The sequence below is a fragment of the Vidua chalybeata genome, chromosome 5, assembly GCF_026979565.1.
Source record: "Vidua chalybeata isolate OUT-0048 chromosome 5, bVidCha1 merged haplotype, whole genome shotgun sequence".
NCBI classification, from domain to species: Eukaryota; Metazoa; Chordata; class Aves; order Passeriformes; family Viduidae; genus Vidua; species Vidua chalybeata.
In genome coordinates, this window is record NC_071534.1 from 6,615,004 (window position 1) to 6,686,206 (window position 71,203).

Consider the following 71,203-nt stretch of genomic DNA (forward strand, 5'->3'; position numbering starts at 1 on the left):
AGCTGGTAGTCTGATTGCTTGTGAAATGCAGATTCTGATTTTGGGAAGACTTAATGCTGGCTGTGTGGTGATGGACCAAAAAAAAAAAAAAAAAAAGCTCACGTGTTTGGTATGTGGGAAAAGAGGCAAACTCCATCCACCCCAAATGAGGAGAGAAACTGCATTTACCTGTATCTTTCCCCGGTTCACCGTGACAGGTTGTCTCCATCTGTGGATGGTCCGATGCCACCGTCGTGCTTGCATCACGGCAATGACATTTATAAATGGAGGTCCGCGAGCCACAGGCATGGAGTGACTGGCTCAAGGTCAACTCCAGCCTGCGGCGGGGACGGGAACAACACCGAGGTCAGCCTGGTCCCACGGCTGGGCTCTGAGCCCTGCCCGGAGCCGGCGGTGTGGGACAGCCCACGGCAGGGGTTTGCCTGAGGGGACAAGGGCAGGACTCCAGCGGGGAGGGGTGGGCGAAAGAAGGGCGGCGGCGGTGCCGCCCTTTGGACCAGCCCTTGCGAAACTCCTGGCCGGAGAGCTGAACCCCCGGCGGCTCCCACTCGGGGGTCTCCCCCGAAAAGCCGACGCCCCTGGGCTGGGGCTGCGGCGTCCTCCGCGGCGGGGGGAGAGGTGGGGCGAGCATCCCCCGCCGGCGGGTGCGCGCATCCGTCTGTGGCTGAGCGTGTCGGCGCTGGCGCGGCGTGCGTGTCTGTGTCTCTCTGTCTCCGTGCGGGTGCCTGCGTGTGCGTGTGTCTGCGTGTGCCCCTCTCCCCGCGTGTGACACCGCGCGTGTGTGCTCGCACACCTCCCTCTCCCGCGTGTCTCTGTGTCTGTGTGTCCCTGCGTGTGCGCGGGGAGCGCAGCGCGGAGCCGGGCGCGGCAGCAGCGGCAGCAGCGGCGGCGGCGCGGTGCCCCGAGCCCCGCGGCCGGAGGAGGAGCCGCGCCGGGAGCCCCGCGGAGCCGCCGGGCGAGCGCGGCCGCACCGAGGCGCAACAGGCGGATGGCGGCGGGCGGCGGGCGCTGAAGGCGAGCGGGGCGAGGCGGAGGAGCAGGGAAGGGAAGGGCAGGCGAGGAAGGGCAGCGCCGGGCAGAGCGGGCGGGATGCGGGCGGAGGAGCCGCTGGCGCTGGCGGCCCCGCGGGCGGGCGGCGAGGCGGAGGCGGAGGCGCCGGGCGAGGAGCGGAGCGGCGGCAGCTGCTGCAGCAGCGAGCGCCTGGTGATCAACATCTCGGGGCTGCGCTTCGAGACGCAGCTGCGGACCCTCTCCATCTTCCCCGACACGCTGCTGGGGGACCCCAGCCGCCGGGTGCGCTACTTCGACCCGCTCCGCAACGAGTACTTCTTCGACCGCAACCGGCCCAGCTTCGACGCCATCCTCTACTATTACCAGTCCGGGGGCCGGCTCCGCCGGCCGGTCCATGTGCCCCTGGACATCTTCCTGGAGGAGATCCGCTTCTACCAGCTGGGCCAGGAGGCTATTGAGACATTCCGGGAGGACGAGGGATTCATCCCAGAGGAGGAGAAGCCCCTGCCCCAGCATCACTTCCAGCGCCAGGTCTGGCTGCTCTTTGAGTACCCCGAGAGCTCCGGGCCGGCCAGAGCCATCGCCATCGTCTCCGTGCTGGTCATCCTTATCTCCATCGTCATCTTCTGCCTGGAGACCCTGCCCGAGTTCCGCCAGGAGCCCAAGGGCCCCCAGCCTGGCTTCGGGGAGTCTGCGCCACTCGGGGACGAGGTGCTGCTGCTGCCGCCGCTGCCACCGCCGAGCGGGACCCCCCCGCCCCTGCGTCCCGCCGCCGGCTCCGGCCCGTTCTTCACAGACCCCTTCTTCCTCATCGAGACCCTGTGCATCATCTGGTTCTCCTTCGAGCTCCTCGTGCGCTTCTTTGCCTGCCCCAGCAAGCCCGAGTTCTCCCGCAACATCATGAACATCATTGACATCGTGGCCATCATCCCCTACTTCATCACCCTGGGCACCGAGCTGGCCCAGCAGCAGCAGCAGAAGCAGCAGCCCGGGAGCAGCAGCAACAACGGGGGCCAGCAGCAAGCCATGTCCCTGGCCATCCTCAGAGTCATCCGCCTGGTCAGAGTCTTCAGGATCTTCAAGCTCTCCAGGCACTCCAAGGGGCTGCAGATCTTAGGGAAGACTCTCCAGGCCAGTATGAGGGAGCTGGGCCTCCTCATCTTCTTCCTCTTCATCGGGGTGATCCTCTTCTCCAGTGCTGTCTACTTTGCAGAGACTGATGACCCTGACTCACTGTTCACCAGCATCCCTGATGCTTTCTGGTGGGCTGTGGTGTCCATGACCACTGTGGGCTATGGGGACATGTATCCCATGACCATTGGTGGCAAGATTGTGGGCTCCTTGTGTGCCATCGCGGGTGTGCTCACCATTGCCCTGCCTGTCCCTGTTATCGTGTCCAACTTCAACTACTTCTACCACCGAGAGACTGACCACGAAGAGCAGTGCCAGTACACCCACGTCACCTGTGGCCAGCAACAGTCACCCTTCTCTGAGCCCAAGAAGGGGGACAGTAATCAGTCCCTCAGCAAATCTGAATTCCTGGAAGCCGAAGACCTGGAGTCCATGAAATATTCCAACTTCATTCCTCCCAATAACCAGGGATATAAAGAGAAGAAAATGCTGACAGAGGTGTGATGAGTTTTGTTGTCCTGGGTCCAGACACGGAGCTGCAAGCTGCTGTTACAGTTGTCTTCCTACAAGCAGCTGGATCTATTCAGCATTTACATGCCAGACTGTGAATTGTGATACCGTAAACAGAATGATTGTGATAATGGGCTCTTCTGGCCTGATGTGCTGTTTCTCATTACTGTGTGCAGCCAGAAATGTTCTTGCTTTATTCCGTGGAGTGCTAGCTGTCATCCCCACTCCCTTGTGCATTTCTCTGCTTTTGATGACTGCTTTAATCCAACATTTGCTCCGAAACCAAGTCTTGTAACTCCACTAGCAGAGAAGCCCTTGCCACTTCTTCAGCAGAAGCATTCAGCAGACTGAACAGTTAAAGGGGCTACAAACATCTGGCTCAAGCCGTGCTCTCAGTCCCTGTGCCAGCGCGGTGCCCTTGGCTGTGGGATCAGTCACGCCTGCCATGCCATTGCCTTTGAATAATGGAAACGCTGCAGCCAGGATCACAGGGAGCTCTGCAGCTGTAGAGGAAAGCCAGCAAGCAGATGCCTTCTTTGCAACCCTTGGCATGCTAAAAGATCCTCCTGGTTTGTGTTTCAAAAAAAAAAAAAAAAAAAGGAAAAAAAGGTGCATAAATCTAAAAGCTCTTTGCTACTTGTGACCATACATCATGTATCAAAAACAGGCTTAAAGCAGTCAACAGGCTTGGTGAAGATTCTCTGTGTTTTGAGCTTATCTCAGCCTTATTTATGCCAGTGCCCTGATGTTAATTGGCTTTTATAGTACCAACTTAATCTTCATAGTGGTAAGTGCCTTCTGATGCAAGGCGTGTTGGAGTAAATTCATTTGTTATTTGCAGAGTTCATCTTCACACAATAACGTTTAATGAGATGTGCTTTGTGCTTCAGACACCCAGCTCTGTATTCAGGCATGTGAGAGCAGTTGACTCTGCTGCTTTTTTTAATTGAGCATTTGTGTAGCTGAGGGAAGTTTGCGTGTTGGCATTTTGTTGACATGGCAGAAAAATCCTGACCACAGAGAGCTCTGCACCTGTGCTGTGCGAGGATCGCGCTGGTTTGGCAAGTCACAGGCATAAAATGCCCCAGGGCGAGCGTGTCAACATTTGAAACTGAGACTGGCACGGATACAAACTTCCCTAAGCTGTCTGCACAAAGCCAGCAGCATCCTCCAGACCCTTTGAATGAGGGGAGAAACAGCGAGCCCTGAAGAGATGCTTTTGCTCTATTGCTGGCCTAGCCAGCTACTGGTATTTCATGGATAGGAGGGACAGCAGTGTTTTTGCACTTGGTTTTGTGAGAGCAGTTTGTGCCAGCCATGCAAAATATGCACAGCTTGGCCTGCAGTGCCGGGTTTGCCAAGGGACCAGAGATTTCTATCGTCAAATACATGTTTTGCTTCCCAGATCATTTCATTAGTTTCAGTCAGCTCTGCCTTACACCTAACTTGAAAAATGTTTCAAGCTCTGCCAGCAGGTGAGAAAGGGAAATGGATGCTTTCACATTCCACTGGCAGATTTTCCTGCAAGGAAAAGTCCTTCTTGTTTGAATTCTAAGTGTTTATTCTGCATTCACACGTCTGCATGTGTATGAAAGCAAAGGCAGCCATTAATGCCTTGCATCACACTGTATGAAATGCATATTGGAATGTGCTACATATTGCATGGGACATGTGTAATACATAAACCAGACATAATGCCAAGGTGCAAAAATACAGAGAATAGATTTTGTGTATATATTGTGCTTTTCAAGCCATAAGACTAAGAATGCTAAAGTCATATCATAGCATCATAGAATGACCTGGGTTGGAAGAGACCTTAAAAGTCATCTCTTTCCAAAGAGGGACACTTTCCACTAGACCAGGTTGCTCAGAGCCCTATCCTTTAATATAGTCAAAACTGGCTATGGAACTGGTTGTGAGAAGGGATCTGTTTGCATCTTCATTACTCTGCCTGTTTTCAGTTGTCTTGAGATATGGCTCCATGCCTAGAGTGCTTTTATTGTGGCATCTCTCCATCCTGGCCCTGCTCATATGGTAGAAGTTGTTTGTGCAAATCATAACTACTCCATTTCTCCTGAGTCCTGTTGCCTTCTGAAATGTTTTTGGTGTGCAGGGATCTCCCTTGGGGTCAGCACACAACCATTATATTAAAACCTCTGCTCTCCCTCTTGCTGAAATCAGTAGGAAGATGCCACTCGTCTCAGTCTGGGAGACATGAGTTTGATGTGGTGAGGGCTCATAGCTCAGAGGGGTTTGCCTGAATAAAGCCTAATTGCTCTGTTTTTCATGGCACTGAGGCAAATGTTTGTGAAGTTCTGAGCCTTGGGGACCATTCTGCATCTCTTGATGTGTGTAATCAGCTGGTGGGTAAATTGTCCTGGTGAATAAGTGGAACTGAGGGGCATGGTGGCATCTCTGTTGATTTTGTATAAAAGTTGTCCAGTTCTTAGCGTGTCTTAGTCTTGGTGGTGTTCTTAGTTGTGTTTCGGGGTCACCTTAATGAAATCTTTACTGTGAGGCCAAGAGAGGGACTGTTCTTCAAATTTTGTGTTGCTAGAAACTAGCAAAAGAAGCTGCTATTTAAGAGGGATGTTTCGAGGCTGCTGCCCTCTCCCAGCAGAATGCCCATGTTTGGGGATATTTTATGCCTGAGTCTATCAGCTGATAAAAGTTCCCCCAAAGTAAGATATAAAAAACTCAGGTTGAACACAAGTTCAGGAGGAGTCATGAGACATGCTGAGCCTACGTCAGAAAATTCCTGTGCTCGTTCTTCCCCCTGGGCCTGGCCCTGCTGGCCCTGCCAGGCAGGAGCCCTCCCTGCCCAGAACAGGTTGTTACGGCTGGGCATGGAGACTCCAGCAAGAGAAAAAGATCACTGGCAGCACAATCCCAGCGTGTCTTACAAGATCCTCTTGCAAAGAGCTGTCCTGCCTTTGGGTGGGATCCAGCAGTGAGTTTCCAGGTGGAATGCAGCAGTGAGTTTCTAGTGGGTATTGGAACCTCCCACCCTCAGATCGCACCCAAGCTGTGAAGGAATTTTGTGATGAGCAAGGCAGCTCTGTGCAGTTTTTGTGAGCCACGTTTGTCAGTTCTGAAAAGAAAAGTGCGCATGAAAATGTTTAAAGCAGGAGTGGTGTTTGCTCCCTGGGTTTTCTTGTTTGCTCTAAGAGATACAGAATGGCAAATACAGAACACCAACAGAAGCATGGAAACTGTAACCTTGGGACTCATTTGGGGCATGTAAATCCTTCTCTAAGCACTTCCTGAAAAGCAGTGAAGTCCCAGAGTCATCAGTAATGCTATATGTTACAGAACCTGTGGAATCTGACCTTTGTTAAGGCACCTTCAGATTTTTTTTCACATGACTGAAATGACACAGTGGCACCAGTGCCATTGACTTTACCAGAGGTCTCGTGCCACCGAACCACAGAGATGCTTTCAAAAGCCTTACCTCAAGTTCTCAGCCCTTAGCACTGCCCTCGGCTGCTCAAAATGCAAATCTGTTTCCTTCTGAAGGTAGAGCACATCCCTGTGAAGCCAAGTAGGCACCTCCAGGGACCTGTTTCCATAACAACCTCCCGGACTGTTTCTCTCCGTGCTGTGATTGTGGCTACAAGTGAAAGCACTCTTTGGATATTTTGTGCTCAGATTTCAGCACCTTATCTTTACAGATGTTTTCTTTGCCTACTAGAGCTGATCCCATCACCTTATATTGTGTACAGCTGCCCTGTCCAACTTCAGGTGGGCAATCTCCAGCCTTTGAAAGCAGGGAGTGCAAACCTGGAGAGGGGAAGAGATTCTATTTGTCCATTCTTGCACACAGAGAGCTGGAGAGTGTGTGAAGGACAATCTGAGCTGAGGGGCAACTGGCTTGTGAATGTACAGTCATCTGGGTGCCTGGTGACAAGGAATATAAGCTAAAGCATTGCATTAAAGACCCAGAAATTCCTCTTGCAGCAATCTCACTAGGAAATAGTTTTGCAGTGGAAGAAACTATTGCTCCTTCCAGATCCCCTGGCTGGTTTGTGACGGTTGGTTCCCCTGATAATTTTCCCACAGGATGTTTTGCACCAAAGCAGGCAGGGCAGAAATCATCTCCTTGGAGGTGGGGAAGAAAGGAAGGAAAGGAAGAATTTTACTGAGGATACCATTTTTTTTTGTCCACACAAAGGACTGGAAGCATGAAAGGCGTCAAGACCTGTTCTGTGGTGTTTTACTGTTGGACTCCTGCTCTCACCTCCAAGATTCCTGTTCTGCTCCTTCTTGGAAAATGTTAGAATTTGGGATTTTTGAGTAATTTCCTGTTTGGGCCTTTTGATCCAGCTTTCGTGGATAAAAATTCACTGCTACAGCAGCTGTGAGGGTGAAGGTGGACTTGATCTTCTCTCCTGGGTCCTCTCATTCGGAGGTCCCTATGGGATAAAGAAGAGTGAGTGTAAAGAAAATTCAGGGCAGCAAGAGACAGGGTAAGGACTGAAGTGTCTTCCACATGGTGATGGAAAGAACAGCATCAAGCCTAAAAGCAAAGGAACAAACAGCTCCAGCATCTGCTGCTATTGCAGAAATAGGTAAGGTTTCTTTCTGTTCTGGGAAATTAATGACCAAGAGTTTCTTGAAATTAATGAGGAAAGATTTTCTAATTAAGATTTGCAGCCTAAAGGGAGAATCTGGTTCTAGGTGAAGAAAGAAAGATAATTATAAACTACAGAAATGTAGTATGAGCCAGATCCTCACCATCTGCTGATTCAAGCTGGCAAAACTCCTTTTAGTACAACTACCTTGGATTATATTGGGTTCCAACTTCAATCTTCTGCATCAAATCCAAGCATGTGTACTGTTTGATAAACTGCTTATTTTTGTTTGTTCTTTTCTTGAGGTCCTGTTTACATCAGGGAAAGATCTGCAGATTACAGCAGGAGTCAATCACAGCTTTCCCAAAAGCTCTCACCTGACTCAAGTCCAAGTAAGTCCTACAAAACTCAGCAGAGCTAAGCTTAACTTTAAGTTTTTATTGACAGAAATTAAGAGCAGCAGCATTTAATGCATTTATTTCTCAGTGGTGGAAAGATGTGGGCAGATTGACGGGGAATTGGAAGATACTGCCTCCATGGCAGCCCTGTGAGCACAAGATAGCTCTGTTGGTGCTGCTGTAACCAAGAGCAAAGCCTTGAGCCCTTCATCGTGGCTCTTTGAAGCTTGCACTAGAGGCAGATCCCTTCTGAAGAGATTTGCAGCCATGTTATCAGCAGGTTCGCAGGAGAATGCCTGAATTGCAGGCACCTGCTTCAGGCATAAGGAGGGGAGCAGGTGTTGGCAGGATGAAAAGACTTAATCCCCTGATGAAAGGAACCAGGGGATGCTGCGTGTCCTTAGCTGCCACCAAAGACAGTGCCTGAGGAAACTGCCTGCCAGTTTCAAGGAGCTCTTCTTGTTCAGACTGGGGTCCTACAAGACCCTACCCAGGAGATAAATCCAGAAAAATGTTTCTGGGGAACGCAGACAGGGACTGTGCAAATTAACAGTGCAGCAGATGCTGTTAGTACATGTTAATTCCACATGCTTTTCCCTCTTTGGGTGGGTTTTCCCTTGCTCCAGGGAAGTCTGTCCGGGGCTTGTTGGCTGGCACAAGGAGTTTGAATGTCATAACACGGCTTTACATTTTGGGAAACTCATAGCTGAGGTCAGTGTGGGTTTTACGGTCCTAGAACATTCAATGATGAACCCTCACCACTGGAAATATCCAGGTTGTCTGTAGTGCCAATTGATAAGATGGAGCCCATGAAATAATTGAGCTTTGCTGTGTAAAACTTCTTCTTAGTGAAAGGAAAGAAAGGATTTGCAGGAGGGAATGTGCTTATCAATTTCCATGGTCACCATAAATACTGAAGCTGTGTTAATTATTCATTGGAGATAAGAATTGGGGGAAACCTTTGTCTTCACACAAAGAAAACTGAGCAAATACTTCATTGGCTTAATTTTCACTAAATTAATATAAAGATATTTATTCAGTGGCATAAAATTTTGGAACGCCCTTAGTCCAAAAGTGGCGTAAGTCACAAATTTTTTGATTTAATTACCAAATCTAGCCATTGTCCGTTTAACAAAATGAACGGCCTTGATTCTACTCTCTCCCCAAGGTTAGATAAGTGTTTCCTTAAGATTCTGGATGGTATTACTCCTGATTTAAATGAGTCTGAGAGAAGAATCAGGCCCAAAGAAGAAGGCTATAAGTGCACATGACTAGTCTGGATCTCTTTAGGGCGCTGTAGGTGCACATTGGTCCATTCACCTAAAAGGTTGTATACAATTTTACACCAACAAAAGGTTTGGCTTTTAGAGTACATATCAGTTTATTCTCTTACATTCTCTGGAGGGAAATTAAATGGTATTTTACAAGAAAACTGGAACATTACCATCCCTTCTTGCTGCTCCTTGATGCATCTGTTGTTTTCAATTAGCTTGATGGCATCCATTTTCAGAAAGCAGATGCTGCCCTCTTTTACACTGGTGCAATTCTGGAATAACTCCACTGACGTCAGTGAAGTGACTCCAAATTTATCCCCGGCAAAAGCAGAATTGGACCAGAGTCTCTTTGTCTGCCTGTCTGCTCCGGAGCTCTGGGGAAGGTATGCCACTATCACACCATAAGGTGAGAGCGAGTGCCTGTCTGCTATGCTGTGCTTGGCATTTTTGTGCCCTTGGCACCCCCACTCACGTGCCTGGCTGGAACAGGAGCCCGGCTGGCCTGGGGCGTGCATGGCCACCAAATTCCTGGTGCTGAATGGAGCACTTGCTGGCTCTGGATTCCTGACCACTCTCCATCTTAGCTTCCTCTTGCCTGGATATGTGTCCCAAGGAGACAGAGCTTTTTAGGCTAAAGAAATGTAGTTGCAATTCTCGAGTAATAGAACAACAGAAGGGTGGCAGAGGTAGATGTGGAGGCAATCTCTGCGCCTCCTACATTTTTTTTGCTGATAGGGCTATGTGAAAATCATTGCAGTCCTGGTAGGTTGGCTCTACATCTGCTGGTTTCAAAGTCTCCATTTACAGGGCGTACTAGGTTGGAAAAAATGGGACTTTCCTGCTCTAACTCTTCTGATCTCAGTCCTGCCTTCCCTGAAACTGGACAGAGAGCTTTGTGTAAAATCCCCTTTAAAAGTTTGCTATAAGGGAAAATACCACTGGAGATGGGGCAGATGAGGGTGAGTAGAAGGAATAGTTGTGGAATCACGGAATGTCCAGGGTTAGAAAGGGCCGTAAAGATCATGTCATTCCAACCCCCTGCCATGGGCAGGGACATCTTGATTGCTCAGAGCCCTATCCAGTCTGGTCTTGAATATATCCAGTGATGGGGCAGCTACAGCTGCTCTGGGAAATCTGTTCCAAGGTTTTACTACCCCCACAGGGAAGAATTTCTTCCCAATATCCAATCTAACCCTGCTCTCTGTGTGTCAGTGTGAAGCCATTCCCCCTTGTCCTGTCACTCCAGGCCCTTGTCCAGAGTCTCTCTCCATTTTCCTGTGGACTCCCTTCAGGCACTGCAAGGCCACAATGAGGTCACCCCAAAGCCTTCTCCTCTCCAGGCTGAACAATCCCAGTTCCCTCAGCCTTTCCTCCCAGCAGAGCTGCTCCATCCCTCTGATCCCCTTGGTGTCCCTGCTCTGGCCTGGCTCCAGCAGCTCCCTGTCCTTCACTCAGCCAGAGTGCCAGCGTCACTAACTGAGCCACCAGAATAATGCAGCCATAAAAATCGAGGTACAAGTCTTGGAAAATCTCAGGACAAGCACGTTCAGTAACACCTGGGAAATAATAATTCTGCAAGGCCTCATCTGGAATGCTGTGTGCATTGTTGGTGACCTAAATTTGGTCAGGCAGGATGCACAGAAGAACAGCAAGTATGGTCAGGTGGATGGAAAGTGCTTTGCTATAGAGAAGCTGGAAGAGCCTGACTTTCCTAGGCCAGCAAAAGACTGACAAGACCTCTAGTTAGGAAAGTACTGGGGGCAAAGTAACTAAAATAGAAGAAAAATATAGAAGAAATTGTAAGATCTTCCCACATTTCTTTTGTCTCCAGATCGTTTGCCATACTGCACATTTACCTACAAAAGACCAAATCCTGGTGATTTTACTATTAAATACTTGGGGTTTGTGGGTAGGAGGGAAAGCTAGGAGAGGAACTGTGAGTCTTGGGAGTTTTTTTCCTCTGTGGGACTGAGGAGAGAGAAGGAAGTCCTAGGAGTGGGGTAGAATGGCACAGGGGATACCATATCCTTCAAGCAGCTGGTCTGGGGTTAGAGAGGAAATTCACACCCTTTAAAAAACCCACCCAACTCTGTTCACTGCTCTTCCCCTCAGCCTGGAATGGCTGCTCACCTTGTCCAGTCCTTTCTCCCTATTCAGAGCTCTCTAGCTGACCTTCCTTCTTCTTGGAATCTGTGGTCATTCCTCACTCCCATGAGCTCCCTGGAATCATCAGAACAGTGCATTGCAACTAATGTGGAGGAAAGCCTTGAACCAGCTCTCCTGCAGCTCAGCTAGATTATCTGATTTGAGCAACCTGCTCTGGTGGAAGGTGTTCCTGCCCCTCTGGCAGGAGGGTTGGAATGAGATGATCTTTAAGGTCCTTTCCAACCCAAAGCAGTCTGTGATCCCATGGTTTGTTGCAGAAATAAGCAGTGATGCATGGTCTTCAACAACTGCAGCTCACAGAATCATTAAGGTTGGAAAATATCTCCAAGATCATCAAGTCCAGCTTTCAGTGGAATACCACAATGCCCAGAAAACCATATCATGAAGTGCTATGTCCACTCATTCTTTGAATATTCCAGGGCTGGTGACTCCAGCACTGCCCTGGGCAGTCTGTTCTAATTATTAACTACTCTTTCAGTACATTTTTTTTCCTAATATCCAACCTGAACCTTCCCTCATGTGACTTCAGGCCCTTTCCTGTTGTCCTGTCCCTTGTTCCCCTGGAGAAAAGGCTGATTCTCACCTGGCCTCACCCTGCTGTCAGGGAATTGTGGGGAGCAGCACTGTTGGGTATGAGGTCAGAGCAGTCGATCCACTCTGGTCTGAAGAGATGAGCCGAAGAATTTCCTATTGCACACACTGTTCTGACACAGACAGAACAAAACTTCACATTTCCTCTCTTACCTCTCTCAAATTGTTTCCCCTTGTGGAGGTGAAGATTCCCTTAAGCTCAGGAGGCAGAAAAAATATTGACCGAGGTGGGAGCTTCATCCATTCAGCCAGCTGTGTCACAGAAGTGCCAGGAAGGAGCTGTCCTTAGACTTTGTCCTTGAGCTTTCCTTGAGCTTGTTGATGCTCTTTGTTCGCTTCAGTGGTGAAACCATTGTCTTGTCATTTCCATCGCTATTTTGGCCAACCAGTTCTGCTCTTTAGCTTTTCTCCTGTGAATAGAAAGATGGTGAAGGGCCTGGAGGTGAAACTGCACGAGGAGCAGCTGAGGGCACTTGGTCTGTTCAGCTGGAGAAGAGAAGACTGAGGCCAGAGCTCACAGCAGTTCTGCAGCTTCCTCACGAGGGGAAGAGGAGGGGCAGCTCTGATCTCTGCTCTGTGTGACCAGGGACAGGACCCGGAGAATGGCTGGAGCTGTGTCAGGGAAGGGTTAGGTTGGATATCAGGGAAAGGTTCTTCCCCCAGAGGGTGCTGGGGCACTGCCCAGGCTCCCCAAGGAATGGTCATGGCCCCAAGGCTGCCAGAGCTTCAGGATTGTTGGGGTGTCCTGGGCAGGACCAGGAGTTGGACTTGATGATCCTTGTAGGTCTCGTCCAACTCATCAACAGCTCAGGGTGTTCTATGATTTTGTGATTCAATGAAAAGGAAAGCCAGGCAATGGAAATGTTATGACTATCCATGCACATCACAAAAGCCTGTGAATGTGGACACCACTTGTGCTCTATCAGCGGTGTTGGCAGGATGGTGCACACAAATCTGGTGACCCCTAAGATGTCTTAAGAACCTGTCCCAAGCACTTGGCATCCTTTGAGTCATGGCAACAAGCCACATTAGAAAGGAGTTGTAAGAAATACCGAGTAAGCCAAGGAGTTTGATTTGAACCATGAACACAGTGGTGCATTTATTTCTGATCTCACAGAATTATGGAATAGCCCAGGCTGGAAGGGACCCTTAGCAGAGTGTAGTTCTCAGGCTCTGAATTATTCTCATATTTTAGCGTGTCAGAAATAGCACTGTCTGGCACATTCCTTTGAGAACTGTAGACTATGGCCTTTCACGCTTATGACAAAGCAATTGATCTTTGTAGTCTGTCCTTGGAAGTGACTTTCAGAAACATTTTGGAGAGTATTCACTGCCACATTAGTCTGGTATTTGATGATCTGCTACCGTTTTCAGCAGTGGACTGCAAACATTTCTCTAGGATGTATTTTCCCCGAAATCAGCAATATTCCCCTTCCTCAAAATCAGCAATATTTGGGAGAGAAGTTTCATTTCAGTTCATTTTGGTACTCTTCAAAAGGCATGTTTGGAAAATTTTGTAGCGTGCACGATCTCTTTCTTAATATTCTAAATTTTTTTTTGCCTTTTTTTTTTAAGAAAATGCATGTGAACAAGGAAAAATACAAAATTTGGCCTGTTTTGGTTTTCTTAGTTTGTTTGGTTTTGTTTAGTTTTTGTTGTTGTTGTTTTTGGTGTTTTTTTGTTTGTTTCTTCAGTGTTTTGTTTGTTTTTTTCCTAACTTTGATCTGGAATGAAATATATTACATGGATTTGGGTTTGTGGGGTTTTCTTCCTTTTGGAAGGAAGGGGATTATCCTTGGTTTAGGGGCATTTATTTTTAATAAACTCTTTTTTTAAGCAGTGTAGTGGTAGGCATTGGTTGTTCCTGTTCATTACCAGTGTGGCTCCAGTGTCAGCTCCAATACTTGAATTCTACTACTTGAATTCAGCTAGGTGATACTCAAATGCTCCAGAAGAGATGGAATGACAGCCCAAAGCTCACTGGTAATTACAGCATGTATTCCCAGTGACAGAAGGGATGTTTCAGTGCTTTGGCTATGGCTGAGCCAAGCTAATTGTTCTTTTCTGCAGCTGCAACACCTGCCCAGGTGAGAAAGTTTTTTTGATGAGACCAAGCTGCTTTTCCAGTGCTGTCTGACTTGTTAGAACATGTCATTCTGAATTGTGAACTCCTCCTGTTCCCACTCAGCTGGTCAGCTTTTAGGATCTTTTTACGCCGAGATTATGTGATTAAAAAAAAAATTTAAAAAACTACAAAAAGCTTGTTACTAAAATTTTCTGGGTGAATTGAGAATGGAAGGAAAAGGTGCTATCTGCAGAGGACTGTGGCTGCTCCCTTACTTTTTTCTTTTTTTAAAAAAAGAAAAAAATAAACCAAACCTATGCAGGTTTGTGAGCTGCCACTAACACTTAGCTAAGGGGATTTCAGAGGAGATGAGTTGGGAGTTCCTTGCACAGTAACCACTAATCAGCATCCCCATAGAAGATGTCTGAATACATATTGATCGAGCCAGCTGCAGCTGGGAGGGGTTCTGGAGGCTGATGCAGCTTTCCTCTCCATCCTCCATCCCCAATCATGGAAACTGTGTAGAAAAACCACCCACTGGTACTTCTGGCCCTGGCATTTCTGCTTGTTGTAATTGCATCAAAAGGTTGTGTGGTTTTTTTTTTTTTTTTTTTTTTTTTTTGATAGTTAAGAGACTGCTTAGGAAGGAAGGTGATTTAAATGTTGGGTTTGGAGTCAAGGGGACAGTCCCCAGTACTGGATGTCCCTCACATCTCAGTGCCTCAGCAATAAGATGGGACAGTATAAAGCCATTGGTTTCCTTCTTTTTCCTAAACCTCTTAGACAGGGAGATCTTTCTGAGTATTCCTTATCTTCTCCCTGGCACCTGGATAATGTCAGGCACAGCTGGAGACTTCTCCTCCCTCAGGACACAGTGTTGTGCTGCTCTCACAACAGCGGTGACAAACAGATGGGCAGTGAGGATGAAAAAAGCACAGGAAAATGTTTGTCCCTGTGCATGGGACTCATGGAATACCCAAATGCTGACAAGTCCTGCTGTTACCTGGCTCTGTGTTGGGCTTGGCTGATCTGATCCCTGTTTTCCCGGCTCAGGCACAAAACAGAGCAGGCCCCTCAATTGTGATTCCCCTTCCCTTGCAGGCTTAAAATCATTTTCCCTTGTAGATAATTAAAAGTGTGCAAGAATATTTCTGTCTGACAAAGCCCAGAGCTGACTTAACTGCAAGGTAAATTGAAAGCTCCTGGAATGCTTGCTCCATGGAGATAAGAGGCTGACATCACTTTTCACAGCTAGTTCAGAAGAAGGGAATTGAAGCAAGTTCTTCTCTTCTACCCCCTGAGTTCCCCTCAGGGACCAAGGTGTTAAAACAGCAGAAGAAAAATATGCTGGAGGTGGAAGGAGTTCACCAGCTCTTTCAGAGATTTGTGTCAACTCTTCAAGCATGAAGGACTGATACTGAGCAGTCAAATCTGCACTTTGCACAATCTGGCAAGATTGGGTTTTTTTTTTTTTTTTTTTTTTTTTGTTTGTTTTTTTTTTTTTTTTGCAGATATTCACTGGCATTGTTAGGAACTAATCCTCCTAAATGATTTGGTAGTTTTTCTTCCTTTATGGTATTTCAGAGGGATATGAGGATACATAGAATAGCAATTAGAGCTCTTCATGGTTTATATTTAGTCATATATTGGTGATTCAGAAGCAAGCATATGTAAAAAGGCCCAGATGAATCCTCTTGCAAATTCCTTCCTGTCCTACAGCACATTTAGGTGCTGGAGTCTTACAAGCAATGCATGAGTCTTACAAAAACCTTATGTTTTTGGAGAGAGGGTCATGCCATGTCTTTGTGTCCACCATGATGCATGAAGGGTTTTTTTTGGTTTGTTTTTTTTTTTTTTTTTTTTTGATGGCTGAAATGTTTTAATATCCCTGCTGGTACAGAGACTTGGTTTCAGGCAAATGGAGCCAAATTCTCAGCTGGTTGTTCATACATCAGCACATTTCTCTTCTGATGCCAACTAGGCAGCATGGCACAGGGTACTTTAGAAGCCTTTTTTATATTTTAGGGGTGCTTTTTTAGGTGTATTCACTGTATCATTGGGAAGCAATGCCTGTTTATCTTGAAAATTCGACGTTTTGAAGTGTAACTAAAATTCCCATTTGAATGTTTTTTGAGCTCTGACTGTCAGATGTGCCACAGCACCATGCTGATCTGTGGACAGACTGATGCTCACAGGCACATTCTGGGTCAGGATCCGGGATGGATCTAACATTTCACTTTTCCTGTACTTCAATTCCTCTGACTCTGGAAGAGAAATAACATTTTTATCTCTTCAGCGTGCAGTTGGGTGTTTATCAATGGTAAATTTCTAGGTACACTCATTTGTCTTCATATATGCAAATGGCCATTTTTTTCCTGCAGGAAATCACAAGCAGATGGTGTGAGACAGCCCTGGGAAATTAGAATCATAGAATTACAGAATGGCTTGGGTTGGAAGGGACCTTCAAGTTGATTTCATTTAGTGCCCCTGCCAAGGGACAGACACCTTCCACCAGACCAGGATGTTCAGAACCCCATCCAGCCTGGCCTTGGACACTTCCAAGGATGGGGATTGAACCTAAATGTGCATCTGGGGCAGCTGCTTACTCTGAGATCTTCAAGGAGCTTCTATGATCTGTTCCTGATTTCACATGGTTGTAACTTCTGTAAAGGATATTGTTATTTTCACAGCTGGAAACAGGATAAATGAGATGTCGACAACCTTTACTTGCTTCAGTAATGTTGCTGCCATTGATAATTTTATTTTAGGAAGAAAATCTTCCCTGTGAGGGTGGTGAGGCCCTGGCACAGGGAAGATGTGCCCAGAGAAGCTGTGGCTGCCCATCCCTGGCAGTGTCCAAGGCCAGGTTGGATGGGGCTCTGAGCAACCTGGGATAGTGGAAGGTGTCCCTGCCCATGGCAGGGGTTGGAACCAACAGGGGTAGGATCTCTTCTAATCCAGGCTATTCTGTGATTCTCTGACTATTTCCCTGTGCCCCTACATCCCTTTCCATGCTTTCTGTCAATAATTGGAAACCTCACTACTGTGTCTTCAGGTGACTATAGTGGGAGTATAAATACTTAACTAAGCAGCCAGGCACTCAGGAGATACCATAAATTCACACCTCTAGAACTTTGATAGAAAGTGGTGTTTAAAAAAATGCCTAAACACACCATGGCCATTGGGAATTTTTTCTAGTGACTTTAGTGAAACAGAGTTGGAGCAATAGCACGTGCATTTCAAAATCCTGCCTCTTGCTCCAAGCAGTAGCTCAGGACTGATCCTGCCCCTCTGCCCAGCCCTGGGCACATCTGCAGAGCTGTGTCCAGCTCTGGGCTCCTCAGCACAGCAGGGCCATGGAGCTCCTGGAGTGGGGCCAGCGGAGGCTGTGGAGATGATTTAGGGGCTGGAGCATCTCTGGCAGGGAAAGGCTGAGGGAGCTGGGGCTGTCCAGCCTCGAGAGGAGCCCCAGCTGAGAGGGGCCCTCAGGCCTGGGTGTCCCTGTGTGCAGGGAGGGCTCCGAGCAGGGCCCAGGCTCTGCTCCGGGGGCCCAGCAATGGCACCAGAGGAATGGGCAGGGACTGATCCCAGGAGGTTCCACCTGGGCAGGAGGCAGAACTTCTTCCCTGGGCAGTGCCTGAGTCTCCTTCACAGGGGACATGAACTTGCTGCTTGTATTCCCATTGCAGGCTTTGATCACAGGGAAACCCTGGAGACCCTTGGGACGAGGGGAGAGGTGAGGAGTGGAGATGACTATGGCCACTGCCACAATCATGGCAGGAATTTCCTTGTCCCTAAGCCCCTTTCCCACATTTCTCAGCAGCAGCTGCCACCCAGGGCTGGGGTGGCAGCAGGACCATGGCTGTTTTGCTGTCCCCAGCAGGCTGTTGTCCTTAGCAATTGCTGTCTTTGCCTCTGCTGCAGAGGGATATTCCAGACCTTGTGGCTCAGTATATAAAGTGGGGGAAGAAGAAGGAAGAGAAAGGTATGTTCAGGGTTTGTTTTGGTGGGATTTTGTGTGCTGGTTCCCTTGGGATATTTCAAAAAGGTATTTCAAACAGCAGTGAAGAAAGATGAGGATTTAATAAGGGCTAGCAGTGAGGTTACAGCTGATAAGGAAGGTTGGATTCAAGTTGAGTAGAGCTCTGGTTGCTTCATCTTCTCAGCCACTTTAAGCTGAAAACATTGACCTTTGTGGTCCTTTCAAAAAAATTTTAATAAGGGCAAGTGTATCTTGTTGAATTTTAAATTAAAGTCATTGACTCTGCAGTTCTCCCAAAAATATTTCTCTGGAAGGGATACTTTGTGAGCCTAGGGAAAAACCTAAGCCCTGTGTCATAGGCTCCTCCAGCACTGACGAGAAGACCTCGAAATCTGTGCAGCCCAAATTTTGACGTTGGTGGTTTGGCTGCATCTTTGACCCATAAATGGGGAAGGACTGGGAAACTGTGTGGGTGCTGTACCAGTTGAACAGGAGCTCGTGTGCCAGGTGTGTCCACGCTTGTGAAGGTGTGGTGGACATCAGTGCTGGAAAGCTGTAGGCTCTCCAAACTGCAAGGTTTTTTGTAGTGATCTTCAGTAAAATGCAAATGGTGGTGTGGTAAATAGCGAGATTGCAAAGTGAATTTGGTTTTGTACAGTACTTTGAAGTGTGTTGGAAGCAATAGCTGGTCATAGAATCAGAGAGTAATTAAGGTTGGGAAAGACCCCCAAGATCACCAAGTCCAGCTGTCTGATCCCCACCTTGTCCCCAGACCATGGCACTGAGTGCCACGTCCAGTCATTCCCTGGACACCTCTGGGGATGGAGATCACACCCCCACCCTGGACAGCCCCTTCCAAAGCCTGAGCACCCCTTCCATGAAGAAATTCCTTCTGATGTCCAACCTGACCCTCCCCTTGAGGCCATTTCCTCTCCTCCTGTCCCTGTTCCCTGGGAGCAGAGCCCGATCCCCCCAGCTGTCCCCTGCTGTCAGGGAGTTGTGCAGAGCCACAGGGTCCCCCCTGAGCCTCCTTTTCTCCAGGCTGAGCCCCCCCAGCTCCCTCAGGTGCTCCTCACAGAACTGGCTCTCCAGACCCTTCCCTGTTATTAATTAATCTCAGGTTTTACTGAGTACAATTTCTCAGCAGCAAAAAACATCGTTGTTCTGGAGGGTTGGTGTGTAGCTTCCAATGGAGCCGTTTCTGGGGTAAAGATCACTGTTGTTTATTCCAGCAAAATGCCCACAGAAAGAGAGTTGATCTTTCTGGGCAAGGACATGCACCGGCATGGGAGATTCTGTGGAATTCTACTGAATTCCGAAAAGCCTGAAATTCTAAGGAAATTTGAATTGCAGTGGGAAAAAGTCTGACTTTGGGAAAAATACTGACTGTTGCTGTCAGGAAGCAGCCCCCAGAGCCCGTGAGGAGTTTGTGGAGTGTCGCAGTGCCATCCTGTGGGCCAGGGAGGTATGAGACAGGGGACACCTGCGCGGGTGTCCGGTGGGTGCTCCCTCACTCCCCACCAGCGGGATACGGGAGAGAATGGGAAGGGTAAAACCTGGAAAAGCCCTAGGTTGGGATAACGGCTGTTTTATAGGGAAAGGAAGAGCAGTGCACACAAGCAAAGCAAAATTAATTAATTCCCTGCTTGCCATGGGCAGGCAGGTGCTCAGCCATCCCCAGGAGAGTAGGGGCCCATCACACCTAAAGGTGACATGGGAAGACAAACACCATCACCCTGAACATCCATCCCTTTCCATCTTCTTCCCCCCACCTTATACACTGATGATGATGCCATAAGGTCTGGAATGTCACTTGGGGTCACCTGTCCCAGCTGTGTCTCCTGCCACACACCCCCAGTCCCCTTGCCAGCGTGGCAGTAGGAAAACCAGTTGGGTCTGTGTCAGCACAGCCAAAACCATCCCTGTATGATCAACCCCGTGTTCAGCACAAACCCAAAACACAGCCCCTGGAAGGAAATTAACTGTACCCCAGCCAAAACCAGCCCAGCCATGAAAGCTCCACTCTCATGAGCAGCACTGTCTGCCCCAGCATTTATTAATCCATTTCCTTTATGTACAGAAACCCAAGATTCCCTGTGGTTTTTATCTCCAGAGTCAGCTTTGAAGGAGCTGCTTTGGTGGCAGCTGAGGACAAGCACTTAGGCTTGGGTCAGATTTAGGGAATGGATGTGGGACTTGCCACATGTTGTATTTTCTGGAACAAGTCAGTGTAGTCTTTGCACAATGTCATTAAACCCAACAATGTCCTTTTAATGTCAGAATTAAACACAACATGTGCTGGAAAGTCAGGATTCCTCAAAGGAGTCCCAGATGGGTCCCAGGGAGGGAAGTGTGAGCTGCATATAGGGGGTTAAACTGGGGGTTTAATTTGAGGAAGGATGGTGAAGTGTTGGGAATTTCCTTGAGTATTTTGATTTGCTCAGTCAAGTTAAAACAAGCAATCTCACATGAGGCTGTGCTGGATCTTTCCACTTAGTTCTGCTGGCTGGTTTGATGTGTCCTTTGCAACAGAGAAACACTGGAAGGAGTTCATCCTCTCGTCAGGAACAGAGCTGCTCACTTCACAATCCTGCTGCTCTTTTCTGCTTCTCTGCTTTAAGATGGGCACTATAAATACATTGGATCTGGTCTGTTTAATCACCTCTCCCTTATCTCTGCACAATGGGATAGCCTGGCTGCCACAGGGGTCTGTCCTAATGAAAGCGAGTAAAATTTGCTTCAGTGGAGTTACATCCACTTGAAGTAACTTTTCCCACATTTTTGCCATACTCAGGGACATTCAAAGCCTGAAATTATTCTCAGTTAACCCAGTAGAAGTTGCTTCTGTCTGTCGATCTTCTTACTTGCATGTAGAGCCTGAATGAGATTGCATCTCTCACCACTGAGGGGGAGTCCAAGACCTTGCATGGAAGCAGGAGGCAGAAGTTTGGTTTTAAACATGAGTGTTATTCCATGTTTTCAATTCATAAATGTAGAAGGTGTCTGAAGTGTGGTTGAAAAGTTGCCCAGGTGAGTTTAGATCCCATTCCAGAGCATAGTCCAATTTTTCAAATCTCTGTTCTCAGAAAACTTCACCGAGGCGTGTTGAGCTATTTATTATTAATTGAGGCATCAGTATCAGGCTCTCAAAATTAAGGACAATAAAGAATAGAGAAGTGGGTGCCCAAAATTAACCCCCTGCAACCCTCTACACATAAATGAGGCCCACCTTGTAAAAAACAACAGCAGTGTAGCAGGTTTTGTTTGTGTACAAGACCTTCATTCTGCTTTCTGGAACTCAGCCCCTTTAGACTTCAAGCTGAGCGTCCAATGTCATTCACCACGTGGGAAGTTCTTGGTTTAGTTTTGTACTTTAAATAGTATTTAAAAGTAACTAAGCAATAACTGAGTAATGAGTAAGTCATAGTCAAGGAGTACTTTGGTATTTTGTTTCTCTTATGCTTCACATTTGCCTTCATGCCCATTCCTTTTAGGTGCTTTATTACTTTTGTATTTATAGAGTTATAGAGATAGAAAAATCTTCTTTGGTCCACCTGCCACTCTTCTGGCCCAGTGCAAACCTTTCCTGTTGCTTTCCCTGTGTGAGTGAAAGTAATCATTATTTTGATGGTGCTTTCCAGCACTGTCATAAATTTGGATACAGGATGATTTCATGCCAGTCTCTGCTGTGCTGTGCTGGCTAAACCCTGGCTTAGTGGACAGATTTAGAATGTGAGGTTTGCTGGCCACAGCTGGTTGGGTTTTTCCCAATATCTTCAGTGTTGAACGATTGTTTGTTCTGCTGTAACTGAATAAAACAGCTCAGTTATACTTTCTAAGCTGTTTGCAGAGATCTGCTTACGGCTGCAGTGTTTGATCCCTGCAGATGCTTTGTTTCTAGAACACCCAATGAAAGGTTGGCCAGAAAAATTTAGACTTTGGCTTTTCGATTTACAGGTAATTCAAGAAAATTTTTCATGCTAAACTCAAAAACCTGTTTATAAAATTCATTACCTTTTTATTTACTGGGACCATGGTTCTTTTGCACAACCCTTGCTTTGAACGGAGAGGTAACAGTATACACCTTAAACATGCAGCACTTCCAGTTCAAGAGGAGTCAGGTTTGCTGCCAGAGAGTTTTCCTAAATGAATTTACAAACCATAAAGGAGCAGGAATCATCTCCCTGCAGGTCAGAAACAAGTTGTAAGAGAGTATATTTTACAATTTCTAAGCATTTTTTTTTTATTTTTAATATACACAGTGGATAAAAGGAGATCCTAGACATCAAATATTGACTATTTAGAGTCTCATCCTCTCCTCTTCCCCCATGGAACATCTCTACTACCTTTGGGGAAGATCCATGTCATACACATAAGTGTAAAACTAGCACAAGAATCAGACCAAACCACCACTGTGATTGCTCACACTGCTGAGAAATCCAGGCATTTGTCAGAGGTTCAATTCATGCAGCTGCTGCAGACATATCTTTCTGCCTCTGGATTGTCTGATGGGGTCTCTGCTTTGCCAAACTCCAAACAATCACTGGGATTTGATTCTTGCCACTCTGAATCTCTTGAAAACTGTGAGCTGGCCTCAGCATCTCAATTTTTCCATCCTCTGTAATCCTTGAAGTGAAAACTCTCTTCTCCAACATATAAATCCACAGGAAAAAAAAAATTGACATGAAAGAAAACTCGCTGAGGGAATTTTGCTTTGAAGATCAGCACATATTTAGCCTGGAAAGCAGAGATTGCTCACAATAGTGGTGAACTCAAAGCAAGCAAGTTGTGCATTTTGTTGGTAGACCTGGCTTTCCTTTGTCTTAGAAAACTTTTTGAAGAGCAGATGCAAATGTGTTGATGTTTATTTATATTTATGTAAGGATGCATATTTATATATTTTTTTGTGCTGCTGACATTTTCCCCTTTTGGAACCTAGGCAGAACTCGACAAATCTTGTTCACTTTGTAGGCTTCTCCCATCTCTGATGTTTCTCCCACTTCTTTCTCCTCCTTTGGGCTTTGGCAATGTGACAAACAACCTTCTGGCCCAGAGCTTTCTCACTGCCACACTTTTTACAGCCTGTTCTTTTTCTTTTTCTGGCTACTTGAGTCACAGCCAAGCAGTAGCAAGAGCTGTGGGAGCTCGGGACTGGAAAGTGTATGGTTTTCATCGTGGAACAAGCTGCTTTCAAACCCCTGCACTGAGTGGGAAAGGGAATTGTGGTGGAAAATGCTGTGTAAAAACATAAACTGTGCAAACTCCTTGCAGTGCAAGGCTTGAGCTGCTCAGCATTTTGTCAGGCACAAGCTGAACTTCTTTAAGCTCATTACTAGCCCTGCTCACACAATTAAGTCTGGACCTCAGAGTTGTGTTTAGCACTCAGGAGTCCTGAAATGGTGAATTTAAGATCATAGCCTCTCCATGTAGCTGTGGTGGGTTAACCCTGGCTGGGTGCCAGGTGCCCCTCAAAGCCACTCTGTCACTCTCCATCCTCAGCTCCACAGGGGAGAGAAAATATCATCACAGATTTCTCACACTCTCCCTCTGGTCCAGTGGGGGAATTCTTCCCATGGAAGTCAGTCCTCCAGGAACTTCTCCAGTGTGAGCGTTTCCCGTGGGCTGCAGTTCTTCATGATCTGCTCCAGTGTGGATCCCTTCCACAGGGTGCAGTCCTTCATTTATTCCAGTCATTTTTTTCTTTCTCCTTCTTTTGTTGTGGAAGACTGCTGATACTTTTAATAACTTATTAATAGCCCTTTAGGTTTTATGAGTCACCAGCACAGATGCAGCTGGAATGGACTGCACAAAAGTGTGACAATGGAGAAGTCCCTAAAGGAAGAAAAAATCTTGCAGACCCAACTATTTTTGTTCTGCTGTCTCATAACAAGTTTCTGACCTAATTAAAAAAAAAAAATTAAATTCCCTTATTTGCTTTGATAGACTTTCCTGCCCCTGGCACAGAGGGAGGGGCTATAAGCCAAATTGTCATTACAGATCTATCTTAAAATGACCTAAAATTAGGTGCCATTAAAATGGCTCTGGGAATCCCCAAAGTCCCAGTTACAGTAGGAATCAGACTTTGTGCCTCTGTCCTTGAAGAGCACAGCACTGCAATGCATCCTAACACATTTTGCAACCTTCTAATAAATACATTTCATCTCATGCAAGAAGACAGGTGTGTAATTCCCAGGAGCTGCAAGGAAAAATTGGCCCTAAAGCCGATCCCAGTAGGCATCAAGGTAAGCAAAGAAATGTAGACCTTTCCATTTTAGCCAGCTGCAGCTGACAACAGATTTCAAATTCAGCCCCTTCAAACATTCTCATGAAGAAATGAACCCTTAGGTTGTTGTGGCTTTACTGTGATCCATGTAAAATAACACCTTTTTCTTGTGCATTTTTTTAACACAACACCTTTTTTATTTTTTCCTTGCTAGGCTGGATTCTGTGTGCTGCAAGGCTGTCATGTCAGGATGCTGCAAAAGAGGTTGTTGCATCTTCTTCCTGTAAAGTTGGTGGAGTTTCTCTCTATGCAGGGGGTACAACCTTTGTGGTCAGGAAACTCTTCTCCTTGCTCTGTGGTTTTCTTGCTGCTGCTGCTTTTAAAGGGGTCAGCATTCCAGGAAACTGAAACGAAGTGTGAGCAGGGACTGGAGGAAGGAAGCAGAGAGAATCCCCTACAAGATTCCAATGCATCTTATTTCTGGGAAAACTAAATAAAGCAGGATTCAACTGCCAGTGGCTGAATAGCAGCAATTTATGAGCTGTTCCTCAAAAGCCCCAGACAAGCACCAAGTCCTGTGGGAAGCTGGAGATTGACACAGGACACCTCCAGAAGAGTTTGCTGTTGAAACTTCCTTTAAGCCTTTTTTTCAAGTGAAGCATCCAGATCTGGCAAATGCATAAGGTCAGCCCTTAGAAGAGCAAAGAGCTCTCTCTAAGAAAACCAAATGAGTGGCAGAAGTCTGTCCATTTGTCTGCCTGTCTTTTTGGCCTTGGATTACTGTGCTTTTCAAAGCTATGCTTTCATAACTTGGATAAAAAGGTAAATGTTTCATATAGCTCTACAAGTAGTAATCATCCTGTTTGTGCAAAAAATCTGCTGCCTGAGGGATGGGCCCAAACCAGAGGTGTTTCTCATTTACCTACAAAGCGTCTGGCTTTAGCATCTGTAGTCAGTTTTTGTGAACATGTGAGTCCATTGCCTGCTCTAACAGAGTTAGTGACTTACTTTCAGTGGTTGTAGAGTTTCACTGAAATAGCACTGTTTGTAGTCCATTGTGTGACTTAGGAGACACAATAGCCAGACAATTCTGCAATTGTAATATAACTGTACGTGGCGTTCCCAGAAAATGCTCTGAAGTCTTCTCCTGTTGCACCATGGTGATAAAAACCTCTGCTGCTTTTCAAGCTCCACGAGTCCATGCTGTGCCGTGCTGAAAGTGATAGAAAACCCAATTAGCTCTGAAAAGTGAAGGGCAGAGAGGGGTGCTCTGGCCTGGAATTCCCTCCCTTTGGCAGCAGCAAAGGTCAGCTGTGCAGCCAAATTTCCGTGACCATGTGTGGATCCAGCTTGTGTGTGTTGCCAGCAAAGGGGAGTGGGAGAGGGGGGGTAGGAAGAATTGATTCTGGAAGGGGAAAGCCTGAGAGGAAGAGTGGAGTGAAATGTGACAGCTGGGATTTCCAGAAGGTAGTTTGATGGATGCTGGGCATCCAGCTTCCCTAGAACTCAGTAACACCCTCTATATCTCCCTGAGTGACTTTTAGCCTGTCTGGCAGTTTTCAGCATCAGTGTGTGAGGGAAAAGAGGTGGAAGGTAGTTCTCTCTGATTTGGCAGCTCTGGGACTTCAATACATCTTTGTGCTGCTGGCTGAGGGTCTGGATCTCTGGGGAGCTTCCTTACTACCTGTGGCTCCCACAGGCTTGTTGGACTGGGCTTAGAGAAACCCTGAGCTGCCAGATGGAGGCTGCTCCTGGTGCAGCTCTTCTGAATAGTCCTGGGTGTGGATGTGAGCCTGCAGTCCTTGGGAGGCAAAATGCACTCCACAATCCCAAGGGACTTGCTCTATCTATCAGTGCAGGCCAGCTGTGGGAATCCTCCAAGTCCCTTTATCCTGATCTGTGTGTCAAAGCCATGTGGCTGACCATGAGTGACCAGAGCTGCCACGCACCCTTCTTACAAGGGCAATTGTCTTCAGAGTCAGCGTAGGTGCAGGCTACCTTTGGGAAAGTGTGAATATCCTGGGGAAATCCATGGGACAGAAACCTTGGGCCATACTGTGTGCTGACACCACCAGCAGGCATGATATTGACAGGGGTGCTTTGCTTTTGGTGTGAAACCTTGCTCTGATGCATCATTCCAAGGAAAATAGCTGGAATTTGCTGGCCAGGTCATGTGAGATAAGTAATTCCAGCTCCCTTACTGGACCTGATTTATACAGGTCAGGTCGAATATTTCTGAGCAATTGTTGATGGTGGGAGCTTTTTTGTTTGTTTGTTTCACTGAAACTTGAACCCTTTCAAATAAAGAACAAATGAGGTATAAGGAATTTTTAGCTGGAGTATGTGCTTCAGGATGTTTGCTGCATTCAGGCTTTGAGAACACAAATTCTCTGCACACAATCCCACACACGAGGTTGTTGCCCTTGGAAGTGCACCAGGGAGATGGGACTCAAGTGAGCTTTGAACAGCAATCATTGTCATTAGTGGTGGTACTATAATATGTGCTTGACTCAAATCCAGCATTGCACAGGAGAGAACCTGGTGAAACCTTGTAACTCGATATTTGTGGTTGTTCCTGCCAGTGTGATCCACTGTTGAATAGGCTAGACATGAATAAAATCAGTATTTTTTAAAGTGTTGTGTGAGGTTTTTTTTATGTCAAAAAGGTTGGTTGGACTTTACTCTGTTCATATGAAATGCTTGATGTGGAGTTAATACGGGTCTGCAGCTTTTTTAGGACAGTCCATGTCCCCTTGCAGAATTTCACCTTCCTCAGAGGTGGGTGCTGCAGTGCTGCACTGAACTCCTGCCACAGGGAAAGATGTGAAGATAATTTGGCATGTTGCCCTGCTGGTCCTGCAGGGCTGGTCCCTCTGTGCTGTGACAGCTCTGCCTGCCACCAGGTTGGAGTGATCTCCTGGCTGGAGATCAGTGTGGTGCTGGTGAGAGATGTGTCTGACTCCATTCCAGCCCTTGCTCAAGGAAAGGTGTTGCTGAAGGTGCTTTTGCATCTCCCACATTCTGTGTCTGGTTGGATACCGAGACTAAAGAGTGCCAATGTGGGCACTCCCCAGAGTGTTACCACCTTCCACGAGACCTGTCCTGCTCCATCGTGGGCACTGCATGTGGGAATGCTCAATGGCAATCTCCAAATTACTCCTCACTCAGCTTTTGCTTGCTTCTGGACTCAGGAGCCACAAAGGTAAGCCCATGTATGTGGCATTTATCCATGTGTCTGCCTCACAGTCACACTGGAAGAGGGCAAGGAGACAACAGTCAAGGAAAAAGCCTTGTTCTCCCAGTGGATGCAGGAGTCTGTGTCTTGCTGAAGGGCAATGGTTCCCACACAGATTTATTTTCTTTTTTTTTTCCCCACCACTGTGGCAGCATTGTTACTGGTGAGTACATGTGCTTGTCTGCTCCCTGTCCCTCACCCAAAGCCCTCACTGCCTCTAATCCTTGAGCCATGGACACATTTGCACATTTGAGTTAATGCACATATTTTGTTTGTTTTGCAAAGTCTTTTGTTCTCTCAGCTGCCACATTTCAAACCACACTTGCTTACTTTACTTCATCTCTTTCCCTTCTTCATCCAGCCCAGATGATTCTTCACTCCCCTCTGGAGGGCAGTTGCTGTCCCAAACCCCACTGCACTAAAGTGAGTGGCACAAATGCCACCAAGGAGCTGTGTTTTGGATCCCATCATTACAGACCCCACCACTGCCAGCCTGCACCAGCAGTGCTCCAAACCTGCAGCAACGTGTGTAGTATTGAGATTGCTCACAACTACAGGTAGATGTATAATGTCCAGGCAATATCACATAAATCATCTTTTCACCCCAAAAAATTAATCAGATTTGGGTTACAATGATGCAAACCCCTTTAGCTCCCTATCACCACCACCTCTCCCCCTTTTGTATTTATTAAGTAAAACTCAAAATTCTTCTATTAATTTTTTTTTTCCTATGAAAATGTCTTTTTTATCTAGCAGGTAGCAAAGATCTGAAGGGAGGAGTGGTCATCTCACCTGCCTTGGGCTACTGCAGGTGATCACTCATCAGAACTGTAAATGGGTGATGGAGATAAAGGCAATTTTGGTCAGGCTGCAAGTGCAGCCCTGACCTCCACTCTTCTAAATACTCATTTCATGGCTTCCTTCTGAAATCTGGGATTTAGGGAGCCCCAGCAAAAGGTGAGGCCTGTGTCTGTGAGCCCCAGGAATCTGTCCTCCTACATTTTTTCAGTCCCTTTCATGGTGTTAAATTTTGTGACACCCTCTTCAGTCTGACTTACTGCAGATAAGATAAAGAGGATTTTTTAAACCAATCAGGCTTAGGATAAGTTTGAGAGAAGGTTTTTAGAGGGTGAATTATGAAGGCATAAGCTGTGCAAGGCTGACCAGTTGAGCTGCATCTGCCAGAAGGGCCCACAGATATTAAACTGCATTCATGGCAATACAGATATAAAGGGAATGTCAGGAAGAAGGAGAAGCAGGGAGGAGTATAAATGTATTAATTTTGAGTACAGCATTTGTATTTGCTGTCGTAATTGGTCTGTTAAAATGATTTTCCTAGAAGTGAATTAGTGATCCCAGTAGAGAATACAATTTGGAGAGTCATTAAATTAGAAGAAATGAAATCAAAGACAGAGCAACATCTCTTCTATTGAATAACTGTGGCAGAAACTGTGTTGCAGACAGATTGACTGCTGACAGATCATCAGAACTGAGTGATATTCACTCATGACTTTCAAGGGAAATTGTGGAATTTCTTGCAGCACTTCATTCACTTAATCCTCCATTGTTGCCTGAAGTCTGCAGAGTAACAAAGGTGGTGACTTTCTTTAAAGCAGTTCCATAGGTGTATCTAAGGTACTGCAGTCTGGTAAATTTAACTTCTGTCGGAGGAGAATTAATTGTATAACAAGGAACTGAATCAATGAATGCCTGATAAATACAAAAAATGTCCTTCATAAAAGTCACCGTAATTTCTGTTATGAAAGGTTTTGCTTTAGGACACTGATTTCTTTGGAGAGATAAACAAGCACAGCGGTAATGGTGAGTCTTCTTGGTTAGGTCAGAAGGTTTTAGAGGGAAATGTCCACTCATGTGATCAAAAGAGAAGATCCTGGCATGGTTAAAAATGGGAAACAGTGGGTCTGTAGGTTTAGGTGGTCTGCTTGTAGTCATTCTTCAGACTTTAATATTCATGAAGAAGTTTGGCAGAAACAGGAAACTTATGTCTAGACCAAAATCAGTTCAGCTTCTACAGTAAATGGTATTAACTGGTGTTATATAGCTTTGACCCTTTGGAGAGATCTAGATCTGACCTTTCCCAAGCTCTGATGGAGTAAAGTAACTGTTTCCCAGTCTTTTATTTGCAGATACTCTAAATATTGTTGCTGGGGGTGAGAATAGCAGTATAGTAAATACCAGCTTGTGACAACCAATTATTTTTTATTAATGACCTTTATGGACTCCTTAAAACTTGTCCACAGACCCTTAAAGAGTTTCGAACCATGGCTTGATGGACATTGGCTGCACTGTGTAGAGTTCATCCCTAATTTTCAAATTTATTGCAGGCAGCAGACATCCACTCCTGGAAAAGGAGCAAGTAGTCACAAGAGTGAGAGTCTGAAGCTCATATCTAAGGAAGAGGTGAAGTTTTCACCAGAGAAATGTGACAACCCTGTGTCTATTTCTCTTTGTGACCTGGTCAAATCTGTGTGAAGTGTTGAATTCTTGATAACACCATCAGGTCTGCACAGCACTCTCTCTTTCCAAAGAATTATATTCCATACCCTAGACCAATCCAAGCCAGCGTGGCTGCTGTGTTTTGCTTTGAGTGGAGCAGACAAACTGCCTGGATATTGATTTTGTGCACATTAACAGCTCCCCATAGCCCAGGCCATTTGCTGAGTAGCAATTTGCATACTCATAGGGGAATCATTTCCTTGTTTATTACTAGAAAAAATTCACCTTTTCCAGTAGGTTTTGATACTGTGTTTCAGGAAGTCACTTCCTATCCTAAACTTGCTATATAGGGATGTGTAGCTGTAGCTCCTTCCAAATCAACCAGGTGCTGTTTGCCTCCTGCAGCTGCTCACTTTGTGACTTCTGATTGCTCTGCACACCCAATACAGTCCTGCCATTCCTTTATATCTCCACATAGGAATCAAACCTGGGCATCACAGAAGGAGGGAAGAAAGCTCCCAGGGCTTTTCATCCAGCCACACTCCTGACCAAGCGGCAGTTCCAGACTGGAGGCAGCCCCAGGTGTCAGAGGTACAAATACACTGTGCTGTAAAGGCCTGAGTCTCACTGATACCTTTGTCCTGTGCATCCCCAGAAGTGGGGATGGCCATTCCAGCATCTGCTGATCTGCCCCTCCTCTGAGTATCCCTGATGCCAGAGGCCTGGAGAAGTTTGCAAGGATAGCTTGCCTTACATCTGCTGCACAGCGCTGTTGGGACACTAGAGGACATCATGAGACTTCCTGGGAAAGTGGCTGCAGTGGCTTGAGCAGCACAGGTGGAGGTGGAACCCTCCCAGGGGCTGTGCAGGCAGTGCCCTTCATCCATATCACTGATTTCACCTGTGCTTGCAGAAAAGATTGGCACTGTTCTCAGGCATGCCAGGGATTTCTGATGAATTTTTTAGTAAACCTGGCATTCCAAATTCCCCTCTGCTGTAGTGTCCAAATTTTGGGGTCTGGTCTTTGCTGTGAAGTGAGCTGAGTCAGCCCCAAATCCCTTTGTCCATCCATCCCCCTCTGGGTACCCTGCAGGGAGCAAGTTCCCCACCTCATCACCTATTGTGTAGTGTTTCATTTTTCTCTCATGAATAGCCTTTACATTGCATTATATCCCTTGAGCTTTCTCCCTCCTAACTGGCCCCTGCCTGTTCCCAGCTCTGAACCTCCCATGGCATGCCTGGGCTGGGATGAGCACAGCGCTCCAGCAGAGGGCGCGGGATCCATTCAGGAATAAGCTGTTCCAATGCCTGATTATCTTTTTTTTTTTTTTTTTTTTTTTTTTTCGTTTCAGGTGTGTGAATACTTGCCCCTACACACTCTGCCTCTAGGACAGTCTCTAGATTTTTCTCTCTTCCTTTCTTTGCTGATGGAAGTGTGGGGTGTTTGCCTGACGAGGTTATCATTACGGTACCTTAGAATCATAGAATCATAGAATCATTGAATAAGAGAATCATTCAGGTTGGAAAAGACCTTTAGGATCATTGAGTCCAACCTGTGACCAAACATCACCTTATCACCCAGCCCAGAGCACTGAGTGCCATGTCCAGTCATTTCAGGGATGGGGGCTCCCTGCCCTCCCTGGGCAGCCCCTTCCAATGCCTGAGCACCCTTTCTATGAAGAAATTCCTCCTGAGTCCAACCTCACCCTCCCCTGGCAAAGCTTGAGACTGTTTCCTCTTCTCCTGTCCCTGTTCCCTGGGAGAAGAGCCCGATCCCCCCCAGCTGTCCCCTGCTGTCAGGAGCTGTGCAGAGCCACAAGGTCCCCCCTGAGCCTCCTTTTCTCCAGGCTGAGCCCCCCCAGCTCCCTCAGCCCCTCCTGGTGCTCCAGCCCCTTCCCCAGCTCCGTTCCCTTCTCTGGACACGCTCCAGCCCCTCCGTGTCTTTCTTGTCCTGAGGTTCCCAGCCGTGCCCCAGGATCTGAGGTGTGGCCCCAGCAGTGCCAGCACAGGGGACAGTCACTGCCCTGGCCCTGCTGCCACACCCTGGCTGGCACAGCCCAGGTGCCCTTGGCCTCCTGCCCCCCTGGGCACACCTGGCTCCTGTCCAGCCGCTGTCCCCAGCACCCCCAGGGCCTTTCCCAGCTTTCCAGCCCCTCTGCCCAGCCTGGAGCTGCAGGGGGTTGGTGTGAGCCAAGGCAGGACCGGGCCCTTGGCCGTGTGGACCCTCAGAGCACTGGCCTGGGCCCATGGATCCAGCCTGTCCAGATCCCTCTGCAGAGCCCTCCTGCCCTCCAGCAGATCCACACTGCCACCCACCTGGGTGTCATCTGAGAAATGACTGAGGGTGCACTCAATCCCCTTGTCCAGGTTGTCATTTAAAGAGAGCTGTCCCAACACTGAGCCCTGTGAACACCTCTGGATGTACTGGCCATCCCCTGGATGTAACTCCATTCACCACCACCCCCTTTTCCTGGCCATCCAGCCAGTTTTAACACAGTGAAGAGTGGATTTTAACTTGTGGATACTAACTTGCACGTTTAGAGGACAGAGAAGGTGCAAGGCTGACAGTGGGAGAAGTGCTAGCTGTCTTACAGAGCTGCCCTGCCAGTAGGTTGAGATTCCACTGCTCCCTTTTCTAAGTACAATACATGATCATAGCAATCTTTTCTGGCTTTAAAACTGATGGCAGATGTACTCCCCAGGTAATGAGTCTCATTAAAAAACTGTATGAAATCTCCTGTGAATTCAATAGCAGAGGTGCTTTTCCAATTTAAAGGTTACAGGATGACGCAAAAAAAGAGCTAAAGAAAGGTTCTTCTTTTCCACTCAGCCTCTGGAACCTGGGTTATTACAGAACTGACTTTGCCAACACTAAAGCAGATGCTTTTGGATGACTGAAAGCTCTCTGTGGACAAGGAAATGCAGGAATGTTCCCCATGTGTGAAGTGCGCAGAACTGCAGAGGGCCAAGAGCTGTTCCACCATGATTTGTCACCAAGCTTGTCATGGCAGAGCAGTGCCACTTAAAGTTTCTCTGAAAGGAAACTAAAAAATCCTTTTTTTTTTTTTTCAAACTGGAAGTATTCTATCATGTGGCATCATAGAATTTTAAAATGGCTGTTAATCTTGGTGGTATGTATTAAAATAAAATAAAATAATGACAGTACTGTTGTACTGTCAACTCTTTTTCATTATTAGATATGATGCCATAGACATGCTTATAGACAGGAGTGTAGCTTAGAGATTTTGCTTCTTTTCACCAAAGTCTTTGCTTCTCTTATCAGTGATGACCCCATGGACCAGGTGTTTAAAAAAGGCTGGATGTGGCACTTGTGCCATGGTTTAGTTGATAAGGTGGTGTTAGGTCATAGGTTGGAGATGATGATCTCCAAGGTCTTTTCCAACTTGGCTGATTCTGTGATTCTCTAAATCTGTGACCAAAGCCCTGCTCTGACATTGGTGCTACAGTGGAGCTGCCTCTTTTCCCCGGGGCAGTGGCAGCAGCAGCAGCAGCGTTTGTTATGGTGTGTGACAAGTCTTTGGTCCCATGCTCACACAGCTGTTTGAACACAAACATTCTTGTTAAAAGTCTCAAACACGAGTGTGGCCGAGGCTTCTATAGAGCAAGATAGCAGAGAGCCTTTGTGTCTTAACACACCTGGTGTCAAAAGGCTCTTTTTTCCTTTTCTTGTGGCTACCACAGCTGAAGTTATCCCGAATTTGGGATTGTGAGGGATGCTAGGGAGCACAGCAAAGCAGATTCAGGGGAGGGAGGATATTTGCTGGCATGGGAAGGCTGGGAGATCTTACAGACATCCAAGGTTTAGTGATTGAAATCCCATTTCTTGCCACTAGAGGATACTCAAACTGTTGCCAGCTTGTAAGAAACAGCTCCTTAATCTCTACTTTTCTGGAAATCAATTGCTAGGGGAAGGAAATGTCTTTGAGGGGAATAAAAGGAGTAGATGTTTAGGTACATCTAAAATCTTTCCTTTAGGTTTCAGTGGGAGTTCAGTGAATAGAATCATGTGCACAAAAATTGAAGCAGTGAGTGACAGCAAACGGAGCTGATGAGCTGCCTGTATGTCAAAGCTGCAGCTTTCTCTGCATCAGAAAGTGGCTGGTTCCTGGGAGGTAAAATTGATGGAGCAGCCACATCCTGTTGTGAGAGAGGCTGGAAAAGCAAGTGTGGCAGAGAGAAGGACATACAGAGAGGCTTAGAGAAGGTGCTGGTGGGACATGTCTAGATTTGGTTCTGGTTGGGTAGCTGGGATCTGGTGCAAGCCAGAGATGTGGTCTTGATTCCAGTTAACATTGTAGAGTCAGAGGGAGCAGAGCAAACACTCAACATTCACTGCAGGACTCATTGCTGAGGTGAATGGCAGTGGGGGCCTTATGTGGGGACCCAGGTGTGCTTTAACTCCTCCAGAAAAAATCAAACCATTTCAGACAGGGCAGAGCCCAATGCTGTGATAACCTTCTCAAGGAACTAACAAAGAAACCACTACTTTCTGACTCCAAAAATCAGGCCAAGCAGGGCTTAAAGCATTTTCTTACCCTGGCCAAGCTTGGCTGCATCAAACACACCAGCAGTGCTGCTGCTGAGTCTGACAGTGTCACCACAAATCCTCCTGTTGGGGTGGATGCAGGGAAAAAATTCCTCTCTGACCTCTAGTAACATTCCCTGCTCAGCAGGCTCTCAGTTGTAGAGGACTGTGATGGGGATGGTTATCCTGTTACAGTCTGATTTGCATCTTTTGGGGATGGTTAAGCTGACAAAGGTGCTCAATCTGGCAATTAGAGCAACACAGAGTTCTTTGCCACTAATCAAAGAATTTTTACTCCTCTTAAGACCCATGGCAGAGCTCTGTCATGGTAAAGTCACTCTCCAGTATTCCCATCCAACACATGCAGGACTAATGTCCAGGATACATTCTGGACCTGTCATTCTAGTCTGTGTCTTCCCTTTAAAGGCTACAGTAGTGAGAATGGGATACATACCAGGAAAAATGTCTCCAAACAATTCCCTCCAGAGACTGGAGATAACTTTTTTTCACGTGGGGTGCTCAGGAATGCTGCAAAAGGATCCCAGGCCAAAAGGCTGTGCTCTGGGATGGAGCTGCTGGAGCCAGGCCAGAGCAGGGACACCAAGAGGATCAGAGGGATGGAGCAGCTCTGCTGGGAGGAAAGGCTGAGGGAACTGGGATTGTTCAGCCTGGAGAAGAGAAGGCTTTGGGGTGACCTCACTGTGGCCTTGCAGTGCCTGAAGGGAGTCCACAGGAAAGATGGAGAGAGACTCTGGACAAGGGTCAGGAGTGACAGGACAAGGGGGAATGGCCTCACACTGGCAGAGAGTAGGTTTAGATTGGATATTGGGAAGAAATTCTTCCCTGTGAGGGTGCTGAGGTCCTGGCACAGGTTTTCCGGAGAAGCTGTGGCTGCCCCATCCCTGGCAGTGTTCCAGGCCAGGTTGGATGGGGCTCTGAGCAAGCTGGGATAGTGGCTGGTGTCCCTGCCCATGGCAGGGGGTGGAACTGGCTGATCTTCAAGACCCCTTCCCACCCAAACCATTCTATGATTCTATGATTATAAATTAACGTGACTCTCCTTGCTAAGCGAGGTCAGGCAGACACTCAGTTTTTCCCTTGGTCCTGGTGACAAGGATTTCCTGTCTGTTTCTCAGCATTGTTGTCCCTGCCCACCTGGATATCATCTGTATGCTGCTGGCATGAGGACCTGTTTCTGCTCTTCTCAGGGCTCTCTATCAATGTTGAATAATGCAGCCAGAAGTCTCTAGAGCTCGTGTCCTGCAAGTCATTAAGCTGGATTGACTGGCTCCATGCATGGTAAACAAGCTGTAAAACACTGATTTATTGTCTCGACTGCAGTAAATTCTGCTGTATAAAACCAGAGTATCTCCAATTTGCATGGAGACAGTTTGTTTTAAGGTATTTAAAGACACTTTATTGCTATCTTGGTTAAATAGTGGTCATTTCTCCTCCCTGTCATCTTGATCTCAAAGCAGTATATAACACACCTGAACATTTTTTTTCTAGGCCATTGGGGTGCTTTTTCACCCATAGGAAGTTTCTCCAGTTGTACCTCTGTAATCTTTCAAAATTTCTTCCACAGTTCCTTCTTCTTTCTCACCTGTTTGATCTTCTCCTTTTGTCTTATGAACTCTGCCAAATGCTTCCTTGAGTTCTTCCAAATGCAGACACCCCTTTCATTCTGTTGATAGATTGTGGGAGAATGAAAGTTGGTTTTTTTTTTTTTTCTTTTGTGGTATCCCTCCCAGAATAGAAGTGATAATTTTAAAGCCATTTGTGGATAGGGCTGCTGGGGGAAAAAAATCCTTGCTTTTGCTCATTGATGTCTGAGGATTGAGATACCTGTGGTGGGAAAGAAGAAAAGAATGGACAAATGAATTTTCCTACTAATCTTCTTCTGGCTCTTGGGTTTTCATCTGTAGAAAGCTATACCAGGCTCATGATTCTGCAAAACTGCATTTTTAGAGGTTTTCCCATTATTTTCCATTGTTTCCCCCATTTTAAGTATATTGAGGTTTCTGGGGAATAATTCAGCTCATACTTATGTCCTGGCTTGTTTTTTTTAAATGGCATCTCTGTATCCAGCTTGATTTTGAATATCCATTTAACATGGGCTGAAAGGTTAATCTTCTCCCTGGAATCAAAAAAGTGCCAGCCCACTGTGCCAGCTGGGAATATCATCCTGGTGTCTGGAAGCTCAGTGGAATGGAGCACTCCTTCACTGTCAGCATCTGTGAGTGGGCAGGGAAATGGGGCTGGAGCCTTGTGGGGAAGATCTGCTCCACGCTTGGTAAAGTTTCCTGGTCCTCTGGAGGGTTTGTCCCAGGAGCAAAGAGAGCTGGGGCAGGGTTGAGGTTTGTGCAGCCTGTGAGGGAAGACTCTTCCATGGCATTCCTCAGCTGGAGAAACCCAAAGCAGCCTGGATCTGCTGCGGAGTGGACCCACCCTGTGAGGAGGGAACTGACAATCAGGAGACTGCGTGGCATTTCCATGACTTTAGAGGTAACTCAATTTCCTTGTGGTTTTGGGAAAAAAAAAATCAAAACTGGAGTCATCAAAGTTAAAGGAAGGAAACCCTAGATAAGAAAACCTGCTTTCTTTTGCAACAGAGAGCACCTGGCAAGGAGGGTCACAGGGACAGGATAATCCCAAAAGGAAAGTGCTGTCACACCTCTAGGATCCACCATTAGGAGATCCTGAGACTCTGAATGACACACACACAGGCTCAGCTTCTGCTGAATCCACTCCTTGGTAAATAACACAGAACTGGAGAAAGAAGAGCTGCATTTAGGCAACTGACCAGGGAAACAAAACATCTACACGGAGCAGTTGTTTGTAGGGCAGCTGCCTATAGCACAGGCACAACTTTGTTTGGCTGAATTTGGTGCCTGCCTTACAGGGAGAGAATTCCCCGGGGGCTCACAGCTGTCCTCTAAGGTGACAGAGTGGCATTTCTGGGGTGCCTGACCCATGGCTGTGCCCGTGGCTTGCCTTTCCATTGCATTCCTGTCAAAAACTCAGGCTAGCCCCTTCCTCCCCTGCCACTTTTTAAGGGAAATCAATTTATTCCCAACAGGTGACCATGGCCATTTTAAGTGGCTCCCTGTTTCATTGGTGTCTACTCCACTACTGATGCCAGGATTTTAACCCATGGGATCCTCACGTGTGTCTGTCCCAGTACATCCCACTGACTGCAGCTGTCCAGCCCTTCCCAAACCAGTTGTTGGCTGGTGCCAAGTTAAAGTAGGGCAGCTAACTTGGAGTCCATCTCTGGTTAGCCTCCAGCAAGGTTACTGGTGTGCTTTTGGCCACTGGAGGGCTCTGGTTTTATTTCATAAAATATTTCATATTTTCTCATTCTATGAGAGAATGATATTAAAAATTACCAGTGTTGTGGGCCAAAAGGAGGGTCTAAACTCCTGCAGAAGCCTCATGCTTTATCCTGATACTTGGGCATGAAAGTTGAAAATGGGATGTCCAGCTTGCTCCATCACGAATAACCAAGAATCTGGGATGTTTGCTTGCAATTATTTGGGTTATTACAATTATTTTCTCAGCCTCCTGAGGTCTGTCTCTGTGCCAGTGCAGCAAAGATGTGCTCACAAAATCTGTTTTTATGAGAGGGAACACTGGCACTGGAGAACAGAGGCTGGGGGGTGTGTGGAGGGAGAAGCAAAGGGAGATCCACACCACTTCTGGGAGATGTTTTTATCAAGGGCTGGTCAGGGGTAGGAAGGAGGGGAAATCCTAGATTGTACCTACTTGGATTTGCTAAAATTGTGCCTTTTCCCTCTTCCCCCCTCACTGAGAGACCAGTGCAGCACAGGAAAACCTCAGAGAGGGAGCTTTCATTCATTGCAGAGCACTGCAATGCATTCATTATGTGTCCTTGAAGGAACCCCACATTTTGCAGCTGACCCTGAGCTTTAGCATCAGGAAAGCTTTTTATTTCTACTTTTTTTTTTTTTTTTTTTGGCCTTCCTCAGCTCTAGTCCTATTTTTAGAGCCTGTCGTTTTCTCAGGGGCTTCATAGTCTATTTTTAAAAAGACTTTGCAGGCTGCCAAACCATTGTTCTTTTCTCTAGGGTGATGTCAACACAGTGCCTATAGTAAACGTGCCTGGCATTTACCATAGGTGATGCTTTAGAACAGATAAACATTAATGTTGAGGGTGAAAAATGCTTTTGCAAGCAGAGCCCCACTATGAAGTGTTTCATTTGCACAGAGCATCCTTTTGCTTGCCTCGTGGCTTTCCCCTTTTCTGAAACACTGTTGGTCTGACCGTCAAATTGCTCACTGCTGCATGAATCTGATCTGTACATTATTAGATCATCTAGAGTGACTGTAAATCAGGTTTGGCCCAAGTCTTGCAGCATGTTTAATGTTTTTACAAAGCTTTTTTTTCCCCTTGCTTTTTATATTGGGAAAGAATTAAACAACCCAGCTCTGAAAGAAACATGGGGAAAAGTTTAAATATGAATGATGGCAAATATTGGTAATAATCATCATGGTGTCATCAATTTTGGTTGAATTTCTCAAATGAATCCAGCATAATCACAGCTTCTTTTTACCTTTGGGGAGGGGGAAAAAAAAGGGGGGGGAAAATTCAGGAACAGTTATGTAAAGATGTGGGAGCAGATGTACTGCTGGTGTAAACTGGCACTGCTCCAGTCATGTCAGTCAAAGTAGTTGATGTGGGGGAACATTTGTCTGCAAGGGAAGCAAGATTTATCACTGAGCTCTGGTGGCTCCATAGAAATCACAGAATGGCCTGGCTTGGAAGGGACATCCAGGACCATGTGGCTCAACCCCCCTGCCATGGGCCCAGGTTGCTCAGAGTCCCTTCCAACCTGGCCTGGAACACTGCCAGGGCTGGGGCAGCCACAGCTGCTCTGGGCAGCCTGTGCCAGGGCCTCCCCACCCTCACAGAAGATGATCACACATCAGTTGAATGTAGTATTTGCCCATGTCATGCTCTGATCCCCTCACAAATGTGAGGGATGATGTCTGAATTTAATCTTTTCATGGATGTTTAAGCCAATGTCTCTTCTATACTTCCTGCTGTAGACAACACTGCCCAAGAGGACAATTCCTGTCTTTTAACTACATGGATTTGTTCATTGGGCTGTACTAGCTCAGCTGAGCCTTTGAATATTGATTTTACAGACCATGGACACATGTGGAGCACCTCCTCCATCAGCCACTTGTGTGAATGTCATGGGAAGACTGAGCAAAAGTCTCTGTGGGAGGTGGTGAGCCACCCTTCTGCAGAATCACAAAGGCATAGAAACTTAAACTCCCTTGTTTCAGTAAAACTTGAGATTATAAATGCTTTTGCACCTTTGAACCCTGAGTGCTGATCAAGGAAATAATGCAGTACACAGGAATGACTCTTAGTGCTGTTCTTGCTCCGAGTCCATTCCCTGAACCCAGGAAACATCCAGATGTTTCACAACTTGGTGGAATTTATTTCAAGTATAAACCTCCAAGGGATTTCTCTTCCATGAGTTTGACCAGCTGAACACTTGTAAACAGCTACTATCCACAGCATCCTGCAGGAAGTGTCCAAGGCCAGGTTAGATGGGGCTCTGAGCACCTAGGACAATGGAATGTGTCCCTGCCCATGACAGGGGATTTGGAAATGGATGATCTTTTAGGTCCCTTCCCACCCAGCCGTTCTATGATTTTATGATTCCCATCCCTTCTATCCCAGCCCTTCAGCTCCCATCTGATTTTCAGATTCCTACAAGCCACTCCTTGGGAGCAGCAGAGCTCCAAACCCAGTTTGCAGTGGAAGTACAGCAGTGACCTGGAGCTGCTGCACTCTGCCCTCCCAGAGTCACCACCTCTTGCACGGACCTGCCTCTTTGTTTGGTGCCTCTTCACTCACACCTTGATCTCAAAGGGTTGCTCAGGGCTCTAAATTTCTCAGCATCCAGTTCTGGTTCTCAAAAGGCTCACGCCAAGTTCACCAGGAGACCTTTGAACTTTTGTGAACCTAAACTGAGACTCACATTTGTAACCAAACCAGGGGGGTTTTGCCTAGGTTTGCATTTCATCGCAGGTGCCTCACACTCTTCTTACATTTCACGCCACTGGACAAAGAGCAGCCCCCAGGAAAACTGCCTGACTTCAAGTTCTGTTGGCAGCAGCCCCCCTGCTCTGAGAAGGCACCAGTTCTGCTTCATGCTGCTGGCAGCTGAGCTGGTTGGCTGCCTCTGAAGGTACAACTGCCACGGCAGATGGCTGGGAGGTTAGCAGGGAATTTATTCAGAACTCTGCATAAATGAGGCTGCCTTTCCTCGGACAGAATGGCAGCCAAGAGCACGCTCACATCCCCCCCACAGCTGCACGGTGACATCCAGGAGCTCCGTGGTGACCCAGGAGCGGAGGAGCCAGCCTGTCTGTCACACACCAACTCCCCGGCGCTGCTCTAGCCCACAGTCTGTGCCAGCTCAGCGGGGCTGTGGGCTCTGTCTGCACCACGGAGCAGCGGAGGTGTTCCAGCAAGAGCTGAACCCACTCTGCTCATGGGGGAATGGAGCAGAGACTCTGTCTTGGGGACATCCTTTGAGACACCCTTTGTGACCCGTGCCCAGTCAGCAGCTCCAGGTCACTGCTGTACTTGCACTGCAAACCAGCTATCAGCAGTTTGGAGCACTGCTGTCCCCAAGGAGTGGCTTGTAGGAATCTAAAAATCAGATGGGAGCTGAAGGACTGGGACAAGAGGGATAGGAATCATAAAATCATAGAATGGCTGGGTGGGAAGGGACTTAAAAGATCATCCATTTCCAAATCCCCTGTCATGGGCAGGGGCACCTTCCACTAGACCAGGCCTTGGACACTTCCAGGGATTGCGCAGCCACAGCTTCTCTGGGCAACCTGTGCCAGAGCCTCACCACCCTCACAGGGAAGAATTTTTTCTTACTGTCTAATCTAAACCTATTCTCTCTCATTTTGAAGCCATTCCCCCCCATCCTGTCGCTCCAGGCCCTTGTCCAGAGTCTCTCTCCATCTTTCCTGTGGGCTCCCTTCAGGCACTGCAAGGCCACAGTGAGGTCACCCCAAACCCTTCTCTTCTCCAGTCTGAACAATCCCAGTTCCCTCAGCCTTTCCTCCCAGCAGAGCTGCTCCATCCCTCTGATCCCCTTGGTGTCCCTGCTCTGGCCTGGCTCCAGCAGCTCCCTGTCCTTCCTGTGCTGGGATCCCAGGGCTGGAGGCAGCCCTGCAGGGGGGGCTGAGCAGAGAGGGGCAGAGGGGCAGAATCCCCCTCTCCCCCTCTCCCCCTCTCCCCTCCCCTGCTGCCCACACTGGGGGCTCAGCCCAGCACAGAGGTGTTCTGGGTTCCAGCATACACAGCTGGGACAGGGCCAGCTCTCGCCCACCAGCACCCCCAAGTGCTTTCTGGCAAAAATTCCCTCCATTTTCCTCGGGAATAACGAAGTGTTAGATGCTGGTGTTGCAGTAAAGATGGCTGAACAGAAGGAAAGCTGCAAACCCTCAAGAGGTTTCCCCTTCAGTGCCTGTTTTTGAAGGTTAAGCATCTCCACCATGAGCTGATGCAGATGTGAAAGGCCCTTGGTCAGAGGCTGTGAGTACTTGCAAAGATACCCACAGGTAATGGGATTTGAGCTGCCAGTTCCTTGACTTCTCCCTCTGCCCCTGGAGTAGCTGCATTAATTTTTATCTTTAAACATTCCTGCTATGCAAAAAAAAATCCCACTGATGTTACCACCTCTGAGTCATGCCAGCATATTTGTGTGCCTGTATATTTTAGGAGCAAAGCTGCTGGAGTTCAGTGAGTGTAAAGCAGGACTTGATAAGAGAGGTAGTGGTGGTACCAGGCTATTTAGATAAGGGAAAGGAGGTGTGGTGTGCTGCCAGTGAGTACTTGGGACCTTGCAGTATCGATCCCAAATGAGTTTGGCCTAGGCTGTCTCTCAGTCCCTGGATTTTCTGCAGGTTAAATTCCTTTCCTCAGGCTTGGAGGACAATATCAGTGTTATCAGCCTGACAGAATACAGAATATAGAATTGTAGAACCTCCTGAGCTGAAAGGGACCCACAAGGCTCACCAAGGCCAGCCCTTAGCCCTGCGCAGCACAGCCCCAAGAAGGTGCACTGCCATTTGCTTCAGATCTGTTCTCACCACTACAGGCACTTGAAGACCTGATCTGCTAAGTGATAAGACTCATGTATCACATCTGTCTTCTCCCTTCAGGCTGTTGTACAACTAATGATCACTGATAAGGGATTAAAGCAGTGTTGGATCATCCAGCAGGCCACTGGAAAGAAGGTATGGATGTTCCTCACGTTCCTGCTGCACTATTGATAGCAGCCATGGGAGCTGCTTGCCACAGCTGCAGGAAGAACAGCACCTGCTCTGACATAAAGGCCTGGTGGGACAGAGTTATTCTTGTACATTTTGGGCTGCATTTGAATGGACACTTTATGTGCTTTTGCTCTGTGTCTGTGCCATATTTGCTTTAGCAAGAGAAGTCCTCAAAGGAATTCGCAGTGTCCCTTCATGGGGTGTAGACTCTTGCTGTGTCCTGTACCACAGTGGGTGTGTAACCATGATCTGAAGTGTGGCTGGAAACCTGTGAGGCATCCCTGGACCTGTAGTGCCCTGGAGTTGTGCTGGACCATGCAAACATGGCTCCCCAGCTCCCTAGCTGCTTTACTCCAAAGAAATGGTTCTCACAGAATCCTAGAATGGTCTGGGTTGGAAAGGCTTTGAAGTTCATCTTGTTCCACCCCCCTCCATGGACAGGGACACCTCCCACTAGCCCAGATTGCTCAGAGCTCCATCCACCCTGGCCTTGATCCCAGTGATCAGATCAGTGCTCTGCCTTTCCAGTCCTGTCCCAGACACTCACCTGCTCCCCTGAAATACAGAAGTCTTTCATTCAGTCTCCATCCCTGAAATACAGGAGAGAAGCCCTTCATTCAGTCTCTATCCCTGGAATACAGGAGAGAAGCCCTTCATTCAGTCTCTACCCTTGAAATACAGGAGAGCAGGCTTTCATTCAGTCTCTAAACAAGCTCCTTGCTCAGATCTGCGTGCAGACAAGCCCTGCTTGTTAGGCTGTGGTTTCTGGGTTGCTGCTCTGCAGAGCCCTCGCTGCTGTTCCAGGGGAATTGGCTGGCTTCAAGGTGACAGGTTACCTTTTTGCTCCCAGCTGCTAGAGAGCACAGCAAGAAGCTAAAAATACCTCTGAGCCAACACCTAATGTCACTTCTCCTCACGAGGGGTTTCTGCAGTTGCCACGGGGATCTTAAGCAATTGCACAGGGGAGGGGATAAACCTCTTTATTTTTGTGAATAGAGGGGGAGGCGCCCAGGAGAAAAATCCCTCTATGAAAAAGCTGTGCAGCCACGTGCTTTGATGCCTGGGTTGAAAAAGCTAAATGTCCATGGATTTAGACCAGCCAATGGTGTGTGAGTGCTATTTTTGGAAAGCACAGTGCAGAATTATGGCACATGCATCACATGTGAATTGGAAAAGTGCAAGCTATTTTTGGAGCCTGTTTGCATATGTGCTGAGTCAAGGTTTGCACACAGAGCAAGGCTGCACCTAGCATCTCTTAAATCTGCTTTAGCAAGGTTATTAGTTTTCAAGCAAGCTCCAGGTCCCATGAAAATCCTTTCTCCCTCTGATTTTATTAGCATCTCAGCATTGCAGGGAGATTAATTAGAAAAGACAAAAAATTGCGTGCAAATGGGGAGGCAGAAGGAAAGGGGAAGCAATTTAGAGTTGAAGGGGGATGGATTCTGACACGGTATTACCTAGGTAAGTACAGAAAGAGCAGAACAGCATAAAAGAATATGGAAAGGCAGGAGGGGCTCGTAAAGAAGATGGGAAATGTACACCTTGTGCTATTATTGCTGAAAAAAGCCTATTTACAGGGAGCAACCCCTGGGGAAAACATGAATTGGGGAAAGAAATTGGAGCAGCATTGCATGAATTATAGCCAGCCCTTGTGCTAGTTTGAAAACAAGCCAGTGGGAGATCCCCTGTCAGGAGGCCCTGACTTGGGAGGATCCCAAGGAGGCCCTGTTGGTCAGGGTGACGGTAGCAGTCCCATTAAATGGTGGCTGCATTCCTGTTGAAGTAATAGATGTGGTTCTGTTGAAGCAGTGATCCTGTAGAAGGGTTGGGTCTTCCTCTGAAGGTCTGGTGGTGGTTATGGAGCTCTTGTCCTCTGGGAGTCCAGTAGGTAAGGCCACCCATGGTGTTCCAAACTTCAGATTATACCCACGCAGGAATTCTTGGTTCCTCTCCCTGGGCAGAGCATCTCCCAGTGGGATGATGTAATTTTGTCATTCATGCAGTGAGACTCGATGGCCCATTAACAGAAGATAGTCCAGGGAGTTATCAGGGATGGAGATCATGAAGGAGATAAGGAACACTGCCCCACATGCTTTAACAGCTTCTGAAGGTGGTGGTAGAATACATATTTTTGGTTACATCTTACACTGTAACCTAAGACAGCCCTGGACTTGGGGGCAGGGAAGACAAGCCCCTAGCTTGCATGGCAAAGGGATGCCAGCTGAGGATAACACAAAACTGACTGGCTGGGGATGGTCTCAGTGCGGGGACTCTGTTCCCAGAGGATGCAGCCTTTTGCAGGCTGCTTTCCAGAGCAGTGCTGGCTACCCTCACAGATGATGGACACTCAGACAGAGATCCCTGGACAGCCAGAGGTGTTGCCTTAGCAAAGGATCTTTCTTACCAACTGTTTCCAAGAGTCAAAGGTCTCAAAGACAGGAGACAATTAGACTGCTGTGGTCATTAGGGGGAACTTGAGGTTCAACCAGGCCAAGTGCTGGGTCTTACACTTTGGCCCCAGCAGTTTCCTGCAGTGTTCCATTCTGGGGCAGAATGGCTGGAAAGGGAGAGGGCCTGGAGGTGCTGGTGACAGTGGCTGAATAGGAGCCAACGTGTGGGCAAGAAGGCAAATGGCACCCAGCTGGGATGAACAATGGGGTGGCCAGCAGGATGAGAGCAGTGATTGTCCCCCCGTACTGGGCACTGGTGAGGCCACACCTCAAATCCTGTGTCCAGTTCTGCGCCTGTCATTGCAAGATGGGCATTGAGGGGCTGGAGCATGTCCAGAGGAGGGAACGGAGCTGGGGAAGGGGCTGGAGCACAAGTCCTATGAGCAGCAGCTGAAGGAGCTGGGAAAGAGGCTCAGTCTGAAGAAAAGGAGGCTCAGGGGGGACCTTGTGGCTCTGCACAACTCCCTGACAGGAGGAGCAGCCAGGTGCTCCCATAGAACACGGGACAGGATGAGAGGAAATGGCCTCAAGCTGCAACAGGAGAGGTTCAGACTGGATATTAGGAAGAATTTCTTTACTGAAAGGGTGATTAAGTATTGGAAGAAGCTGTCCAGGGTGGTGAGGGAGTCCCCATCCCCAGAAGTGTTTAAGGAAAGACTGGACATGGCACTGGTTGCCATGGTCTGGTGTTTGGTCACAGGTTGGACTTGATGATCTCAGAGGTCTTTTCCAACCTGAATGATTGGGTGATTCTGTGATTCAAGTGTTCTCTTGTGCCACTGTTTGCCTTCTGCTGGTGGAAAGCACCAGCCCAAATCTGCAGAGTGGGTGGGAGTGGGGCAGATGGGAGGCTCTGTCCATTCAGGTGTGGCACTGGAGAAACTTCTTGGTCTGGTGTGCACAGAAATAGGCCTGCAGAGAACACAGTGCTGGCACAGCAGCAGGCCCACCAGGCAGACAGGAAGGGAGCAGGAAGGTGCCTGGGAGCTCTGGGAGAACAGGAAAGTATTTTTAATGTACATGAGATGAGAAGCAGAGCAAGAGCAGCCTGAGCACTGGCTTGTTGGTGGAGGTCCAGAGCAGAAACAGTCTGTATTGTTCACACCAAGTGCAGTCCTGAAGGGTTTGTAGGGATATTTTAAAGCCCTTAAAGTTCTGGTGAGGTTGGCTGTAGAGATTGACCCCAGGTGATAGAGGAAAAGGGAGCAGCAGTACCTGGACACAGATAAGCATCCCAGTTACGCTGATAATACCATGTCATGCAGCAGGACACAGGGAAGAGGTGGGGTTCATGGTGATCTCTCTAGGGGCATACTCTTCACTCAATTTATTATTTTAGTTCCTACAAACACAGATATCAACATCATTACCCTATAAATAGGGTAAGACAGAGCACGAGCACCCCTTGCACACTGCCTCCTATGTTTGCCTTCCTGGAGGCTTTAATCCTGACAGAACCAGACCTGCATGGTCCTTTCTGGGCCCTTATCTGCCTAAATGCATGTGGTTCAGAAGAGTTTGATAAAGTGACACCTGTTCTGCTTTTCCTCTTTCAATCAGAGAAAATAAAAAGTGAAATCAAATCCAGTGGGAAAAAAAAAAAAAAGTTTGAAATACATGTGGGGTTTCAAGTCCTTGTCTTGAAGGTGAGCCTGAGAATGGGTTAAAACAAGAATAAAAAATGCATATGTTGATGTAACTTCCCAATTTGGGAAGCAGACACAAGCCAAAAATTGCCAACATAACAATGCCCACAAAACAAACCAAATCAGAATTCCCCTCCAATTTCCAGCTTGAACAAGGCTCCAAAATCTGAGGCAGAGGAAAATTGTACAGGACCCCGCTTTTAAGCAGCTCTGTTAGATTTTTTTTTTTTTTTTTGCTTTGATATCATTTTATTCTTCATATAATAGAAAGCAGCACTTTCCCAGATCTTAGTTTGGAGTGGTTTCCAGTTAAAACCGCTGAGGTTCATCACCTTCCTTTCTGCAACTGTAGATCCCCAGCCTGAGAGCTGAGCTTGAGTCTAAACATGAATTGGACCTGCTGGAAATCTGAGCACTCATTTCACTCAATACTCAGATCCCATCCTGGATCTTTGATGAACCCAACCTGAGATTCGTGCTTGTAATCAAACCTAAGCAGAGATCAGTTTTGCCTGGGTTTTAGTTTCAAGTAAGAAGGTGCCCACCTTCCTACCTGTCTTCACCTTGACCAGGCCGTGGGATAGCTGGCTATCTCCTTGCATATCATCATTAGCTTTTCAGGATATATGATCATCTTCCTTGTCCTGCAATTTGTAAACCACCCATTTGTGCTTCATTGCCATAAAATCAGCTTATTCCTGGTTAGTGTTCCCTGCAGTTGACATAGCCATGGAATCACAGAATATCCTGAGTTGGAAAGGACCCACAAGGATCACCCAACCCAACTCCTGGCCCTGCACAGACACTCCAACAATCCCATCCTTTTCCTAAGAGCATTGTCCAAACACTCCTGGAGCTCTGGCAGCCTTGGGGCTGTGACCATTCCCTTGGGAGCCTGGGCAGTGCCCCAGCACCCTCTGGGGGAAGAACTCTTGCCTGATATCCAACCTAAACTTCCCCTGACACAGCTCCAGCTGTTCCCTGGGTCCTGTCCCTGGTCACACAGAGCAGAGATCAGAGCTGCCCCTCCTCTTCCCCTCGTGAGGAAGCTGCAGAACTGCTGTGAGCTCTGGCCTCAGTCTCCTCTTCTCCAGCTGAACAGACCAAGTGCCCTCAGCCGTTTCTCATGTGGCTTTCCCTCCAGGCCTTTCCCCATCCTGGTGGCCTCCTTTGGACACTCTCTTTAGATTTAGATCTTTCTTATGTTGTGGCACCCAAAACTGCCCCGGCACTTGAGGTGAGGCTGCCCCAGCCCAGAGCAGAGCAGGACAATCCCCTCCCTGCCCTGGCTGGCCATGCTGGGCCTGGTGCCCCCAGGACAGGGCTGTCCCTCCTGGCTCCAGGCTACTGCTGGCCCATGTCCAATTGGCCATGAACCAGGACCCCCAGGTCTCTTTCCACAGCACTGGTCCCCAACATCACCTCCCCCAGTCTGTCCATTCAGCCAGGCTGGCTCTGCTCTGGGAATGACTCTGCCCAGATGGTAATGAGCCTGACAAGGGCTCTCTTCAGAGCTGTGTACAAATGATGCCATCATGGGCAGCTCAGAGTCAACAGCACCACAACTGCCAACCCACGCATCCACCGCTGCACACCAGCATTCCAGCACTGTGTGGAAAACAGAATGCCTGCCTGACCCACACAGGTCTGCTGTGCCAACAGCCCTCACCAGCTGTGAACAGAATCAGGGACATCACATCAGCAGCTGAATTCACACAGCACTTCTTGTTTCGGGCAGCAGACTGGCCATTTTCCACTGGAGAAACTGAGCTACAGCAAATCAAAAATTCTTTGCAGAGGTTAGTCCTACACCCAGGAACAGTGACTGCACTGTTGTACAAAAGCGATGACCTTGTTATTTTGGTGTTTTCTATACTGCTTTGCAAAAATCAGGTGAAAATTTGTTGTGTTTGCATCCTCTCTGCTCTCAGTTTGTCTTAACTGCCTGACCCCTTGTGTCTGAAGAAATATGCCACAATCTCAGGGGATTATATAGTGCTCACAAATAGGTGTCTATCAATAAATTATTACTTAAAACCCCAGTTACATTAGCCTGCATAGATCAGGTAAATAAATTGCAGTCTACTCTGTTTCTGGATATCTGAATGTCTCAGATGCTTAGTGGTCTGAGAGAAATAGTCTCATCAATACCTTTAAAATGGACTTCCTTTGGTTGTTTTGAATAACTGACTTTGAATTTTCTGCTTCTTTCAACTATCTTACCACTAAGCTTTATTTTTTATAATAGAGTATTTAATTCACAAGGTTTAAAACTGTTGCTTGACTAATAAGTCTCATAAGCAATGGGGCTGTTGGTACAGGATTTTTGGTTTCAAAGCAAACACTATTCTTACTTGTGTCAATGTCAGTGGTAAATGTGTCCCACTAGGCCCCTCTCTCTTGAGAGGACAGAGCAAAAACCTCTGGTCCTTGACACAACCGAGTCTTCTAGACTAACAAGATCTGAAATAAATAAGCAGTGAGCTTCCTAGGGTATCCCAGAGGTGCTTGGGGAATTACAGCATGGAGTGTGGCACTCTCCTGCAGCAGGAGCTGAAAGTCAGAGCAGGGACAGCCTTGTCAACCTCAGATGTCATCAGATGTCCATGATTAAGCACCTGCTCTGAGCCATGGAGATCCCAATGATGACCAGTGGAGCCAAGAGAGATCTCCTGCTTGTCTGAAGCAGTGTTGGCTGTGATCAGCTGTGATCAGCTGTGTCACTGGGCTGCAGGAGCCAGCACTGCCTGGATTTCCTGCATCTGCAGGCCCAGCCCTAACAACCAGCCTGCACTATAAGCACTGCCATGGGCCTGGTTGGCATCTTGAGCTCAGCCTCTCCCCAGCTGAGATGACAAATGAGGTTGGGTAAATATAATAGTGTCCATGTTTTCACTGGTCAGAGAGGGAAGAATGAATAGAAAGAAGAATGAGCTACACAGGCAGTCTGAGAAAGATGTTTTGGAGCATCACTAGTAGGCATTCCATGGAGATTGAAAATACTTGTTGGTACTTTGGTCAGATGTGCACCCGGAATTCCACATATATAATAACGCCAGCTATAGCAGACCCTTTCCAAAACTAGGGCTAAAATAGACTCTGCACTGTGAATTTCTCTTGGCTAAATATGTAAATAATACACCAACAATAACTAAGCTTCTGGGAGGAGGCACAACTCTGTGATGCTGGTCTTAATATTTGAAGTGGAAGTAGCCCTGCTGAAACTGATGAAAAACCAATAGCATTTGAACCTGGCCTAAAACATGCCCTCATCTCCCTCTGGGTGACAGGAACAGTGATCACTTCCACTCTGTGACACCTGGGCAATTAAACACCTCCACGGTTAAAGACAGCAGAGTTGTTTTAGGGGCATGGATCCAGCAAAGTGTGCTTGAAACACATCAGGAGCATTGCTGACTTCATTAAGACTGCATGTTTAAACAGCTGCTTGAGAGCCCTGGTGGATGAAGCTTTACATATCTAATAAAGAGCCCTGAAGGTCGAGGTTTGCCTCTGAAAGTAACTTTATTTGGTTTAAACCATCCATCACATTAAAATAATGCTGTTGTTGGGTAGGAGACACGACTATTTTTATGGCTGTGTGTAATATTTTCCACTGTCACCAAAGTGCCTTTCTGAGTGATAAATGTGTAGATTTTCTGCTTCCCCAGGCCTGAAGGAGCAGAGGAGGGATGGTGGGATGCGGTGCCTTCTCCCTGTTTGTACAAGCAGTGCTGGTGGAATGGGGGAAAAGCCCGGGCTGGAAACTGGCAGTGCTCAGGCTGCAGATGCCCTCTGGCAGGAGGCACAACAGCAGGCTGATGCAGAGCAGGAATTTCTTGTTACACAGCTCACCATCTGCATGGAATGGCTCCATCTTCCCATCTGTGTGTAGAAATGGGAATGCTGCACCTGCTTAACTCATTGTAGCCTTTGGAGAAACCAAAGTCTTCTCCCTATTCTGGCATCACCTTTCTCTTGCCTGGAAGAGCTGCTGTAATCTGGGCCTGCATGACACAGTGGTAACCACTTAGTGCTAGAAAGATCAAGGGAATTAGGCTATAAATGGAAATGGAGGACTGATTCTATGTTGTAACTTGCTGAAGGTTCACTGGGAGAAGCTTCATAGAATCACAGAATGTCCTGAACTGGAAAGGAACCACAAGGATCATCCAGTCCAGCTCCTGACCCTGCACAAAGGACAGCCCAAGAATCACCATGTGCCCGAGAGCATTGTCCAAACACTTCTTGAGCTCTCTCTGACTTTGTGCTTGGGGGAGACTGTTCAGTGTCCAGCCACCCTCTGGGGGAAGAATCTCTTCCTGAAATCCAGCCTAACCCTCCCCTGACCCAGCTCTGTAATAGCTTTAGATCTTCCTACTATTGTGGCACCCAAAGCTGCCCCAGCACTCGAGGTGAGGCTGCCTCAGCCCAGAACAGAGTGGGACAATTCCCTCCCTGCCCTGGCTGGCCATGCTGGGCCTGGTGCCCCCAGGACAGGGCTGTCCCTCCTGGCTGCCAGGGCACAGCCAGGTGCCATATTAAACATGCCTTGTCCCTCCCTGAGCTTACAAAAGTGACCATTATAATTGTTTCAGTGAAGAGATCTTCCCCAGGTCACATGCTAGTGCTGCAGTTTTCCTAGCAAAGGCCCATGCAATCCTCTGATGGCTTCCCAAGGAAATTTAATCCACAGGATGGAAAGGACCATGGAGCCAGGTGAAGCCACACTTTGCCTAGCTACTGTTTTTTCCAAGTCAGCAGTGACAGAGGGAACTGTAAAGCATGAATGCACGGTGCTTCCTCTGATAAGTGAACTTGAACTTCAGTTTGGTCTCATACCTTTGTTTGCAAGGTGGGAGTTCTTACATTTGCCTGCTCTTAAACCAGTTGAAACAGCTCAGTTTTTTATCCCCCTCAGACAGGGAGAGTTTTAAAACACCTGCACACATCTACTCTGAGGCAAACACGGTGGCACCTGAGAGTTCCCTCTTCCACTGCCTGCATCTGTGTGACATAGGAAGGCAGGGGGGACAAGTAACTATTCTACACTCCACATCTAGATGAAGTAAACTTTCTTTTCCTTACATCCGTATTTCAAGACCCGAAACATTGTCACAGCTCCAGTGTTCCCCAGTGTCCTGAAATGCAAGAAAGATGTTTTCTTAAACAGCTTCTACCCTGTCTGCTCCTCTCTGACAAATGAAGGTGTCTTTCCCCCTCAAAAGAAGCAGCTCTTATTCTTTGTACTGGTGAGCAGGTTTATATCAGGATTGCTCCCAGAGAAGACTGGCAAATCCTTTGGGAGTGTGGCCCCACTTTCTGTTTCTAGAAAACATCTCCTTTTAGAAGCAGTGATTTTATGTATCTTGCCTTTAGCTTGACAGTTTGTTGGAGAAAACAAGGCCCTGGCTCCATGGAGTGCCTTTGTCAGCAGCCATCATGCCAGCCCTTCACAAAGCAATGGCCAATTCTCTCTTGTGAGACTTCTGCTGCCACACAGGTCTGAGGAGCTCCCGTAGATGACTCCCAAGCCCACATTTAACACTACAAAGACCATCAGTAGGAGTAATGTGCAGATGCTCTGAGTGAGGGGAGATTCTGCCCCTCTGCCCCGCTCTGCACAGCCCCACCTGCAGGGCTGCCTCCAGCCCTGGGATCCCAGCACAGGAAGGACAGGGAGCTGCTGGAGCCAGGCCAGAGCAGGGACACCCAGGGCATCAGAGGGATGGAGCAGCTCTGCTGGGAGGAAAGGCTGAGGGAACTGGGATTGTTCAGCATGGAGAGGAGAAGGCTTTGGGGTGACCTCATTGTGGCCTTGCAGTGCCTGAAGGGATGGAGAGAAACAATCGACAAGGGCCTGGAGTGACAGGACAAGGGGGGATGGCTCCACACTGTCAGAGAGCAGGGTTAGATTGGATAATGGGAAGAAACTCTTCACTGAGAGGATGCTGAGGCCTTGGCACAGGTTTCCCAGAACAGCTGTGGCTGCCCCATCCCTGGAAGTGTCCAAGGCCAGGTTGGATGGGGCTCTGAGCAACCTGGGATAGTGGAAGGTGTCCCTGGCCATGGCAGGGGGTGGAACTGGATGATCTATAAGATCCCTTCCAGTCCAAACCTTTCTGTGATTTTATGATTTTCTGAAGTGCAGAGTAGCAGTGATACAACAATCTTGTGATGCATGTGGTGTTCCTGTGCATCACCAAACCCTTTAGCCCTCCTCAGCTCAGCATCAGCCTGAGCTCTTTATGCAGCAAAGGACCTTCTTGGAGTTATGAGAAAATCTTTATTCCTTGTTTTCTTCTCTGGCTGCAAGGCAGATGAACTTTGTTATGGCAACAGTTTCTCTACTACTTTTTGGAATATATGTAGACCTTGATGCACTGAGCTTTCTCTCAGGTCATTTTATGTTCTTATTCCCACTGAACACTTACACTAGACAGAAATGCCCTGAAGAACAGGAGGCAAACCAAAGTGCATCATGCTTGCATTGGATCCAAGGGCTCCCAGCATCTGAGTTGCTGAAAACACACAGGGTTCTGTAGATTTTGGTTTTTGCTTAGTGGCAGGGGCATGTATTGTACTTTATTGCATGTTGCTGTTTTAAGAAATACATGATTTTAATCCATGGAAATTTTCAGTGAAAGCTTGGATTAAAATCCCAGTTGAGTTCACACGTTTAACTGCCTTACTCTCGGTGGCTGGAAATGAATCAAAGGAACAAGGGAATTTGGTTCACCCTATGGATATGCCTCTGTACCCACTAACTCTCAGCAGATACCCAAAACTGATCCTGTGTAATTCTCCCTTCAGTTTTGCAGGGACATGAAGGATGAGCTCAACCCACTGTAGAGCAAATACTGGTGAAGAAAAAATGTTTCCCTTTGAAGGATGTAAAAGGGATATTTTGCAATATACCTATATAAGGTATAAGTCCTGTGAAAAGTGAGAGCAGGTCACAAAGTCCTCATGTACATACAGTTTAAGAAGCCAGCACAATCTTTGTGCACTTTTCCTCAGCTTAAAAAAAAAAACCTGCTCGAGGTTTCTTACACTGGCAGAGTTTTTTTACCCGTAGTGGGAGTTTGTTTACTTTTACACATTTGTAGAAGGTGTGAAAGAGCTTTTGTGGAAGAGATGCTGGTGGTGAGGTAATTCCAGGCAGAGTGTGAACGTGACAGTCCTGCCATGCTGCTGTCAGCCCTGGATTCACGGCTGCACGGCGCCTGTGCTTCCCACACCTACACCAAAGGCCTCCTGTCCCTCACCCTCCTGCTCCCCCACCTCTCAGACTCACTCCTGACCATCTCCCAGTTTCCCAGACAGAATAAGAAATGGGAAGCACAGCTTGGGATTCCTGCAGCTGCTCCCCTCTGCTCATCACTCCTTCCCACCCAGCCAGAGAAAAAGGGCAGTCCCACATCCCTACTTCTGTCACCCAGCAGCTGGTGTCCATTTTACTTTGGTGGGTGCCATCTTACTGTCTGCCACATCTTGCTGGAATGTGAAGGATTTGGGGGCTGATATAAGTGATAATATTCCCTGATAATGCTGGAGAGCAGCAAGCAATGGGCCCAGCTTGGCTGAGGGGATGTTTGGCTGCAGGGGACTGGTCACACTCTGCTGTCGTGGTCTGAGAGTCTGATCCTCTCTGCTTGCAATGGGAAGGCAGTTTGTGTGTGCTATTTACTTCCCCTTCATGCTCTAGCAGACCAGAAAACCTTTGGAAGTGCACAAGGAGTGTGTGTATGTGTGTACTAGAGGACCAACCCAGCTGTGGAGCTAAATATTACACAGGCAGCACCTTGGGTGAAAGGCAAGTGACAAGGTCCTTTGCAGCAGGTTCTAAGGCTAACTGGGAGCTAGGATGGGAATCTAAGTAAAGCTCTTCTCCTTTGTTCCCTGAATTCTTCCCTGTTTTTGGGTAGCCATGCCTGTACCTCACCAGTCTTTGCCAGCTGTTCGAGACTGAGCTGATGGATGCAGGGTAAGGAAAATATTCCTTTGTGTCCCCAGTAAAGAATTAATGAATGAATGTCAGTTCTTGATCCATTTTATGACCACCAACTAACCTGTAACTCAGAGCTGCTGTCAGCTGAATCCAAACAGCTTCTGGTACCGTGGGTCCATCCCTTACCACCCTGAATGAACGTCCTCCTGTTGGAATCTCAGATTTTGGCCTTGGTCAGTGAAATTCAGTAACTCTAGATCATTTTCCTGTTTGGTCTTCTGAGCTTGTATGGAAATAGTTTTACTGTTTGCCCATTATTCCCAAGAAATTTAGTAGTACTATTATTCTATCCCCATTAAATTAAATCCCCTCTTCTGCTCTGTGGATAATCATTTTGTCCTATCAATATTTCCTATTCCATATTCTGCCAAAATCCAGAAACTTCCTTTAGAAAAAGGCACAGCTTTAATTTCTAGTTTGCATTAGGGATAAGACCATGGAGAGAGGGAAGGGCCAGTGGTTGAATTCATGGCTTTGTTTTGACAGGCATCATCCTGAAAGAAGGTGTACACAGGAGCTTGTGGTGGAAATAAATCCATGCAGGTGTCAGAAGCCAGACACTGAGACCAAAGCAAGCTTCTGAACAAAGTGTGAGGTACATTCTCTCAAAAAATGAGACACCTTTTTTCTATCCTACTGAGAATCCACTGCCAGAAATTTAAAGAATATGCTCTTCCACCTGAGGAGGTCCCATGGATTTATTTTTCCCTACTAAAAAGAATTGTTGGGCTCCTTATTCCCAGTCATATGGTCAAATTAACATGCATGTCTTTTTCTGCTTCACACTAAACTCTGCTTTCTAAACTTTGCTTTGCAAAGGAGTTGTTTTTACATCATCTTTTCACCCTGTTGTCCTGTGTCTGCTGCACAGCAGCCTTTCTTTGACTCTAATGTGTTTTAAGCAAGTCTTTGATAAGCCAGAATAGCAGCTGTGAAGGGATTCATGTTTTTCCTTCTGCAGCACAAACCAAAAGTCAGAGAAGCAGCCCAAAGGAGGACATTTGTGTTCAGTGCAGAGACAAAAAACCATCAACAAACAAATAGAAAAATAAGTGGCAGCACAAGAATTTCATCCAACTTTCACTGCTCTGCAGAGTGGTTACAAATCAACTGGAAAAATACTGCCAAACATTGTCATCTCTGTTGGTGACAGATATGCTGAGCACAGGTCATTTACAAATTTTCCTTTGCTTGTACTACTTAGGGGCATTTGCTGAATTGATTTTAAATTATTATTTTTTTTTTCTCTTGTCTTTAAATACCTACTGGCAGTAATTCACAAATAGCTTTACATCCAGGCAGCAGTAAGAGAAGGTAATTTATCACTTTTTCAAACTAACACTGTGCTTGGACTGATGGCATCAAGGAGTGCATGGAGAAGTAGTGGCTTTCATTAGGCCAGATGATAAAATTGGAAAACACAGGCAAGCTCTTTGTCACACAGTCCCCTCATCACACTGAGTGCTCAGTTTATTTTCATGTTCCTCCCATGTAATACCACTGCAAATCTGCAGAAATCAATAGAGTTACATTAGCATAAAATTAGGGAGCCCTAGCAGTAAATCAGGCCATGAGTTGTTGTTGATGAGCTCTGAAGCAGAGCTTTATTTCCTGCAAAGGTCAGGGTGATGGATTGTGCAACAAATTTTGCCTTCTCTGCTACATGCTTATTGCTAAATGGCCTTTCACAAAGCAGCAAAATAGGACATGTCTTACCCTTCCCCACAAGCTGGAGGTTTTCTGAACTGAGTAAGATAAAAGTGAGACCCTTCATCCTGCAGGGTTTGGCAACAAGGCTGTGTCTGTCGCGTTAAACCTGCGTGTGGTCTGGGAGCATCCCTGGGAGCTGCAAGGTCACTGCCTGTGCTAGGAAAGAGCTGGCACGGAACTGACCTTTCCTAAATAGTCCTAACTCCAGTCTGCAGGCAGTCATCTCCTGTTTAGGAGCAGTCTAACAGATCTGGGCCCTCCTTTAGCTCCTTTGAGCACAGAGCTGCCCCAGTCACTGACCAGATGGGAAGTTTGGGTGCCATTCCTCACTCATGTCCTTTCCCTGCCTCAAAGCAGAGCTATCCCTGTCTGCCAAGAGATCCCTGCCTGATGGATAGCAACACCTTCAGTTTTGCACTCCTTGCTAAGTTAAAGAGGATTTCAGCAAGCTGGAAGATGAGGAAGCAGTGATGTGAATATGCATAACCCATTTGCTCTAAGGAGAATTTTATGGTTTTGAAGGCATTTAGTGGTGGAAGCTTTGAAGAGAACCAGTGTTTACTGAAGTCAGCAGCCAGGGACACCTGTATTTCTGTATTCGTGGGGGTGAGCAGAACAGTTAGATCTGACAGGCTTGAAGCCCACACTGAGGACAACAGTGGCCAAGCAAAAGTGACCTGGGATGACTGTGTGAACATAAGCAAGGATGAAGCTTTGAGATTTCACATAATAAATTCTCTGACCTGGTGCAAACAGCGAGCATAAAAAAGGGGGTGACAACCTGAAGGAGAGTAAAGGACTGGGAAGAAAGTCCAAAGACACCATGAAACTCAAAAGTTCACCCCACTTGGCACATAATGTCCACTCCTTCCTCTGCATGTGGACTTTCTGTGGAAGAGTGAGCCCGAGCTCCTGGACTCCATGAGGAGTGCCTGTAGGTGGTAAGCCAACACCTCTGTGGTGAGGCCTGAGGAACTAATATTCATGTTTCTTCAGAGAGGATGTTTTATTTTTACAACCTCCTTTCCTGATCCTTAAGGACTTTATAAGACACAGCTTGGGAGTGTTAGTCTACGGAAATTGCTCCTGCAAGCCTGACCTCAAGCCTTATGACTGTCCAAACCAAATACAAACCCCATTAATTTTGGTTTTTTTTAATTATTTTTTTCTCAGCCACAGAAGTACTCAGAAGCCCAGACCAGTAGGCCCTGTAATCCAGGCTGAAAATACAGCAAACTATTCAGACTGCTTCCTTGAGAGGTCACAGGGAAGACAGAAATCTTTTAATTTGCATTTTAAATATTTGTACGGCGTAAAATAATATTTACACTCAAAACCAGAGGTCTGAAAAGCTGAAAAATGCCAGAACTGGAGTAATTTGTACTACACAGAGGCTTTACAACTTTTGCAGTGGGACAGGGACAAGCTCTGAAGGTTTCCTCTGAGGTAACAGAGCAAGGGAGCCAGCCATGGCTGGGACAGTCACCAGGAATGTGGGATAGTTGGGGATGAGATCTTGCTCTGCCCTTTCCAACATGCCCTATAAATGCCCCAGCTGCAGAGGCATTGTTGTGTCTCTCTCTTCCCTACTGCAGCTGCTCCTCTTTCCATAAATAATTCAATATTCATTGAGGCAGGGACCTGAACCTCAGTTTCCCACATCCTGTGTGAACGCCTGAACAACAGCACTGTCAAATCAATCTCTTGCAAAACGCTCTCCTCTCTCAGCAAGTGTTTAAGTATTTATGCAGGTTAGATACACTCCAGCAGGGAATACTGTGAAACACCTGCCCTGGGCTAGAAAGATCCCTTTGGATGTGGCTTTGCTGGAGTAAAGGAGGGACAGGAGACTCAGGATGAGGTTCCCTGCCTAATCCAGATGTTGAGAGATAAAGCCATGTGTCATACATAAGGAAAATAGACTCTTTCACACTGCTTTTTATCAGGGTTTTCCTCCTGGACCCAGGATTCTGCATCCCCAGAGTTTTCACTGAATGAAAACACTGCCATGAAAGGTTTCTTTTTGCCATGGTGATATTTTATAGCAGAAATTTTGCTGAAAACTCCTTAACAAACAACACAATCTAGGGCTTACTGCAGCCTGGCACACTGGTTAAATGAACAGCAAGCAGCACACTCAGAACAACCATCTTCTGCACAAGCTTTCTGCAGGGAATAGAAATTCCTCCTTTATTGCAGGGAGAGGATCCCAGTTTTTATCTGCTGGATTTCATATCTATGCTGGGAAGAAGAGCAGGGCTTAAGAGCTAAAGCTGTGTTTGCAGACAGAGTGACCAAACCCAGACTGGGTGTCTCCAGAGAAACAAACCCACTGGGAGTCAGCCCAATCCTATCAGGGACTGGGCTAAATTTCCAGCTTTGCCTGTAATGACCTCATTTGCAAAGCTGGATGCTGCCTCCCTGACCCCTTCATAGAGTCCTGGAAAGGTTTGGGTTGGAAGGGACCTTAAAAATCAGCCAGTTCCAACCCCCTGCCAGAGCAGGGACACCTTCCACTATCCCAGCTTGCTCAGAGCCCCGTCCAAGCTGGGCAGCCACAACTTGTCTGGGAAATCTGTGTCAGGGCCTCAGCACCCTCACAGGGAAGAATTTCTTCCTCATATCCAATGTAAACCTGGTCTCTGTCAGTGTGAAGCCATTCCCACCCAGCTCTGCCATTGCCAAAGGGTTTGTAAATTGGCTGGGAGGAAGAAAGGGAAGCGTGGAAATGAAAAGGAGGTATTAGTGAGAGAGGATATTAGTGAAAGACACACTAGTAACACAGAGGGATGACAGAAAAGAACAGAAACCTTATAGCAAAGAGGGTTAAACTCTTTTATAGCTTTTCCCTCAGAAGACACTGAAAGTTAAGCCCACATTATGCAACAGCACAGGGCATGTTCCACTATTTTGGATGTGCAAATCAAGGAGACCCTGTTGGCACCAAGCAGACACTGCAAGAAAAATGCAGGATAACCCTTGTTGTGGGTTGACTGCAAAGCCTGAAGGTGCTTGTCTGAGGGCAGGGATGCCCTCTGCTCTGGGCTGGAGTCTCAAGTCTTTATAGGAGCAAAGCAGAGCCCAGACCCCGAGGTACCACACATGCCCTTGGAGAGAACTCAGTTCATACAGCACTGCCTTGGGTTTCCTGCTTGGACATTCAGAGCCTTCACATGGATGCTTGCACAGCCCTGGTGTTTGACATGCCTGGAGAGGGCAGGGGGGCACCTGTTGGGTACCAGATATTGGTGTGGGAAAGTTTAAAGGTCATGGCAAAGGGGGTGCAGGGCATACCGAGGATAACTCTGAGAAGGAGGAAGGAAGGGATGCTGAGAGTGCAAGCCAAGCTGATGAAAACAGAAAGGGGGAGCCAGGAGCAATTTGACAGTGAAGGAGGGTCTGCAGCAGGGTGGGGTATGGAGGAAAGTGAATCTGGGTAAATAAAAACACTGTGAAGTGGAAGGGAAGGGCTGAGGTTGAGAAGAGATTGAGAGAGAGAGGGAGCATGAAGAGCCTCTCTTTGTATGGTTAAATGAAGAGCCTGGGACTCAGAGAAAGACCTCAGAGAGAAATCCAGGGTGTGCAAAGGAATGATGGCAACGTTGAAGCATGTGGAGCAGGGGGGTTGCAGGGAAGGGGTGGATGCTACTGTGTCAGTCACAGCACTTTTATTTCCATGAGAGTGTAAAAATCCTAAGAGACAGGAGTTCTATCAGTTCCCTGCTGTAGGGAAATGCCTTTGAAACCTCCTGCTAAGGTGCTTGGCATATTCACCAGGCAGGCATTGGTGCTAGGAGATGAATACCTTCAGGCTGCCTTGTTCCCAGGGAGAGGGTGTTCAGGGGTGGGTACAGGAGGAGTGATTCAGTACAAATAAATTAGATCCCTGCTTCGATTTACCTAGTGGAGAAAATGCTCCTTGTCTGGGGAAGCAGCATCCTAGTTTAACACAGAGCTACAAATCCCCCCTTCCCTGCTGTAACACAATCCATCCCATGCTCACGGGTTATCTGTTACAGCTGCCTGTTAGTGGTGGTTAGTCCCTTTATTGGCATTAACTGCCCTGTGTAAACAAGACATGTAAACCAGAGGCAAGAACAAAAGACTTCCTAACTCAGCCTCTGAATGTAAAACTGCTGCACGTGCTCTTGTTCCCACTGGTTCCAGTGACAACTTTCTGGCTGATTTTAGTGGCAGCAGACTCCAGGCTTACTAAAAGTAACCTCCAGAAACAGCATCTTCAGAGAACATTTTTCTCTTCTCCTCCCCACCTCCAAAGTTGTTGTTCTTCAAGAACAAATACACAAAGTCATTAGGAAAAAATGCTGTGACAGTGCTTCGGAAGTTCAGTCTCCAGAAGGGTGGGTAAAATACATTTCCTGTGAGTCTCAGGCTATATGTTACCTTTAGAGAAAGCTGCAGGAGTAGGTACAACTCTCCCAGGACCCAAAAATTGTTTATAAAATTAATTTTAACTCTCCTTCAAAGGTGCCTTTGAGCCCCTGCTCTGAAATTCTCCTGCAGGTGGGACAAACCTGGAACCTCAGCAGGTAGGAGGCACCTGGTTGAGTGTGGTCTGCACCATACAACCCCATGGCTTCAGGTGGGGGGACCTTGTGGCAGGAGCTTCAGAGACTCTCTTCAAACAGGCTGCAAGGGGTTGAGAGGGCAGCACTTCATTAATTCAGCACTGCAGCTTTCTGCGCATTTTTTTTTATACAATGCTAATAATCTGCTAACATTTTCAAATTTCACCTCCGAGGTTTTAATGCTGTCAGGCTCTACACCCACTTTTGCCAAAAGAAGAATTCATTATAGCTTTTTATGTTGAACTTGCGTCCTCAGAAAGCAACACAGTAGCTCCCCTTTCCCTCTGGAATATTCTGCCCTTCAAAATCCAGTTTCTCCCTGACCATCATGGTCAAAAGTTGCACTAGACAAAGGTTGGACTCAATGACCTTGGAAGTCTTTTCCACCTAATTGATTCTGTGGTTCTGTGGCTTGTGATATTTTCTGTGTTTTTAATGTCTAATAATCTTGTCTGACGGTAGAAATTGTGGCTCTTTTGGCATTCAAAGAGGTTGCAAGGCAGATGGGCTCCTTGTATTCATATGGAAAACTTGACTTGGGCTCCCTCATCATCCATGGCTTTTCATTTGGGGTTTTTTGGGGATGTAGCAACACACCTTTGGAGAATCAAGGCATTCAGGGCCGGAATGAGTGGAAGGAAAGCATTTCCACACGGCAGGCTGGCTACAGCATGGCCAGGGTGTGGCAGAGATACACCAAGTCACAATAGATCTTAATTCTTTATATTTAATACTGCACTGGAGAGGAATATGGGGGGGAGAAAGGGGATTCACCATCCCTCTCCCCTGTAACCCCTCTGCAAATCTACCCCTGCGTGCGAAAGTTGCATCTTTTCATGAGGCACTGCAGGAAAGCAGAATGTGACAGAAAAAGATTTCTGGTGCATGGGACAGAGCTGCCCTCAGGCAGTGTTAACTTGTCTTACTGACATTTAAATGGCCTAAATCAAGATGACAGAGATGTTAGTGGCATGATGTGAAGAATTGTTCTGTAGAGGAATGCGTTGTTCTTTAGAACAATTTATATTCAGCACCGAGAATTAAGCATAAGTGGGTTTAACATGAGGCTCACATGTCATCATTTTCCAGCTCTTATTATCTGTGGTGTGACTAATGCAGGATTACTCTTCATCTGTGCTCATGAGTAACTTATCCCTGTCCTGTATCCTGCTGCAGAGCCTTGTTCCAAATTGCCACTCAGAACCTTGAATGCTGCTCCACCTCCCACAGAAACAAAGTGTCCAGGAATGTGTCCAGTCTCTCCTTTCTCATCCTGGGACAGCATTTGGGCATTTCCCAGAGAGGGAGAGACCACAGATTCCCTTACTGGGGAAATCCAGCTGAGGAGGAGCACTGCCTGCTGGCCAGCTCTTCTCTACCATTCTCTACCCTGTGAGGAAAGGGATTCTGCCCCTCTGCCCTGCTCTGCTGAGATCTCCCTGCAGGGCTGCCTCCAGCCCTGGGATCCCAGCGCAGGAAGGACAGGGAGCTGCTGGAGCCAGGCCAGAGCAGGGACACCCAGGGGATCAGAGGGGTGGAGCAGCTCTGCTGGGAGGAAAGGCTGAGGGAACTGGGATTGTTCAGCCTGGAGAAGAGAAGGCTTTGGGTGACCTCACTGTGGCCTTGCAGTGCCTGAAGAGAACCTACAGGAAAGATGGAGAGAGACTCTGGACAAGGGTCAGGAGTGACAGGACAAGGGGGAATGGCCTCACACTGACAGAGAGCAGGGTTAGATTGGATATTGGGAAGAAATTCTTCCTTGTGGGAGTGGTGAGGCCCTGGCACAGGGTGCCCAGAGAAGCTGTGGCTGCCCCTGGAAGGGTTCCAGGATGGATGAAGCTTCAAACAACCTGGTCCAGTGGAAGGCGTCCCTGCCCATGGCAGGGGATTGGAACTGGCTCATCTTTAAGGTCCCTTCCAACCCAAACCATTGTGTGATTCCGTGATCATTGTTGGAAAGCTTTAAAATCTCTGAGAGGAGTCTTGGGGACAGGCACATCTGCTCATGCATTTTATGTTGGATAAGAAAACAGCTGGTGAGACTGCAATGAATCTACAGGGTTGGAGGGATTGGCTCAGTTGACTGGTTTCCTGCTGCTCTGGGTTGTAGCATCCCAGAAGATGCTGCAGAAACTGTTACTAGGTAGACAGCAAATACGTTATCAAGTGTGGTTCTTCACTGCTCTAGGACAGAAGCAGTGAATGAGTGCTGGACCATTTCTACACTGAATTTCATTATAAAATGGATATTGGTACATTAAAATTTATCTTCAGTGTCAAGAGAACGGACTTAAAGTAAAGCCGGGAAAAATGTATTCTGAAGAAATAATTAAATTTTTGCTTCCACTTACTTTTGGAGAATTTCTGGCCAACTCAGGCCATTTTACAGGGAAAAATATTAGCATTTATTCCAACACACACATTTTGCAAAAAGCCTGAATAAATTCCTGAGGAAAACTGGAGAAAAAAATTAGAAACATTTCTTCTGAGAACCAGATTTAGATTTGTGGTTTAGTCAAATGCTTATTATGCAACTTTTTAACCTTAATGATTTGAGCAGATATTACATATATTCATTGAACTGCTCCATTTAAAATCAGGTATGTTCTAAATCCTCCTGGTTACCAGAATCCTGAGTGAGTCACTAATAAGCATGTCTCCAATGAGGTTAGCCAAATCCACCTGATTTCAGAACATTTTTCCACAGAACAAATTGTTATCACTATCACATTTAGTGCAAAGGTCTCATGATAGAGGATAATGTATTAATTGTTGTTTAATCCCACTACTTCTTGATTAAAGTAAAAGTAGAGCTTTTAAAATTCTATCTGAAACATCAGAATTTTTTTTTTTGTTTTGTTTTGTTTTGTTTCCTCCCACATGCACTAAAAGAGAGGCTTCCATTTGACCTGGAAAATCAAAATTTAAAGGGAGGAACAGGGAGCTATTGTTCACATTTCCATTACCTTCTGGTTTCAAAGTAAAATGGCAAATAAATAAATTATTAATTAACAACATGATTTCAGGCAAACCTGAGTAGGAGTTCCCTCTTTCTGTTTGGCAATTAAATTAATTAGCCCCTTATCTTGCAAAGCTTAATTGTGTGCCTGAGTCATGTGAGACTTGATATTCGTGCTGAAGGTTAAATTCACTTATCAGGGCTTGCAGTGCTGAGCTTTCTTGGGTGAAGGCAAGGCAGCAGACACACAGGCAGGGTTTAATGGGGTGCTGGGAATGGCAGGATGATGAGAGAAGAGGTGAAAAATCACCAGCTGACAAGGACTGGGGAGTAGGTGGGTGGTTGAGCTCAGCCTCCAAGTGAGCATGACTGGAAAGGAGGCTAGTGACTTTCATTTGTCTGGCACAGTGCCTGGGGAAGATGGCAAAAGGTGCAACCAGAAGTTGTGCATTATCCAATCTCCCTGAAAAGCAGATATTTCTAAGGCTCAGAGGACTGCAGAGGCTGAGAGGAGAGCTGCAGGTCTAAGGAAAGTAATATTCTGTTAAAAAATTCTATTCCACAAATATTCTGTGTCTTTCCAGTTGGTTTCCAGACAACACTGCCTATTTTGTATTTTATATTTTTTTATTTTTTTAATTTGGACAGTTATCTTAAAAGAGCTGCAGGATCCTACATTGGAACTTCTTTTTCCATGTGTGTAAGGAAGCCAGGATCAAATCCCACTTTTACCACAGCTGTGGTGTTGCTCTCAAGGCAGAGAGAGGCTGACATGTCCAGCATTCAGGTGTGTATCTCATGTTGTGTGTGATCAATCCATGTCTCTTTTTCTCATAAAACATCCTCTCTATCTTCTTGGATTGTAGGATGTTTAGGCAGGGACTCGTCTGGACTGCCTGGTTACTACCGTAAACCAATTTATTTAAAATTCACTACTTTACAGCAGTGTTAGGAATCAAGAGATAAATTATCTGCTTCCTTAATTTTATGCAAAGGCACAAATATTCAAAGCTTTAAAAGTCAGAACTGCTGGAGAGGAGATGTAGGTATAAATCACAAATTTTTTTTTTTTGTCAGAGGAAAAAAAGGTAATTATTTCAAAGAGAACTCCTAAAATAAAAAAAAATTACTTTCAAGAAGTAAAAATGTGATTCACAAAGTGGAGAATACAGAGAAGAGCAATAAAAAAGCGATCAAGCAGCAGTTACATCATCACATGTTCCCTGAGGACTTCTTAGACTTCTTGGGGAATTTTCTGGTTACAAATTCCTGCTGTGATCCAAATCCTATAGCATGACTTATGGTCACAGAATCACAGAACTGTTTGGGTTGGAAGGAGATCATCCAGTCCAATCTTCCTGCCAAGGCAGGGCCACCCCCAGGGGTGCCCTCCCTCCACCAGACACACACACCTAAATGGAAATACTGTGTTTTCCTGGCTTAAAGTCTAAATGGAATTACTTTAAGTCTGCAAGTCCTACGGGTACCCCCTATAAAATGGGGTTCTTCAGTTCTGTCAAGCGAAAAGGCTTCTGGATAAAAATAAATGACACTTTCCTCTTCATTTCCTGACATGCTGCTTACTCTACTGTTTAATCTTCTGCCTTGCTTTCATCATCTTACCTGCCCTGGTCACAATCCATAGTTTTACAGGCACATTGCAGATGCCTTAAAATCCCTTTGTAGTTCCTCATAGAAGAGGTGATGGAATACTGCATTCTTTGTTTACTTGGTTGATTAAAAATCTTGGTAGGTAAAAGAAAAAAATCTACTCAGGCTTAAAAACTTACTTTAAATGAAAAAAAAAAAAGAGAAGAAAAGAGAGAGAGAGATCTCCAATCTGGAACAAAATGTTCATTACAGCAACAACAAATAGCAGTGTTGTTTTCAGAGTTACTCATGGTTCACAATGAAAATTTTGAATTCAGGTAGGGGGGAATATAAGAAAATTTCCTCCATCTGATTTGCCTTGGAGGAGGTTTGAAAATCCAAGTTAAAACCTAATTTTGATGAGCAAGTGTTTAGCTGTGGGCTTAAAAGATAATTTGAAAGCAAATGTGTTCACCATACTTGTATTCCCAGTTCCAGGGGTGTCCTCTGTTTTGAACTCCTCCCTCTGAAGAGGTTGTGCTGGGGGCTGGATGCCCATGCTCTGCACTGCAGCAGATGCACTAGAATCTCCCAGCCTTCACACACAGCAAATCCAGGAGCTCCACTGGCCTATAAACACTGGAAATTAATGACATGACAGCCTCAGGAAATAGTGCCTCAGATATGCAAGTGCCTCATGGGAGGAACTCATTACTGGAGTTACAGTAAATTGCCACTGAGTGAATGCTGGAGGAGCTTCCCACACTTCATAAGCTTGATCTTGTCTGATTTCAAGGGCTAAGTGAGTTTTGGCATGATTAAATACTAGGAACTGTGGCCATCTGAGAACCCTGGTGGGGACAGCAGAGCACAGAGTGCATTGTAGCAGCTTTCTCCAGGTTTTGGCTATTGGTTTGTGTGAAATAAAAGTCCAGCTGCTGAGCTAGGCAAGTATATTCTAGTGGAGACCCTGCTGCTCAGATTTTAGGCTGGTTTTGTGTATCTGTGAGCTGCTGGGATTTTGGGGATGTGGGGGTGCAGAAAGCCATACTATAGATATTTTATTTTTGGTCCCTTGCAGGCTCAGTGCATTTGACTAAATATATATCAAGAAAGAAGCCAAGCCTGAACAGCTGCTTGCTTTGCTGGATAAGACTTATATTTTCATTTTATAAGCTGTTTTTTGCCTGTCTTAATGTTAACTGACATAACAGCAAAGTTAACTATCCTGAAAACACCCCGCCCTCAGGTGTCATCTTAAAAAGCTTTTTCAAACTGAAATTAAATCAGTCAACAATTAAAGTGCCATAAGGACAAAAGGTGTCTCTTGTCATACCAGATTAGACAAAGTGTTTTGTGCTGGCCACAACTTCCCTTTTCACCATTGCAATGTTTGCCTCATTCATTACTGTGGTTCTCCTCAAAATCAAGCTCTCAGCTCTAGGTGTGGAAGTTCAGAATTGCAGCTGTCATCCAGAGAGGATGGCAAATTCCCCTTCCCTCTTTCCAATGGGCTGGTGAAGGAAAGGTGAGCACTAATGCTGGGAACATGGGCAGTCAGCACCCTTGTGCCGGCCTGTTCAGACACACATTTGATATGAATGCAGCACTGATGGAAAACAAGGGGGTTCTGCTCATTTTTATGAAGATTACTGTTATCCATCTGTGGTCTTATGCTGCTTAACTGCTTGTTTTTAAAGATATTTGTAGCAGAGAAATGAACTGTAAAAAAAGCAAATGCTGCCTTAGTAAGATTTCAAGTGCTGGTGGGAAAACAATGGAAAAATGTATTAAAAAGGAACATTTCCCAGCCCAGAGTGTGATGGGCTGGCATACCCAGGATTAAACTTATGTTCAACTATTGCTACGTTGGAAAAATACTAACCTGCACCTTTCTAGTCCCTGTGCTGCCATTTAATGTGAATTGTTCACATTATAAGGCAAGATGCAAGAATTAGTGGACAGGATTCTCTGCCATAGGGATGTGCCACTGCAAGGTCATGAGCTTTCTTTAAGGCTTAAAAGTGAAAACACCACCCACAAATATTCAAGGATACTCAAATATTGGTATATTTGGTGTTCGTTGTCCTGTTACAAGTTTCTGCTGCTGACTGGATGACCCAAGCAATACTGTGTCCTTGAAAATATTTTTTTTCCTGCTCCTCTCTTTGCCATCAAGAAAACATGGGTTTAGGCTCACTGTCATATTTCAAATGCCTCTAAACCAGAGCTCTGCAGGAAATGCTGCATTTTGGCTCAGCATCTTAATGCCTGGTGCTTTAGCTCAGTAGAGGGAAGAAGGAGACTGATATGAGGGGGCCAAAATCCTTCCCAAGTGCAGCTCACTGGGCTCTGAGTTTTTGTGTACATTCTTCACATTGTGAACCACTCTGCATTCCACTGGGGACTTCAGAGGAATTTCTAACAGCATGGGCTGTGATCCAGCTGCCTTTGTTTGGCCACAAAATTAAATTTCTGTTCTTGGAAAACTGAAGAATGTCACTTATTCACCTTTCTAATAAAGGTGTTCAGGTGTGCATATGACACCAGAGAAACAAGGGCTTTGCCTGCTGAAGGACACATCCTTTTCAAAAGCTTCTCAAAATCCAAGGGTGGCAGGATGAAAGATGTTGAGACTGTCCTATCCCAGATTGAAAGGCAAGATGTATTCCATTTCCATTTGTATGGCAGTTGTCTTTTGTTAAGTGGGCAGTTTTCTTTATCTCTTCCACAACCAACCCTCTCTCAGGGGAGACATCTGCTGATAATGGGCCATTGAATGTCACTGCATGACTGATAAAAACTGTAACATCCCATTGTGAGATGCTCTGCCCAGAGGGAGGAGCCAAGCATTCCTACCTGGATATAATCTGGGTTTTGGGGACATCAGAGGCAGCCTTTCCATTGGTTCCCAAGAGGATCAGCTGGGGTTTTCCACTGGACCCTAAGAGGAAGACTGCGCCCTTCTACAGGATCGGTGCTCCAAAGGAACCACATCTGCCACTCCAGGAGGACTGCAGCCATTCCAATTTGGACTGCTACCAACACGCTGGCCAAAGGGGTGTCAGGCTGTATTCTGACTCTGTCAATAGTTTTCCTTTTGTATTATTGCATGTATTTTGTTTCTTTTTCCTTTTTTGTAATAAATTGTATTTCTGACTTGGAGTCTCTCAGTGGTTTTGCTTTCAAACCAGAACATGTCCTTAACAGGATTGTGTCTTCTGTGCACTTGAGTGGCTAAAGGCTTGTGCCTGTTGGATGTGACACCTCTGTGCAGAAGCAGTTTAAACTCATGCTCAGCCCTGGGTTGGTCCACCCTGGCTGCAGTGTTTCTTAACTTGGGGACAACATCTAGATCTGATTAAAAATACGAGCAGAACTACATCTTTTCTGCCCCAGTATCTGTTTTCCTTCTAATCTGCACGTTGCTAACAATCCCTTTGGAGTCAGATAAGATCTATTTCTGTTCTACTGTGAAAAGCTCAAGTAGAAATACAACCAATTGTTGAGAAGGAAATTTAGGCTCACATCTGCATTAAGAAAGGGCATGCAATTAAAAGATCATTTGTTATTTTAGTCAGTTTGTATGATAAGGTAGACAAGGTAATGAATTAAAATTAATCTGTGAATGGAAATGGAAAAGGGAAAGATTTCCATCCTTCCATAAACTTTTCGGTTTGTTTTACTGACTTTATTTTGTTACATTTGGTTTTGCTGGGAAGAAAAGGATTGCAGTTGAAAAGTTCTTCCTCAGAATTTTTTCTGGAAGAGAACTCTGGTGAATCTGATGAGACAAAAACTTTTTATTGCTCTTTCCTCTCATTTCCAGAGGGGGATTCTCCCATGCTGGAGTCCCACTGTGGGAGTAGAGCAAATCTGCAAGTCCACATTGACAGAGACCCCCTGCTGCAGAGCTGCCTCCAGCCCTGGGATCCCAGCACAGGAAGGACAGGGAGCTGCTGGAGCCAGGCCAGAGCAGGGACACCAAGGGGATCAGAGGGATGGAGCAGCTCTGCTGGGAGGAAAGGCTGAGGGAACTGGGATTGTTCAGACTGGAGAAGAGAAGGCTTTGGGGTGACCTCACTGTGGCCTTGCAGTGCCTGAAGAGAACCTACAGGAAAGATGGAGAGAGACTCTGGACAAGGGTCAGGAGTGACAGGACAAGGGGGAATGGCTTCACACTGACAGACAGCAGGGTTAGATTGGATATTGGGAAGAAATTCTTCCCTGTGCGGGTGCTGAGGCCCTGGCACAGGTTTCCCAGAGAAGCTGTGGCTGCTCCATCCCTGGAAATGTCCAAGGCCAGGTTGGATGGGGCTCTGAGCAAGCTGGGATAGTGGCAGGTGTCCCTGCCCATGGCAGGAGGGTGGAGCTGGATGATCTTTAAGGTCCCTTCCAACCCAAGCCATTCTGTGATTCTGTGACTCTGATCTCAGTTTGCCATATCCTCAGTGGCTCTGGCTTCATCACCTCGGATGCAGCACCACGACAATTCCTGATGTTTGAGGCAATTTACTGCAGCTCTGACTCAAGTGCGATGAATTGGGGACAGCAACATTACCTGACTTTGGGAGGAGCAGGAAATGGATTGTTTTGAGATGTATGAATCCCTATTTGAGCAGTTCCTCTGGTTGTGACCAACACAAAACGCAATGGAATCAGCCTAGGTCCATTTTTAAAAGATGCTGGCAAATATGAGCAATGAAGCAGATCCATTTCACTAGGCTGAGTGAAGGGGTGCCCTGCAAACACTGTTAGTGGCACTGTGGTGTTGACAGCACTACCTTCCCAGTGACACAAACCCATCTCCTAATCACTCATGCTCTCTAAGAGATCAATTACACTTTTCTCAAGTGTTGTAGGGCCATTAACCTTAGCTTACTGCTCAAATTCAGTGTGGCAAACTATAGCCTAATCATCTATGCTTTCCTCTTGCAATGGCAATGGGATATGGGGATCTGCACTCCTTCATACCCTCAAGTGGTGCACAGGGATGTTGTGTGCTGCTAAACAGCTGCCATGTCTGCTCTGGGAGTTTTCCACAGAAGGAGATGCTGGGATTTATAAAGACAGCTGTTTTTTTGTTTATATTCAGTGTCAGTGGAAGTGAGTACAGATACCAAGCAACAAGTAAACACAGGCTGGAAGGTATAAAACATTTCAAAGCTGTAGAAACATAAACATTCTTTTTGTAGGTCAGTCAGCAGGAATATGAAATAGCCCCAATATCAAAATCTACCATTTTTTATCCTCATTGATCAAGCCTTTGAACTGTAGTTTGCTGAGGAAACTAAGACTGCCCCTTTCAACTGATTTCCTCTTCAGCTGACGTATCTTTCATTTGGCTCCTCTCATATACATTTGCTGTTCCTAGTCAGGAACAGTGATTGTTGTCTAAAGTCTCGTTTTTCCCTCCTCAGTGGCACACAGAACCAGAGCCTTAATTCCCACCAAGAGCTACAATACTGATGATATTTTTTATTTTTGCCTTTCAGAAGTAATTTCGCCCAGAACCAGAAGCTGTGTCTTGGTACAAAATGACCTGGGCATCCAATGGGCCTTGATTCTGGCCAGGAGTCTGGACAAACTTCAATGGAAAATAAGGAGGAAATGGGATTGACATGTCACTCCATCCTGTGACACACAGAAGACACGGGCCGCCATGGCCTTGGCAGGTTTCCACTGCTCTTGCGACAGACTGCTGGACCTTACTCATCCTTTGTGAATCACTGTTTGCTGTACACAGAACTTCAC

At 46.6% G+C, this 71,203-nt stretch overlaps 1 protein-coding gene and 1 long non-coding RNA gene across 2 annotated transcripts; both read left to right on the forward strand.

Annotated features, from left to right (window-relative positions):
- Nucleotides 1-1,089: 1,089 nt before the first annotated feature.
- LOC128788682 (potassium voltage-gated channel subfamily A member 6-like) lies at nt 1,090-3,166 on the forward strand. The gene has a single exon (XM_053943891.1). It carries the CDS (start codon nt 1,090-1,092, stop codon nt 2,644-2,646), a length of 1,557 nt encoding a protein of 518 aa, XP_053799866.1. The 3' UTR covers nt 2,647-3,166.
- A 53-nt stretch (nt 3,167-3,219) lies between these two features.
- LOC128788683 (uncharacterized) lies at nt 3,220-26,556 on the forward strand. The gene is made up of 3 exons (XR_008431163.1): nt 3,220-7,220; nt 7,529-7,615; nt 24,137-26,556. It is a non-coding gene; the product is annotated as an uncharacterized LOC128788683 (long non-coding RNA).
- The last annotated feature ends 44,647 nt before the right edge of the window (nt 26,557-71,203 follow it).

What these genes read in the sequence shown, in the direction of transcription:
- LOC128788682 (XM_053943891.1), top strand. Translation starts at nt 1,090, where the DNA reads ATGCGGGCGGAGGAGCCGCTGGCGCTGGCGGCCCCGCGGGCGGGCGGC.